General features: G+C 37.5%; 1 protein-coding gene and 1 pseudogene across 2 annotated transcripts in view; both read right to left on the reverse strand.

The window, feature by feature from the left end:
• Window positions 1–711: 711 nt before the first annotated feature.
• On the reverse strand, window positions 712–36,364 carry LOC147827502 (large ribosomal subunit protein eL33 pseudogene; annotated as a pseudogene). Its single transcript, XR_015452367.1, has one exon. The product of XR_015452367.1 is annotated as a large ribosomal subunit protein eL33 pseudogene (transcript).
• Window positions 36,365–65,207: 28,843 nt separating this feature from the next.
• Window positions 65,208–72,089, reverse strand: part of Mgst1 (microsomal glutathione S-transferase 1) — a 15,279-nt gene continuing 8,397 nt past the window's right edge. Inside the window, exons 3-4 of the mRNA XM_004845815.4 lie at window positions 71,053–71,147; window positions 65,208–65,810 (exon numbers count right to left, since the gene is read on the reverse strand). Of these exons, the coding sequence (XP_004845872.1) occupies window positions 65,564–65,810; window positions 71,053–71,147 (342 nt within the window). The 3' untranslated portion in view covers window positions 65,208–65,563. The remainder of the gene's footprint in view (window positions 65,811–71,052; window positions 71,148–72,089) is intronic.

Below are 72,089 nucleotides of genomic sequence, written 5' to 3' on the forward strand. Positions count from 1 at the left end.
TTTCCATTGTTTAATCCTGAATTTTAAAGCTAGAGAGTATTTTATAATGTTTCATAGTTACATTTGACTTTCTAGTGCCATTCATGAAATGAATTTCTTCCTCATTTGCATAGTATTTCACAATTTTTTGCATTAAAGATTTGGTGTCAGTGATCTTTCATTCATCCATTCATTATTCATTCACTTATCTATTTGTCCCATAAGCATTTCTCATGTACCTCTATGAGAATTATACTTATTGGTCCAGAGAGAGTAGAAATAAATATATAACATATATCTGGGTCCTTATCACTCAATGCAGTGGACAATATGAGAACTGAGAAAAGAAGTGGATAATGTAAAAATTAATTTTGGAGAAGAAAAGCAATATTCTATGATAAAGGAGAAAAATATTGGAGACAATAAAAATAATCTAGAAATATCAAGAAGAAGGTTCCTGATAGGAAAATTGCATGGGCTACTGTCCTTTTCTTTCAAAATTAACCCCAAAGATATTTTTAAAAAGAGACATAAAAGCATAAATATAAGAAACTAACATTAGTATTAACAGAAAGCCTTAGGAAACACTGCCTTACATTGGATTTGCACATTTGCATGATAGTTAAATCACAGAATGGCCAGATATTTGGTCAAATGTTTTATTCCTGGTGTTTCTGTAAGGGTGTTTTCAGAAAATATTAACATTTAAAACTGTAGATCTAATAAAGGAGATTTCTCTTTTTTTTTTTTTTTTTTTTTTTTTTTTTGTGGTACCAGGGATCAAACTCAGGACCTTGCACTTGCGAGACAGGAGGCAGTGCCACTGAGCTAAATCCCCGGCCAAGTTTGCTCTTCTTAGTGTGGGTGGGCCTCATCCAATCATCTGCAGGGCTAAATGGAACAAAAAAGCTCATAATCCCCTGAATGAGAGAAAATTCCTCCTATCCAAATGTCTTTGAATTCGGTCATAGGCTTTCCTTCCTGTCAAATTTGAACTGAAACATTGGCTCTTCTTCAGTCTCAAGCCTGCTGAACTATGAACTATAACTACAACATTGGTTCTCTTGGTTCTCAGAACTCCAATTAGGTCTAGAACAAAACCATTGATTCTGCTGGATCTCAGCTTGCCAACTAATGCTACAACTCTTGGAACTTGTCAGATTTGCTAATGCATGAGTCCATTGCTTATAATAGTTCTACTTATCTGTTTATTTGCATAGCTTATGATTTCTCTTTCTCTGATGAGAGAGAGAAGAGAAGAGAAGAGAGGAGAGGAGAGGAGAGGAGAGGAGAGGAGAGGAGAGGTTAGATCAGAGATTTGGGGATGAAAACACAGTATCAGGGTGACAACAAAAATAAGCAAAAAAAAAAAGCAGGATATTGAATCATTTTGAAGCTTTGTCCTAGGCTCTTTCCCATCTGTTCTTGACAGAGGTATTGCTTGATTCATCACTAGGCAGATATAAACAGGAAAAATAATTCAACCACTGAGATGGACAGAGACTTACTGGGAGCTGATGAAGACAAGAATAGATTTTACCTGTTGGCCAGAAATGTTTATTTATTCACTTCCATGACTCCAAATCCTGACTGTGGACTTTTAAACTGAGAAGCTGTTCTACTCCCAGTTGTACTTATTATCAAAGAGATCTTTTAACTGAGAAGTCACCTGGTGGGATGATATCAAATAATAATGTAAGAAAGCTGTGAAGCCTGGGGTACTTTGCTGAGGGGAAAAATTCCTCATCTCTCCTTAAACTAATGAGAAGAATGTGCACTCACAATACACAACACCAGTCAAGGATTTTGATATTTCTAAGATGGCATGAAATTACAAGAGGAGTAATTAAATGAGAAGAATCACTATTAAAAACAGATTGCAAATGGAACACACAGACTACACTGGGTAGTATTTTTGAAGATGACTGGACATTTAAGTGAAATAATTGAAAAGACTTCTTCAAATGGGTTAGAGGGTTTATAAATGTTGTAGAAATAATCACAAAGGAAATTTTAGGTTAAATGTATAATGATTTAAATAAATAATGAAAAAAGGAGAGGAAACAAGAGCTGAATGATGTGGTTAAAGAAAAATTCCAAAGGTCAGCAGCAAAGAAAAAAGTGAGAAGAAATATAAATCATAAAGCAAAAGTGTTAGTTAGGAATAGCAAAACAATGAGGAAATTGTAACACAAAGATCACATAACCACCAAAAAATAATGAGAACATGAAACTGTTCAGTAACCTGAATGATACATAAAATAATGAAGAAAACTGATGTTGAAGTAGTTAAATTATCATTTATGTGTGTGTGCAATAAACATATTTACAGAACTAATTCAGATGTATAGGGCATAAGAAACCTCCTTATTTATTTATTTGTTTGTTTATTTATTTATTTATTTATTTATTGGTACCAGGGATCAAACTCAGGGCCTTGCGCTTGTGAGGCAGGCAGCGGAAGCACTGAGCTAAATCCCTGGCACTAGAAACCTCTTTTTATTTTTTTATTTTATTTTTTTTTTTGCTTAAATCTTTTCATTGGTACATTTTAGGTATACAGTACATTTACATTTATCATTCGGTGCTTGTACCTGTACGTGATGTATCTCGGTTCTTATTTTTCCCCATTACCTGTGCACCCTTCACCCCCTCCACCCTTCCCTATTTACATAGATTTCATTTCCATTTTTTTTTCTTTTCTCATAATTTTTCCTTTCCATTCTTTCCTTTCCCTATCTCCTCCCACCACCCCTACCCCTTTGGAACTTCTTCTATTTCAAAGTATCAATTATTAGTTATTAATTCTTTTAGTCCTTGTTTACACTCTCAGTTTCTCACACTAGAGAAACTTTTCAGTATTTACACATGTGTGTCTTATTTATTTCACTTAAGAATCTGGCCTAAATATGCATCCATTTAGCTATAAATGACTCTAGTTTCTCATTCTTTATGGCTGAGTAGTACTCCATTTTATTATAAAACCACACCTTCTTTATCCAGTCTCCAGTTGATGGGCACTTGGGCTGTTTCCAAGCTTTAGCTATTACAAACTGTGCCGCAATAAACATGGGTACACATATCTCTCTGTGGTATGATTCTTTTAATTCTTTTGGGAAGATACCCACCAGGGGAATAGCTGGGTCAAATGGGACCTCCAGCCCTAGTTGTTTGAGGTATCTCCACACTGATTTCCATAGTTGTTGCACCAGTCTGCACTCCCACCAACAATGGAGAAGGGTTCCTTTCTCTCCACACCCCCACCAGCATTTGTTACTGGTTGATTTCTTGATAGCAGCCACTCTTTCTGGGGTGAAGTGAAATCTCAGTGTTGTTTTCATCTGCATCCCTTGAATGACCAGTGATGTTGAACATTTTTTCATAGGTTTATTTGCTGCTTTTACTGCTTAGTCTAAGAAATGTCTGTTCATTTCAGAAGCCCATTTTTGAATTGGGTCTTTGAATTTGGGGGGTCTGATTTTTTTTAGTTCTTTATAAATTCTAGACAGTAGCCCTTTGTCTGAATTACAGCTGCTAAAAAGTTTTTCCCACAATGTAGGTTGTCTGTTAGCTCTGTTGGTGGTTTCTCTTGCAGTGCAGAAGCTTTTTAATAAGATGAAATCCCAGTTGTTGATTCTGCTAGTTCTCGTGCTACTGAGGTTTTGTTCATAAAGTCTTTTCCTATGCCAATATCTTCAAGAGTTCTACCTAACTTATCTTCCAATAAGTTTAGTGTTTCTGTCTTAATATTTAGATCTTTAATCCACTTAGATCTTAGTTTAGTGCATGGTGATAGATATGGGTCTAGTTTTAATCTCTGACAGGTTGAAATCCAGTTTTTCGAACACCATTTATTAAATAGGCTATCTTTCCACCAGTGATGGTGGTTGGTTCCTTTGTCAAAGATGAAGTGGCTGAGGATGTCTGAAGTTGTTTCTGCATCTTCTAATCTGTTCTACTGGTCCTCAGGTCTGTTTCTTTGCCAATATCATACTGTTTTTATTGCAGTAGCTTTGTAGTATAGCTTCAAGTTGGGTATAGTGATACCCCCAGCCATGTCTCTGTTGCCCAGAATTGCTTTTGCTATTCTAGGTCTCTTCTGGTTCCCAGTGAATTTTTGGATTGTTTTCTCTAGCTCTGTGAGTATATTGTTGGAATTTCAATTGACATTGCATTAAATCTATATAGCAGTTTTGGAAATACGGTCATTTCACTATATTGATTCTTCCTACCCAGGAGCAAGGGATGTCTTTCCATTTTCTTATTTCCTCCTTGATCTCCTTTTTCAGGGTGCTGTAATTTTCAGTGTAGAGGTCTTTTGCTTCCTTTGTTAGATTGATTCCTAGATATTTCATTTTTTTTGGATGCTATTATAAAAGGAATTGTTTCCCTAATTTTTCTCTCAATGAGTTTATTTGTGCATAAGAAGGCTATTGTTTTTTGAGTGTTGACCTTATATCCAGCTACTCCACTGAATCTGTCAATTAAGTCTAGAAGTCTTTTGGCGGAGTTTTTTGGATCTTCTATGTAAAGTATCATATCATCAGCAAATAATGACAGTTTAACTTCTTCCTTTCCTATCTTTATTCCTTTTATTTCTTTCTGTTTTCTAATTGCTGTGGCTAATGTTTCCAGAACTATATGGAACAGGAGTGGTGATAGTGGGCATCCTTGTCTTGTTCCTGATTTTAGTGTAAAAATTTTCAGTTTTTGACCATTTAGTATGATGTTGGCTGTTGGTTTTTCATAGATAGCCTTAATCACGTTGAGCTAAAGACCTTCTATTCCAATTTTCTGTAGGGTTTTTATCATGAATGAGTGTTGGATTTTGTCAAATGCCTTTTCTGCATTTATTGAGATGATCATATAGTTTTTGTCCTTGACTCTTTTAATATAGTGTATTACATTTATTGATTTACAAATGTTGAACCATCCTTGCATCCCTGGGATAAATCCGACTTGGTTAGCATGTATGATCTTCTTGATGACCCTCTGTATTCTGTTTGCCAGTATCTTGTTGAGGATTTTTGCATCTATGTTCATTAGGGAGATTGGCCTGTAGTTCTCTTTTTGGGTTGGGTCTTTCCCTGGTTTTGGAATCAAAGTCACACTTGCTTCCAGGAATGAGTTTGGAAGCCTTGCTTCCCTTTCAATTTTCTTGATGAGTTTAAAGAGTAATGGCAATAGTTCATTAAATGTTTTGAAGAATTCAGCAGTGAAGCCATCAGGACCTGGGCTTTTCTTTGTTGGTAAAATTTTTATTACATTTTTAATTTCACTCATTGTAATTGGAGTGTTTAGAATTTCTATATCTTCTTCATTTAACTTTGGCAATTCATATGTATCTAGGAATCTGTCCATTTCTTCTGTGTTTTCCATTTTATTAGAGTACAGTTTCTCAAAGTAGGTATTGATGATACTCTGGATTTCTGCTGCGTCTGTTGTGACTTCACATTTTTCATTCTTCATTGCATGGATTTAAGCCTTTTCTTTCCTTTTTTTGATAAGTTTGGCAAAAGGTTTATCCATTTATTTATTCTTTCAAAAAACCAACTCTTTGATTCATTAATTTTTTGGATCATTCTCCTAGTCTCCATTGCATTGATTTCTGCACTGATCTTTATAATTTCCACTCTTGTGTGGGCTTTGCATTTGTTATTCTCTTCTTTTTCTAGAAGTTTGAGGTTCTGCATTAGGTTATTTATCTGAGTTCTCCCTGTTTTCCTAATATGGGCATTCACTGCTATGAATTTCCTGTGTAGAACTGCTTTCATTGTGTCCCATAGATTCCTATATGTTGTACTGGCATTATCATTTACTTGTAGAAACTGTCTAATTTCTGCTTTAATTTCCTCTGTGACCCATTGGTTGTTCAGGATGGTGTTATTCAATTTCCAGGTGTTTGTGGGAGTTTTGTAGTTTCTCATGTTATTGATCTCCAATTTTATTGCACTATGGTCTGATAATATACAGGGGGTAATTTCAATTCTTTTACATTGACTTAGACATGTCCTATGAGCTAGCATGTGGTCTATTTTGGAGAATGACCCACGTGCAGCTGAAAAGAATGTGTATTCTGATTTTGTGGGGTGGAACAGTCTGTAAATATCTATTAAGTCCATTTGTTCAATAGCTTGGCTCAGTTCTAGAATTTCGTTGTTAATTTTTTGTCTAGATGATCTGTCTATTTGTGATAGTGGGGTAATGAGGTTCCCCACTACAACTGTATTAGTGCTTATTTGATTTTTCATGTCCATTAATATTTGTTTTGTATAGTTGGGGGCATTCATATTTGGTGCATATATATTTAGGATTGTCATCTCTTCTTCTTGGATTATTCCCTTCACAAGGATGTAATGACCATCTTTGTCTCTCTTAATTAGTTTTGGTTTGAAATCTACTTTGTTTGCAAATAAGATTGCTACCCCTGCTCGTTTCTGGGTTCCTGTGGCATGGAGAACTGTTTTCCATCCTTTTACTTTCAGTCTATGAATTTTTTTTGAGTTAGGTGTGTTTCTTGTATACAGCATATTGCTGGGTTTTGCTTCTTAATCCATTCTGTCAGTCTACTTCTTTTGATTCATAAATTGAGGCCATTAGCATTGATAGTTATAATTGATAGATACTGACTCATCCTTGTCATGATGTTTACTGTTGTTGGCTCTTATTTCTTTTTCCCCCTTTCCCTTTAGTTTCTTACCTGGTCTGGTGGCTTCCCTCTGTTGAGCCTCATGGAGTTGTGACCTTCGTTGCCTTTTTCTAGGATATTGCTTAGAATTGTTTGGAGTGCTGGTTCGGTGTTCATGAAATTTCTCAGGTGTTCTTTGTCATGGAAGTATCTAATTTCCCCATTGATTTTGAAAGATAATTTTGCAGGATACAACAGTCTAGGTTGGAAGTTATTTTCTTCTAGGTCTTGAAATACTTCACTCCAGGCTCTCCTTGATTTGAGGGTTTGTGTTGAGAAGTCGGCCATGATTCTGATGGGCTTTCCTTTATAGGTGATTTGTTTCTTTTCTCTAACTGCCTGTAGGATTTTGTTCTTCTGTTGGGTTTCTGGGATCTTGACTATTATATGTCTAGGTGTAGATTTGTTTTGATCATGGTGGGGCAGAGTTCTATATGCCTCACTTTTCTGTATGCCCAATTCTCCACCTCTGTCTGGGAAATTTTCTACTATTACTTCTGTGAACAGATTTTTAATGTCAATTGTACTTTCTCCTGTTTTTTTGTGGACTCCTATCAGTCTTATGTTATTCTTCTTTGCATAATCTAGCAGCTGTTGAATTGATTTCTCATGGTCCTTTGCTATTTTTAAGAAATCTCTGTTTTCATGTCCTTAACCACAGTCCTGTCTTCTATATCTGATATTCTATCTTCAGATTCTCTTAATCTGCTCTGCATGCTTTCAGTGGAGTTTTTAATCTCCTGAATATCTGTTTGAATCTGTTTCATGGATTCCATTTCTTTCTTATGTTGGGTGATCATGGTTTCCATTCCTTTCTTATGCTAGGCATTCCTGTCTTCTGGCATGTTTCTGAGCTCATCTATTTTTTTTAATCAGTTTCTGTTCTAGAGCCTCTAATCATGTCTTTCACTCTGTTCACCATTTCTGTAGTTATCTGGGAGATTATTTCTGCTTTGAGTTTTTCTAGAGCCTCATTCATCTGTTTTGTTACTTCCTGTGATATCAGTTCAGGATGTTCAGGTGGTTGATTATCAGACTTTTGCACCTCATTTCCCCAGAAATTGCTTTTTCTGGGGTGGAAGTCTGGGTTTGTGACTTGCTTAAATGCCTTCTCTTTTTTGTTTTTGGTACTGTCCTTGGTTTAGTTCCTGGGCTGATATTGTGAAGTTTATTGTAAGTATCTTTGTTGATGTATTTAAAACACTTATGGAATGATTGCTTCTCAGAGGTATCTTCCAAATGTAGCTGGTCTTTAGTTTTTGAGTCTCTAATGACTCTGAGGTTATCTCATTTTCATTATACCAGGAAGAAAAACTGTTTAGATCAATCACAACACCTTAGCCTAAGTCATACAATCAGCAACACCATAGCATCAAATACTACTTAGAGAATGGCAATTTGTGGTAGCTATTAATCTATCACCTTTAAAAAATAAAGGGCCTCCTTCAAGGTGTGTCTCTGCTGTCACAATAGACAACATGGGCAACAGTGTGTAGTTATAAGTCAATGAGTCTCAGTAAGCTGGTCCCAGACCCATGAGATTCAGGCAGATTTTTGGTTCCAAGTCCCAAGTTGAGCTCCCTGTCCTCCTGCAGGGTTGCATTCTGCAAGTTTCTCCTGCTTTTCCCCTGAAGAAAGTCCAGTTTCCGATGGGAGCTGATGATCCCTCCAACTTACCAATCACGGTGGTCTGGTGTGCCTTTATTGCAGAGATTCCCTTCACTTTTCCAGTGGGCTTGTTTTCATCAGGGAGCCTGAGACAGGCACTCTCTCTGTCATTCACTTCTGGCTCTCAGGACAATGGCTTTTACATTGCCCTGTGCCTCTGCAGTATGTAACCAAGTAGCTGCACAGCCAAAAGGCCAGAGGCGGTGTGTGTGGGGGGGGTGTTGTTGGAGGTACCCGAGCAGCCAAGCCATCAGCTGGCAGTCCTGCCCGGGGGGGGGGGTCCTCTTCACCCTGTCCTGGTGGCTGGTGGAGCAAGCCAGAGCAAGCAGTTCCCTGTCAGCCTGCAACCGCTCAGCCCCACTGGGCCCCACTGGCTCCATTTGGCCCAGCCATCAGCTGGTGGGCCTGCCCAGGGGGGTCCTCTTCACCCTGTCCTGGTGGCTAGTGGCAACTCGAAACCTCCTTTTTTAAATAGTCTTGAAGAAAAATCGATAAATAAAATAAATGAATCTAGGAGCTATTGTGGCTTAATGATGTTCAAATAGTTTAACAAAGGAAGAAAAAAATAAAAACAGATGTGGAGTGGGCCAGAGGTTTAACTCAGTGGTGCCAGCACCTGTCTGGCAAGTGCAAGGTCCTGAGTTCAATCCTTGGTTCTACAAAAAAACAAAAACCAAACAAAAACAGATGTGGAGTATAAAACATAAATATCCATAAAAAGGTTGAACTACAACTGTGTACAATATTAGCATATTTCAAGAGACACAAAGAGGAAGGGGAAAAACAGCTAAATTTTGTTATCTTATTTGGATGATGGTATAGAAACAGAAAGAAATAGAAATTGTTAAAAAATAATTATGTCCTAGGGCTGGGGATTTAGCTCAGTGGTGCCACTGCCTGCCTTGCAAGCACAAGATCCCAAATTTGATCTCCAGTACCAAAAAAAAAATTATGTCCTACTATCCAGAATTTAGGGAATTATTACAAGTAAATAAGCATAAATGCAGGTCATTATTGAAATCACTTCTCATAAAAATAAAAAATAAAATGTATAGGCCTTTAACCAACTGACACTCAAAATCTGGAGTTTTTTTTTTTTTTTTTTAGGTTTTCCTGTGACAAAATCAATAACACTTAGAAGCATAATGAAATTAGTGGGACATATAAAGTTGAAATACATTTAGTGAAAAATTAGAAAGATTTTTAAAACTAAAGGAAAAAGGATTTTGTGAATATGCAATATTGGTAAACTTTTTTGAATCTTCCATAATTCATTGTAAAAAGAAAAAAAAACCTACAGAAAATCAGCAAGAGGAAAATGGATAGAAATATTTACATAAAGTTAAGACATACCTTTATGTGAGGTAAGGTAAGATAAAAGTCATGAAAATGTTTGAAAGAGGAGAGGAAAGGAAAATGCCAAAGTGGTGATTGGTGGCAAAATGCAACCTCTCCAAGATCCAGAATTTAGGCCCCAGAAAACAACAATTTGGGAAGAGAGATAGAGATAGAGATGATAGAGATAGAGAGAGAGAGAGGTTTGCCAGGAATCAGAAGGAACTGAAAGGAAATATGAAAAGCTACAGAGAAGTTGGAAAGATAGTACACAACACAGAGAAAAGAAGGAAATAATCTGGACTCTTCCTGGCTCACAGTTCATCACTTGTAGGGAGGAGAACCTGGTTCCCTGGAAGCAAAGAGATCCAAGAAATGTAGCCCATGGTCATCGTGAACTGCAAAACAGCACAGAGTTTTGCTCCAAGGGGACTCTTTTCGCATGGCAGACAACACTCAGGAAGGGATTCAAGCCTAGGCATCCACCATATTGCCAGAGTGCTTAATCAGACACCATTTTGGGAAGGGGCTAATGATTTAATTCTGGGACTCAGAGAAACTAAAAACAACTTCACTTCAGAGTTCTCAATGCTACGTACCCACAGTGACTGGATGAGAGACAGCCACAGGGGATAACTGTGTACCGGGAGTGGTCTCAAAAGAGATCCAATGAGAAGTTTGAGATCAATTTAGGAAGGACACCGGCTCCAGTACCTGTGGTGAGAAGCTAGACCCGTGTTGAGGTGGGCTCAGAAATGACTAAGTACTTGAACCTTTGCTGTGCTATTTACATTTGACACAAATCTAGGGTCTGATTGCCTTCCCTATCTAACCATGTGAAGACTCATCTCAGCATGAATATTGACACAATCTAGGGTAAAGAGAGGGGCCTCTGGAATAGGGGACACACCTCACAAACTCACAGGGTACAAGGCTAGGTGGAGGAAACTGTGACTTGCTGGACTCCAAGGCTGTAGATCCTGGAAGAAAACCACTCATTAAAAAATACAGACAATTTTTTTTTTCTGTTTTCTGACTCTTTTTTTCTTTCTTCTATTTTTACTCTTTTTTCTATTTTTAAAAATTTTCAAATTTTACTTTAGTTTTTTAGTACATGTTCATAGCACATAATGTTTATATCCCTTGTATGAAGTTGGTACATGTACATAACACATCTTAATTCCTTTTTTCAACCCCTTTCCCTTTCTTCCCTCCTATTTATCCCTTCATCACCCCTCTTCATCTCTTGATTCTTTTTCTTTTGGGGGGTACTTTTTTGTCTTTTAATTTTTTCCTTTTAAATTTATTCTATTTTTATTCTCCATATTTTTCTTTGTTGTACCCCTATTTTCTTTTATATTCTATTTCTCATTTGTTTTTCTTTATGTTTATCTAGTCCTAAAAGTACCCTCCTACTCCTTAATAAGATCCTTTGTCTTACATTTCCCTCCTCCTTCTCATCACTCATTCTTTAATTTCTTAAATTTTTCTTCTTGAATTCTACCATTCCCAAACCATGATATGCATCAATGTAGAAAGCTTCATCAGCATTTATCATTACCTTATTTCTTGATGATAGCCATTATTTCTGTACTGAGATAGAAACTCACTGTTGTTTTAATTTGCATTTCTCTAATGGCCAGAGATGTTGAACATTTTTCATATTCATGTCCATCAGGACCTGGGCTTTTCTTAATTGGTAGGGGTTTTTTTCCTTCAGTCTCAAGACCTGATATTGGATTATTCAGGGCTTTTATGTCTTCTCAGTTCAGCTTTTGTAGTTTATATGTACCCAGGAATCCATCCATTTCTCCTGAATTCTCCATTTTATTAGAATACAAGTTCTCTAAGTAGTAACTAATAATCATCTGGATTTTGGCAGAGTCTGTTGAGATTTCACCATTTTCATTCCAATTGCATTGATTTGGGTCTTCATTTTGGGAGATTTATGATTTTCTAGGATTGTGTATATTTTGTTTATTCTTTCAAAGAACTAGCTCTTCAATTCATTATTTTTAGTCTCAATTTCATTAATTTCTGCTCTTATCTTTTTGGATTGTTCTTGTTTTTCTAGAGAGTAAACCTTTTATTTCCAAGTGTAAAGAGAACATTTACATTAATCATATCATAGGTAACAAAATAGAATCTGTCTATGGTTCAAAGAATATAAATAATACAATAAACAAACTGGCAAAGATTCAACTGAATGAGAATTAATAACAATTTTCAAAGGCCCTCCTCCCTGGAAATTTAAAAAATAATACTAAATAACTTAGGTCACATGGGAAATAATATAAAATTATAAAATATCTTCAAATGATGATATATAACTAGACATTGCAAATCTATGGGCTAGAACTAAATCATCATATACCATTAAATGCTTTTATCAGTAAAAATAAGTAGCTTAAGGGTAACTCAAAAAGCTAGAAGAAAGAATAAAATGATAAATCAAAAGAAAGAAAATGGAATTATTAAAGCTAAAATGAGAAATAATGTTATAAAACAGAAAAAATAAAAATGAGAAGTAAAGAAAAAACAAACAAATTAGAAAAAACAAACCACTGTCTTACCTGATCATGAAAAGACCAGCAAAGGATAAATATAAAAATAACAAATAACAATGAGAGATTAAAAATCATAAGATTTATATATATTCTGCATGCATATAACCTCTTTAATGGGTGAGAAGAAATGTCTCACTGCAGTTTTGAGTCTTCATTCCCTTTTAAAACTACTAGCAAACCAATAAATTCTTTCCTGAATTCATTTTTTTCTATTAATTCAATCAATTGAATGTAACTAACAGAAGTTATGAATTCATGGTTCAAAATTCTTAAGATCTTTTATGATACATATTTCAGTTTTTAACTGTTCATAATTTCCTCCATGTCTTTGTTTTTGTTATCTATCAGGTTTGTTATTTTCATTGGTCATTTTCAAAAGGCCACTGCTGCAGTTTGAATTTGTCCTCCCATGTTCAGTTATTAGCAGTGTGGTAGCAGTAAAAAGTAAGGCCTTTCAGAGGTGATCAGACCATGAAATCTTCTCTCTCATGAATGGATTAAAGCCCTGTAAGGCCTCTCTCATGAATGGATTAAGGCTCTGTATTTTCTGTTATCACAAAATACCTACCTGAGGCTGAACATTTAATAAAGACAAGTGGTTTATTTAGTTCACATTTGGGAGGGCTAAGATGGTGGCATTGGCATATGCTGTTTCTAAGTGAGAACCTGTTGGTTACATCACAGCACAGTGAATGGCTTATAATATGAGTACCTATGAAAGAGAGAGATCATTAGATGTGACAGAAACCAGAGAGGACAGCAGTTAGGCTTACTCTCACAATTTATGATCAACTTTCCTGTTGCTAGGACATAAAACCCAAGACCCATCACTTAAAGGAGGAGAAGGTTTATTTGTCTGTTTGAAGGAATGCAGTCCATGGTTAGCTGATTCCAAGGCAGAAGCATCATGGCAGAAGGGCATGGTGGAGCAAAATGTTCAGTTCATGTTCACTTGGAAATAGAGCAGGGGTACAGTGCCAGAAAGAAAGAGTCAGGGACCATATATAGTACCCAAGTTCATGCCTTCATGACCCACTCAGAGACACCTACACATATGCTCTAGTAATCCCCTAGGTGGCTCTCAAGCCAATCAAGATGGCACCATTGAATTTAAACACCATGCACAGGAACCAATTCACTCCAAACTACCAGCATTCATCCCTTCTGAGGACAACACCCCTAATAATCTAATCACCTTCCATAATCCCCAGCTCTTAATGGTTCCCCCAATTCTTTTGTTCCCCCCCATTAAGTTTATTGGTACATTTTAGGTATAAAATACAGTTACATTCATCATTGAGATTTTGTACCATTACATGAGTCTTTTGGTTCTTATTTTTTTCCCCCTCCCTTGCCCTCCCTTCACCCCCTCCAGCCTTCCCTATTTGCAAAGACTTTGTTTCCATTTTTTTCCTCTTCTCATATTATTTCTTTTCCCTTTTTTCCTTTCTCCTACCCATTCCACTTTCCCTGCTTCTTTAGACCTTTTTTTCCTGTTACACAATATCAATTGTACATTTTTAAAATTACAATATCAAGATCTAGGAGACATTACCACAGATTTTACAGAATTTAAAAGGATATAGAAAGCATATTACAAAAATCTGTTTTGAAATAAATTTGACAACTTCTAAGAAGTGCCTTGGAAGACAAATGAATGAAACTAACTCTGGAGGAAATATAAAATTTGAGTAGCACCTATTAAAGAAAGTCTATCCCTAGCTTAAAAACCTACCTATATGACAACAGCAGACTCATATATATTTTAACTGATAAATTATATCAAACATTTAAAGTAGAAAAAAGAAGGAACACTTCTCCCCTCATTTTCGGAAATCAACTTTGTGCTAATCCTAAAACTGGATAAAGATAATAGAAGAAAAAAGTATGAACATAAATAGAAATTTGTCTAACAAAACAATTAGAAGTCAGATCTGGGAGTATGTAGCAAGTGGTTTTGTTTTAGGGATGGCAGTGTTGGTTCAGCATTGGAAGATCCACCCCCAAAAGCCATCATTTTAACAGAGAAAAGTAAAAGCCATATGATCCTGTCACTAGTTGGAGAAAAAGTATTGGACTAAATTCTACAGCTGTTCATGGTAAAAGCTATCAGGAAACTAGAAGTAGAACAGAACCTTCACAACAGATTAAGGACATGTACTCCATACTTCCAGTGAGAACGCCTTATATGAATGGGGAAGATGCAATGCTTTCTCCTTAAGGTGGGGAACAAGGACAGATATACCTTCTCTTTATCTGTCCATTAAACTTTGAAACCAAGGCCCCACCAAAATAATCTGGCAATAAAATGACACAATTAGGATAGGATTGGCATGGCAGAAGCAAAATCTTTCTATGTAGATGAAATGATCATCTACAGAGAAAATACTAAGAAATCTCTCAGAGCCCCTAGAACTTGTATTTGAATTTGGCAGGATTAGAAAACACAAGGTATATATAAAAATTCAGGTCTGTGTATACTTGCTATAAATGAATTGGATATTGAAGTTTAAAAGTTATGTAGGAGTACAAAGGACCTAGAAAAGTTTTTAAAAAACAAAAACAAAAAAAACTGTTGGAAGATGTTTAGTACCTAATTTTAAGACTTCTTCTAAAGCTACAGTAATAAGGCAGTGGTGGTGTAAGGAAAGACATATAGATCATTTGAATAAAACAGGGAATCTAGAAATAGAATCACACATATAGGGTACACTGAGTTTTGAAAGATTATTTAACATCAGCATTTTATAGAATATAAACTCAATTCAAGAGCTGAGAAAGAGACAGTGTTTTCAGCAAACGGCACTATAACACCTGGTACTTGTATATAAAAAATTAACCTCAACCCTTTATTTCCATACATGAAAATAACTTGAAGGGATCTATGAACCTAAATAAGAAAGCCTAAAAGTATAATACTTTAAGAAGAAATTATAAGGGAAAATGTTTATGAATTCAGGGTAGGCAAGAACTACCTAGGATACAAAAGACATGATGTATAAAAGAAAAAAATTGATAAATGAGATTCCATCAAAATTTAGAACTTTAAATGACATCATTAAAATGAAAAGTAGTCCTTAAACAGACCATATTTACAATGCATATAACCTATGACCAGAATATATAAAGAACTCTTACAACTCATTAATAGACAACCCAATTAAAAAGTAGACATAAGAAGATGATAAATAGCCAGTATAGCACAAAGGTGTGCAACTCTAGAATCAGAAAAATTCTTATCAGTACAATAACAAGATTGAATTATACACTCATTAGGGAGATGAAGTTAAAAGTTTTAAAAGCCTTGTCATGACTTTTTGTTGTTGTTAGATTCTCCCCCTTTGCATTTAATTTGTCATACCCAATGGATTCATTCTGCTGGGTTTCCTGGGGTTGTGATCCTCATTGTCTTTTCCTAGGGTATTGTCTAAAATGTTTTGGAGTGCCGGTTTGATATTCATGAAGTTCCTGAGGTGCTCTTTATCATGAAAGTATCTTATTTCTCCATCAATTTTGAAAGATAGTTTTGCAGGGTACATCAATCTGGGTTGGAGGCTGTTTTCCTTTAGGGCTTGAAATACATCACTCCAAGCTCTTCTTGCCTTGAGGGTTTGCATTGAGAAGTCTGCTGTGATTCTGATGGGCTTTCCTTTGTATGTGATTTGTTTCTTTTCTCTCTCTGCTTGTAGAATTTTGTTCTTCTGTTGGATTTCTGGAATCCTAACTATTATATGCCTATGTGTAGATTTTTTTTGATCAAGGCCAGTTGGAGTCCTATATGCCTCACTTATCTGTATGTCAAGTTCTTTTCCCCTTCTTGGGACATTTTCTGCCATCACTTCTGTGAACAGGTTTTTTATGTCGTCTGCACACGCTCCTCTTTCTTCATTGACTCCAATCAGTCTTATGTTATTCTTCTTTGCATCATCTAGCAGCTGCTGGATTGATTTCTCATGTTCCTTTACAATTTTAAAGCAATTTTTCTTTTCCTGGTCACTAATTGCAATCTTTTCTTTTATATGTGAAATTCTATCCTCACAGTGGTTCATTCTGCTGTGCAGACTTTCGATGGAGTTTTTAATCTCCTGGAAATCTGTTTGCATCTGTTTTATGGATTCCATTTGTTTCCTATGTTGGGATTCCATCATGTTCCTCAGATCCTCTATTTTTTTATCTGTGTCCTCTCTAGATTTATTAATCATGTCTTGCACCTTGAGCACAATCTTTGCTGTTATCTGAGTAATTATTTCTGATTTCATTTTTCCCAGATCCTCTTTTGTTGCCAGTTCAGGGAGTCCAGGTAGTTGAGTATCAGATCATTCCACCTCATTTCCCTTTGGGGTTACTGTAGGTGATCTGGAAGTCTGTTGTTGAGGCTTGTTTACGTGTCTTCTCATTTCGGGGGGGGGGTGCTTCTGGCACCGCGTGGCTCACTTTCTCTGCCCTAGGAGTGAGCTTGGGATGGTGGCTGGGGAGCTTCCTTCTGGGTGCTGGGACTGACTCACCTTCTCTGCCCTAGGAGCTTGGGATGGTGGCAGGGGAGCTTCCTTCCCGGTGCTGGGACCAGCTCACCTTCTCTGCCCCAGGAGCTTGGGATGGTGGCAGGGGAGCTTCCTTCTTGGTGCTGGGACTGGCTCAACTTCTCTGCCCTAGGAGCTAGGGATGGCAGCAGGAGAGCTTCCTTCTGGGTGCTGGGATGGGCTCATCCCCAATTCTTAATACCACCACATTGGCAATTAAGTTTCCAACACTAGAACCCTTAGGGGGCAAACCTTATCCAAACCATAACAGCATGGAATGAGCAGGCCCTTCCCATCTTCAGCCATGTGGAGGGAGACATAATGTTCCTCCACTTTGTCAGCTACAGTATCAAGGTGGGCACTATCTTGGCAGTAGAAAGTAGCTTACATCAGACAATCAAATCTGCTGGCAACTTGATCTAAGATGTCTCAACTTTCAGAACGGTGAGAAATAAATTTCTGTCCTTTACAAATTTACTCATTGCAGATATTTTTGTTATAGAAGCACAAAATAGATTAAGGCAGAAATTGGAACTGAAAAGAGTGAGGTGTTATCATAACAAACACCCAAAACTGTGGAAGTGGCCTTAGACTTGGAAATGGGTAGAGACTGGAACAATTTTGAAGTGAATGCTAGAAAACGTCTGTATTATGAGACTTGGAAATGGGTAGAGATTGGAACAATTTTGAAGTGAAGGCTAGAAAAAGTCCATATTGCCATGAATGGAGCATAAAGGATAATCTGGATGTGGGGTCTGAAGAAACATTGGGTAGAGTGCCTCGTCCTTCTAAAAGATTATTTAAGTGGTCATAACAGTGAAGATTACTGTGATGAGATCTCAGACTAAAATGAGGAACAAGGCATTGGAATGATAGAAAAGGTCATCCTTGTTATAAACTGGCAAAAAAAATTAGTTTAATTATGTTCATGTCCTAGGACTTTGTGAAAGCAAGAATTTAGGGCAATGAACTAGGATAGTTGGCAGGCATCTCTAAGCAACAATGATTTCAGGGTACTACATGAATTATCTTAACTGCCGATATGAGGTGGGATAAAAATATGGTGACTAATTTAATTTTAATTTATTAAAATAAAAGATGAATTGCATTAATCCCCTTAAAATAGTCTGCCTAATTTTTAACACACTTATCCTGTCATTTTGCCACTTTCTAAAGCAGTTCTGGAAATCTTCCTTTGTGAGTGTCTTCAGTTGCACAATTGTGACTGCCTCAAGGTCCTGAATCAATTCAAAACATTTATCTTTCACAGTCATTTTGACTTTGGGCAAGAGCCAGAAATCACACAGTCCCAGATTTGGTGAAAAAGGTGGATGGAGACAAAATAACATTTTTATTAGACAGAAATTGCTGGAAACATTTGATCAGTGTGAGGTGATCAGAAAATATACTGAATGTTTTAATTTAAAAAATGTATTGCAATAAAAGACATATTGCCATTAATCCACCTCAGAATATTCATAATACTCCTTTACTTCAAACACATTTATTCCATTGTTCTTGGTAATGTATTTTTACTGTAATAAGCTTTTCAAATTAAAACATTCACTGTATTTTTTACCACTCCTTGTAGTGAAATGCAAAAAGAGAAAAATTTTGGGCTCAGTGGTTCCACCGCCTGCCTCACAAATGCAAGGACCTGAGTTCAATCCCTGGTACCAAAAAAAAAAAAAGGAAAATTTTAAAGACAGAATTTTTTATTAAAGGAGACACAAAACATAATGATTTTGAAAATTTTTAGCTTGGTCATGGGAAGAATAAAAAAGTATATTTAGGAATAAAAATGAATGATGTGGCCAACCAACCACTCATTAAGAAGAGTGTTGGTAGGAGGAAGCCAGGTGCTATTCACTAAAGCAATGAGAAACGACCCCAAAAGTATTTCAGAGATCTTTGAGGCTGCAGTGCCCATCACAATCAGTGCCTTAAGGGGCAGTCTGAGGACAGGCTCACTGCCCATGGCCCTCTGGAACCTATGCTCCCTACATCCTTGTGCAGCACTCCTCAGGCACTCAACGGTGGCTCACATGGGACAAGTGCATGTTGAACTGCTGCTCTGACAGGTGCAGACTGTTATCCTTAGCAGCCTCCACATGGTGCTAACTCTGCAGATGCTTAGAGTGTAGGAACTGTGGAGGCATGGTAACTCCACTAAATACAGAGGATGTTTTGGAGAGCCTTTGGGGCCAGGCAGATAATTGTGATAGGGGTGGAAACTCCAAAGACAGCCTCAACTAGGGCAATGCCTGGTGGATGCATAGGAATGGGTCTGGCCCAAAACCCCAAAAGTACAGACCCACTCAGGTGCAATACCAACCTGGGAAAGCTACAAGTACCCAATCCCATCCTGTAAGAGGCCTAGCATATACTGGGTCTAGCAAAAATGTAAAGGTTGGGTTTCCTGGAATTTTGGGAACCCAAACCATGCCCCAGAGTGTCTGGGAAGCAGGGGATTCAGTTACAGAAGATTATTCTTAAACATTATGATTCATTGTTGTTTGCCCTTTTGGGTTTAAGACTTTCAGGAATAGTTATCCCCCCACACACACACACACTTTTTTCCTTCTAAAATGAGAATATCTATCCTAAGCCAGTTCCACCATTAGATTCTGGAAGCACACAACTCGTTTGATCCACAGCTGGAAAGCAATTCACCTCAGGATGAAAGACATTTTTGAGAGTTACTCATATCTAACTTAGATGTTACATAGATGAGACTTGATCTTAGACTTTTGAGCTGATGCTGGAATGATTTAAAACTTTGTGGGCTATTGGGATGGGATAAATGTATTTTATATATGAGAAGTACAGAAATTTGAGGGGCCAAGGGTGCAATGATATAGTTTGAATATATCTCCTTCAAAACCCTTCTCCATTGTTGGTGAGAGTGTAGACTGGTGCAACCACTGTGGAAATCAGTACAGAGATACTTCAAAGAACTAGGACTAGAGGTCCCATTTGAGCCAGCTATTCCCCTGCTGGGTATGGTATCTTCCAAAAAGAATTAAAAGAATCATACCACAGCTATATATGTGCACCCATGTTTATAGCGGCACAATTTATAATAGCTAAAGCTTGGTAACAGCCCAAGTCCCCATCAACTGGAAACTGGATAAAGAAGATTTTTCTTTTTTATAAAATGAAGTACTACTCAACCACAAAGAATGAGAAACTGGAGACATTTATAGCTAAATGGATGCATATTGAGGCCATACTCTTAAGTGCAATAAAAAGGACACTCATGTGTAAATACCAAGTAGTTTCTCTAGTGTGAGGAACTGAAAGTGTAAATAAGGATTAAAACCATTAAAATGAATAATTAGTAATTTGAAATAGAAAGAAAAGTTCCAGAGGGGTAGGGGAAGTGGGAGGGGAAGGGGAAAGGAAAAATTATGAGAAAAGAAAAAAAACGGAAACAAAGTCTATGTATAGGGAAGGGTGGAGGGGGGTGAAGGGTGCACAGGTAATGGGGAGGAAATAAGAACCAAGATACATCATGTACAGGTACAAGCACCCAATGATAAATGTAAACAAACTGTATACCTAATATATACCAATAAAAGAATTCAAGCAAAAAACAATATTGACAAAGTGATTAAAGTCAGATGTGGTGGCGTATGTATGCAACACAAATACTCATGAAGCTGAAGCAGGAGGATCGCCATGAGTTCAAGGCCAGCCTAGACTACAGAGGGAAACCTTTCCTCAAAAACAACAACAAACAGGTAATTGAGCCAGGAGGACACCTCCTTCATGAGAACACCTCCTTCATGAGATTAAAGTCCTGTCAGAAAGGCTTCAGGAAGCATTTGGCAACCTTGTCCTCTGCCTCCCCTCCATAAATACCTCATCAAGGCATGCTTGGAAAGCAGAGAGCAGCCCTATAAGACAAAGAAACCTGCCGCCACCTTGATCTTAGAATTCCTGGCCTCCGATTATAAGAAATAAATTTGTGTTCTTTATAAATTACTCAGTTGCAGCTATTTCTATTATATCAGCCCAAAACAATAAGACAGCTACCTTTCTACTTTGTTACAGTTTTCTTCGGCCTGTGAAATCAAACTATAGAGAGTGTTAGGAGGTCTAAATATGGTCTGAATTTACAACTAATTTTTTAACCTCTTCTACATCTTTAAACATCCTCCAGTTTTACCCAATTGCTATTGTTGAGCTCACTGCCGGTGATTGTTTTTTCAAGTTCTTGAATGATTTCATCTTATTATAGATAAAAGTTTTAATTTATTTGAAAACTGGATTTTTAAAACTATTCCAATTTCCTCCTACAAAAATACAGGCCCAGCGATTTAGCTCAGTGGTGCCACTGCCTGCCTCACCAGCACAAGGGCCTGAGTTCGATTCCCAGTACAAAAAAAAAATACAGATACACACATTTTCCCAAGAATATCAAGATGTTCCTTAACCACTTGAACTATTAGGAATTCATGAACTTTTATATGCAAACTCTTTCTTTTTAAGAAATGAAGGTCTCACTATTTTGTCCAGGTTGACCCCAAATTCTTGGGCTCACGAGATCCTCCAGCCTCAGCCCCTCAAATATATGAGACAACACGTGGACACCGTGGAGTGCAGCTCTGTGGACACTTTGGTTAAGAAATATGTGGGCTTTTAGAAACATACAGAGTATGTTGTGGTAAGAGTAAAAACTCCTTAAATCTTTAGTTTACAAGTGTAAGGAAACAGAGATACTCATGATGAAAGATGAGAGGCCCCATGTTTATAACGGAGCAAGCAGTTAGATCTTGTAGGCGATTTGCACTCCCAAGAAGAAACACAATCCAACCCTCTTAACTTCCTGAGTTGAATACCCTTTTTCCAACACAGATAGGGAAAAAAGTCTCTCTAGCTTAAAAACTGAGCCTCTTTGGAAACATTCTCCACCCCAGATTTCCTTCAATCTAGGAAGTGTAGCGTTAGGAAATCTCTTTGTATTTGTTTTTCAGTTGTTTTATTTTACCAGCAGATCATAAAGAATTTGTCATCCAGATGAACAGTGGTTGGCTAAGCTGCTCAAGGTCATGCAGTGAGAGAATGTTGCAATCACACCAAGCCTTCTGATTCTCTGCCTGGTATTCTTATGGTTACACCTTATGGATGGCTGCATTTGTTCTTTCACTTCATCAGTCATGGAGCAGATATTATCTAGTTATCTAGGTGTGACTTCTTGACACTATTCAATCGAATTAGAGAGTCTCCCATTTAACCTGGTGATACAGGGGGAATAAATGGAACTCCCAAACCTACTAGGTATCCAAAATGCAAGTTCGTGTCCTCCAAAATCGAAGAATGAATTCGAGGGACAACAGAGGTTAAGAGTAGGAAAAGTTATTGAGAGAAAGACAGATTCCTCTAAGAGAGACAGAAGGGGGACCAGAAAGTGGGTTGCCCGCCCACACCGCTTCTCAAAGCTGTTTTATGGGACAAAGCCATGTGGTGAGGTGGGTACAAAATGGGACAAAGCTATGAGACCCAATGGAAAATCACAAGGTGGGCATGAGGTGGGACAAAACCATGACCAACCAATAAGATTACAAGTACAGTCACCCAGGTAATATTGATTAAATGGAGATCAAATGGGAAAACAAGTCACATACAAGGAATTTCCCATTTAGAATATCAATCACTGCTATCCCTAGGGGAAGTAGTACCTCTTTTCTTTTTATAATGCTAACTAGTGAATATGCTTCAATTGTTCTCCATGTTGGCTCCTCGCCTTGTTGGCTTCTGGAGGGTTGGCTCTTTAAGGGAGGGCCCTGTCTAACTGCCTACAAGATATCTAATTAACTTACCTATCTAGAGTACTGGTACCACCTAATGATAGTTTTATCAGGCATTTAGTGCATTTTCTACTTATGTTATTTTTTGTTTGTGATGGATTTTTCAGAACATGATGTGTCAATGGAGAAACATTGTACATTTCATTACATGCACTGAGTTATAAGAGTGGACAAAACAGGTTCATTCATTCACTGAATAAATATTATTGGATTTCTACTCTGTGCTAAATAGTAGACCAACTAAAAGAACACTGCAATGAAGTAGACAATTTACAGTCTGGCAGCGAAGACTTTAAATAATTGTATATGACACATCACTAAGGAGAAGTTTATGTGACAAGGTATGCTTTTCAGGAGGGCCAACATACTCTTGGGGCTCAAAAAAGATTTCCAAGGGAGAAAAGTTGCTTAGTCTGGGATCTAGAAGATGAGCAATAATTGCCTAAGCAAACAGGAGGTGGGCAGCAGAAGCAAATTACTGAAACAACTTGTCTCTGACTTGATGACATCTTATCAATACAGTAGAAGGCAGCAGACATTTAAATAATTGTTAAATTTACTTCATATAAATACGGGGAAATGTAATTGTAACTGAGAGAATTTTTTAAAATGTCACTTGAGTTTTTCCAGGAAGAATAAATAAAATTTCTGACACAGAGAAGTGGAATGAACATTTCACAAGGTATTACAAAACTGCAGCAACAAGGACATTATAATATACACATTTGTAAAGAACCAATGGGTAGAAGGCAAGAAGCCAATGCCAAAATGGATGGAACTTAAGGTGAGAAGTAAAAACTAAAGAGGATAAAGGAAATATATAATTGTAGAATCTTGGCAGCAGAAGGAAAATCAGTTCAATGGTTCACTGATGATTGGCTTCAGATCGTAACAGTGAACATCATGCTATGAAATTTAGATTTGATTATAATATCAATGAGACATCAATGTTTTGTTGAGCAGGGAATAAAATGATTTAAGCCCTTTCTAAAGGCATGGTTGGAATGTTACTGGTCAAGAGAAGAGATAAGAATCAAGACATCCATGAGGAATCTATTGCAATAATCAAGGCAAGAGATCCAAGCCCAGAATGTGTCAGTGATATTAACAATGAAATGGGAAGAGGTGAACAAATGATAGTGGTGTCTCAAAAATAAAATGAGCATGACAACTCACTGTATTGAGAGAAAGGTTTAAAAGTATGCCTCTGCCTTCTCACTTGAGTCAAAAATGAAGAATCAATAATAATTCGAGGGGCAATGTGGACTGCTAGTCTGTGCATGTTGCAAAAAGCAATGCCTGGTGGCCAGGCAGAAATGAGGGCTAAGGCACAAACAGACTCTGTGGGCCTGCTGTGTGCACTTGCACGACTTGCTGTGTAACCAGTTCTTGTCATCAAAGTCTGCATTACTTTCCTCCTCACTGGACAAAATACCCGACACCCACAACTGAAAGGAGGAGAGGTTTATTTTGGCTCACAGTTTGTAGAAATTTCTGTCCAGAGATGACCAGCTTCAAGCCAGGACAGCACTGCACAGGGGCAGAGTGGAGGCACTGAAAGGAGGAGCTGCAGAGGGAGATAAAGCTTTCAGGCCACATCCACAGTGATGGCCTCTTCTGACCAGTCTCCACTTCCCAAAAGCAAGTCAGCTAAAAACCCACGTAATCCGATCACCTTCCAAAAGCCCTGCCTATACATACATGAGGATCTTGGGAGAATATCTAGATAGAAACCACAACATCAGACAAGTAGAAGTGTCTTTATTGTCTTTATTGGTGTGATGCTATATAGTTTAAGAATTAGTGATGCCTTTAGATTAAAGAAATAGTTCATTTAATTATTAACAGTGCTGCTATAAAGACAAGATATTTATAAGTGAAAGCTAAAGGTTAACTTGTGTTTCAGTATAAAATAACAAATCACAGTATAAAACTATAACAAATCATGAAGAAAAACCAATCTAGTTTCGAAAAATATTCATATTTACATTTATATTTAACACTATCCCTTCGTAGTAGTTTTACGAATAGAATGTTTTGCCTTTTTTATTGTCTTCTGTTGGATCCATACACCTTATTGTCCTCATGTAGATAAATACAAAACAAAAAAACTGAACTAACCCAAAAGACCATAGTCACTGTAGGTAGGTGATAATTTTTTCTATCCCTGGGTTTCTCCTACCTGAATCAATAAGAAAAAGACATGTGATGTTCCAGAAATACCACTGAGAAATGACTCTGCGAATGAGCTTTTACTCCTTTCTATAGATTACTTCTATTATTTATCTCTAAATGTGTCTGTGATATTTCTTTGTTTGGTGCCTCCACAGGTAAACCAAGCTAAAGAAAAAGCCTGACTTTGGAGAACATATGATTCTGCAGACTTAACTGATATGAGTAGGGTAATAAAATAAGACATGACAAAAATACATCCCATTTTCTAACTCTGGGGGATGATTCTCATTTTAATGATGGTGGGGAAATGACAAGGTGACAGTTTAAAAGGTGAGAAGTTCAGTTTGTGCCAGATTTAGCTTTGATGGGTGGCAGTGTATGGATGAGCCCATGTCACTCAAGCAGAAGCAGATGTACAACCTGAACATACCTGGGGATAAAAAATTTGGAAACCATCTTCAAACATATGGTGAGAGCTGTCCTTCCAGAAAATAAGTAAAGTAATAGAACACAGATTTCAATCTTAAGCCTTAGATGAAGAAGAAATAATTAACTAAGAAAAAATAAAAATACCAACTCAAATGCCCAGGCTTGAAAAGTATTCAAGAGAGAAGAGACTTAGGCATTATCAATGAGAACCTACAGATTTGGGAAAATTTAAACAAATAGATTTTGTAGAGAAAGTTGGAGCTTTTTGTAAAGTAGCATATGAAAGATTTTATTCCCATAAGCTCCAACTAGAAAAGTTATTTCTTAAAAAGTTCTTCCAAGAAGGCTTTGATCAAGGTACAGCTGATTCTATGACTTCTCTGTCATATTGTTGACTGACATGTTCATGTAAACACACAATGTGTCCTGCACAGGAAAAATGCTGCAAATACTTGACTGATGAAATTTAATGCAGAATTTATGTAACATCTACAATTATTTTTGGTCCTGCAGAAGCCACAGAGATAAATAAATCATATTCTTGCCCTCTACTGCCTCACAGTCTATGTGGACAGAGAAATATATAGAGCCATATGCAAAGCTAGATAAGTTGTTTTACTGAATGTAAACAGAAGAAAGGTACTCAGAAGGTGCTGTGAAATTAATGGGAAGCTGGAGGACCAGGCTGGAGCATGGACACCCACAAAAGTAAGACAGGAGGCTAAGCTGCCACCACAAAGGAGTCATAGAAAGAGTCTGCTGAGGATATGTCCAACCAGGTGAAAAGACCATTTTCTTCCCTCAGAGGGAATATAAAATTGACTTACTTAGATCAAAGGCCCTTGGATGGAGCAGTGAAATAAGTAGGATTTCAGTATCAAAATTCGAGGAGACATTAGGAAGAACCAGTGGATACTGACTAGCAAAACAACCCAGTCCACAGGTAATTAACATCATAATGAGTATAGAAGGTGCTACAGCATACAAGATGGGAAAAATAAGATTAGAGGATAAATAATAAGCATGAAAAATATGGATTTTTCTATGCATAAATTATAGACATATAAATAATAAAATATCTGAGAATTGTTTTATGTTTCAAAATGTTTGCTGTGGGAGAAGGAAAATAAATCAACCTGAACATTAGGTTTAAATTAATATTAACAATTGAGGACATGAGCCAAGATCGAGGCCTGGTTTATGTCCCCACATGGAATATCTAAATAGACAAAGCAATGGTTTTCAGCCTATATGATATTAGACATTGAAAGATAATGCTCTCTGGACAGTTTTCAGTGTGGGACTCCAGGAAGAGGAACCAAGGCAGAACCTCAGCAGACTTCCAAGGTTGAGAACCCAAACTAAGAGGAAAAATCAAGGCAGAGCTCACAGGGGAAATGAGATGGATCAGAGAGGATTACATGTAACGAGGAGGCTCTGGAGATCTGCACAGACTCCACTGGCTGAGGGTGATCAGCACATACACACACAGAGACCAGCAGAGGGCCACGGTAGATAGAACCTCCCAGAAGAGTTAGAGGAAACTGTTTGTAGCTCATATGCAGAAAATCCTGGAAAATCTCATAATTCATGAGAATTTGGGTAGGGTATTTAGACAACTCTTTTCTCAGTAATTAATCCTAGAATAAACTCGTACCCACTAATACATCGTTTTGTTTTGTGTTGTGTTGTGTTTTGTTTGAGATAGGGTCTCATTCTGTAGTCCAGGCTGCCTTTGAACTCACTATATAGCCCAGGCTAGCCTTGAACTCAAGATGATGCTCCTGCCTCAGCCTCCCAAGTGCTGAGATTACAGGCATCTGCCACCATGCCTGCCCCTGTTAATAAATCTTAAAAGCAAAAACTGAAATGATTACATGTTTTCTAAGTACCTTAACTGTATACAAATTGACTTGTGGTTAATAATCTAAAAAAAGTAGGATGTTTAAAGTCCGACACAAACATATCCAGAGGCAAAAACACAATATATTACAAGTAGATAGCCAAGGCTCCCCATTGCCACCTACCAATATTGTACCTCACTCATTGCCATGGTCACATGTGGATTCCCTTTTGACCTGATGATAGAGACAAAAATGGCTCCTTTTGTTCTGTATGGCTCAGGCTGAAAGTGAGTGCTTTGGGTACATGTGCTATCAGCTGAAAATAGATTACCTGAAAGAAACCAATCAGAGGAAATCCTCAACCATGTTGTATAAAAAGAGAGGTGGTCTAAGATAAATATATATACAGATTCACATGTACACAGTGAGAATAGACTTGTTCATTGGCCAGGGGCCTGCAAGACAGCACATGTCCCACAGAAGTAAAACTCAAAACCACTAATGCAGAGTGGCCCAGGCAGTTGGTGTTAGCCAGATTCAGCCAATGGCCACCCCAGTGTTGGCAAGTACATAGTAACCATAATGGCGGAAGAAATTCTATGGGTAGAACCAGGATAAACACACCCTCCCTGAGGTTACTCTAACCACTGATACTGCTGCCAGCATCCAACCAGCCAGCCACAGCAATCTAGAAGGATGGTAAGAGACCAATGTGGAGTCCAGATGTGGAGTCTAGATGTGGTACCATTCCTTAATGATATCAAAACACTCATTTCATGTCCAATTAATAACACTGGACCCTGTACTAAGGAAGGAATTATTATGCATTTTGACCAAAATAGACACAAATTTCAAGGAGAATGAGACTGCCCTACTTATTGTACAAGGAGCTAACATGAGATCCCCTCTAACATGGGTACAAACCAAGAAACTCACTTTTCAGAAAAGAAGGCATGGATGTGGGTGCATAGCATGGACCAATCACATCACATACTGCACCATTCAGAGACCAGTGGTTTAATAGAGTGATGAGACAGCTTTGTAAAAGCACCGGTGAGATCAGAAGTAGAGGATGATTCTATGTGTGGATAGGACAGTATTCTTCACAGTGTATATATATTCTAAATCTAAAATCATCATAATGTATGTGACCTCAATAGGCAGAATACTTGAATATAGAAACCTTAAAATAGAAGTATAAATGGCCTCATTAGGGGAATCTTTGCTACCATTTCTGCAACTCTAGGATCTATAGGTTTAGTGGCCTCTCAACAAGAGAATACATTCACTAAAGTACAAAACAAGAATTGAATTAAACTTTAAGCCAAGATTATTACCTGGCCACATCAGGTTCTTATGACAAGAGACCAGCATGGAAGAAAAGACATAGCCATATGGTTAGAAGTAATAGACCGTGATCAATAGGACAAGGTAATGGTCTCAAACAGTGGGGAGTCCATTTGGTACACACGTGCTTGCTGGAATGTCTCTTCATTAATAGGTTTTCTAATTTTATTGTAAATGGACATGAGTGATGGGCATAGGTTTTATAATCAGGGATGCACACTCTTCAGAATTAGAGCCAGGATCATTTCATCAAGAAATCTGGACCAAATGGTATGGTAGCCAAGTTGTAGAGAAAGAGAACCAGAGGATAGCCAAGGAAGGAGACAATAAGGATGAAGTTGCAAGCTTGTCGCCAGTTGTAGAAATAGAACTGAGATACATCCCACTAATCTTTCTCAGCCAAGCTGACCCTCCCATAAGCACTGCTTCCAAAGCTCAGCAGACACAGCTAAAAACCTCACTGCGTGGACTGTAATGATTTCCTCAGCTACTGGGAGCCTAAGCAAATGGTTAAAGACACTCAGTTGAGTGCTCTGCCAATTGGCCCCAGCAGAAGAGCGATATAATTTCAGGTCACCTCTCCTTCCTGTAATAGTTTATATCCAATCAGTGCTTGATGAATAGAATAAAAGGTCCAGCTCTGAAAAACAATCCAGGTTAGATCCCTGGGATCTGCTAGACATTCTTACGGTTGTGTCACAGTCAGCTTCTCCTTTTGCCCATTCTTCTCCCTGCACTCCAGCACTGAGAATACCAACAAACCTGCCTAGAAACCCTGACTTCTATTTTACCTTCCGGGAAACCTTATCTACAACAGTTTCCTATTTAGGTCCATAAACACATAAAAAATAGATACACTTAAGAAGTTCAACATGAGACCTAGTCCGATGCTTTTTCATGACAAGTGATGTAAATTTTTATTTAAATTTTTATTTTCGTTAAATTTTTAATAGATTAAGAATGCGTGCAAGCTACAGAATCAAGATGCAACTGGCTTGTTTGATCCATAGGTCTGAACTTGCAGTTAGAGTGCTCTGCCCCAAGAGACAGTGAACATCTTAAGCTGTTGAAATGCTCCTCAGTGTGATTGTTTTAAAATATATTTTAAAGTCATACATGCAAAGATAAGGAAAAATTATTATTTTGCACGATTATGAAAGCTCATGTGTATAAAGACAAAATTGAAATAAAATTAAATTGAAAGAGAAATGAATCATTAGAATCAATATTTCCTTCTAAATCACCCTAATCTTTGCACTGGAATCAAACTGCTTTCAGCATTTATATACTTTGGTTTCTCACCAAAATCCCTGTAGACAGCCTTCTTCAGCTGCCAATATGTCTCCATCACAGCCTCAAGTGGTCTGTTCATTTTGATTAGGCTGTGGGAGCTAATTTAGAGCATGGCCTTTGTGTGTCTATAGCAACCTAATCAGCTAGGAAGATTCTCTGATGCCCTGGAATGTGTTCCATCCTCATGTCACTGAAGCAGAATGACAAAGACTCTGGTCATCAAAGTTTATCTTAGGATGAGCTATAACTCTCCAAGGAAATTCTTAGTTAAAACTATCAAGTTTTAAATCACTGCCAGAATGTTCATATTTCAGACAGTAATTCCAAGGAGCTCAAAGGTGGGTGGTCTTTGCTAGGTCTCATTTCCCTAACTAGAAGGTCAGCATTTTGAAGGAATAGGTCACATTCACCTCCACAGTCCCTGCAGCATCTTAGATATAACATGGTTTTATCTACGTTTATATAACAAGGCAATTTATAGGAAGATTCTCTGTTATTTCAAGGTTTTTCTTCTTTTTCCCCAAAGAAAACTCCCCAGAACATGATAAAGGCATCCTTTCTCCAGTAGTAAAGATAGACTAGAATTGTGTTCTAGAGTTCTAAGATCTTCCCTACTGCTACTCCCTCCAGTGGTCACACACACACACACACACACACACACACACACACACACATTTTCTTCAGCATCAGACAAGAGAATATGCCAGGCAAAATATGACAGTCTTGAAGAAAATGACCAAGACCAATTGGGCTTGTCTTTTCAGAACAGGCAGGCTGAGATATCTAGAGGATACAGAGTCAGAGGATTTTCAAGAAGGAATGGTCAAAATTCAAAACACATGGTTAGATCCTTAAGGCTAGAGAGAAGAGATTTTCTGATTTGGGTTTATGGGCTTGGTGGTGACCAGCTCCCAATCAAATGAGTGGGAGTTTAAGAAGTGCCAGACAGCCTCAATGAAGAGGCCGGATTTGGGGATCAGGGCCACCATCTCTGAATAGGTCACATGAACCTGGGCATCAGCAGTGATTTCTCTCCAATTTAAGAACTATAAACTCTAAACATGTCCACAAGATGGGACTGAGATCCCCAAATAGACCAATGGACATTTTAGTAGTCCTTGAACTGAATGAAACTTAATTTACCATATAAATATATGTATATTTTTACCCCCGAGTATGGGGAAGCAATTTATACTTATTGTATCTGTTTTTAAAACAAATAGAAAAATTAACATTTGGCCAAGGCTCACTTGATACTATGTTAAGTTCTTTATAAGTATCACTTTATTTATTCCTCACAAGTTAGGCATTATTATTATCCATTCCACTGAGACAGCCAGGGTACAAGAAAGTTAAATAATTTGTCTATGTGCATCTGATTGGTGACAATGGTGGGCTGTAAACACAGGACATTTACCTCCAGAGCCCAGGATTTTGTCTGCCTACTTCTCAATTTTTATGATTTGTGTTTAGATGTCCCCGCAAAAGCCTCATGCGGAAGAGGTGGGACTTTCTTTTTCAAAGGCAGTTGAATCTGGAGTGTGTGATGCTTGGGTTAAGGGCGTGTGATTACTAAAGCACTACATATGAGTGATTAGTTTGGCGCTGCCCTAATCCTGGTAGTCTGAATAAGATAAAAGGGGCAGAAAGATGCTGTTAAACTCTCTTCTTGCCTTTGCTATTGTGTGGGCACCATGTTGTTTCTCCTCTGAGATGCCTGAGGGTCACCCCTGCCTTGGAACCAGCCGATTATAGACTGAAACCTCTATGAACTGTAAGCCAAGAAAAAACCTTCCCCTCTAACTTTGGGTGTTGGGTGTTTTGTCTCAGCAATGAGAGAAAAGTAACTAACAGATCAATGAATGCAGAAACTCTCAGAAAAATTCTCTAAACATACTAGGGTTTGTTCCCAGGTACAGAAGAAGAGGGTAAGGGAGTTTGGCTGAGCTTGGTTGCTGACAGCACTTGTTGAAAAGTAAATTTTAATCAAAGGACAATGAAAGCCTTTTGCTGATATATTTGTCAATTGAACAAAAATCTAAAATACAGTGTGTGTTTAAATACAAAATAATGTATTGCAATAAAAGACATGTTTGAAGCAAGGTGGGTATTTTTGATGGGAGATTAATGACAATGTAGTTCTCAGTGCAATATTTTTTTTTTAATTTTAAACATTAACTATATTTCTCAATCAATCCTTGTGCATTCTCTCTCACTCAAGTCTTGTTCTAATCCTTGAAGATGGCATGATACGTAGCAAAGAACATGGAATTAGAACAATTTATTTCCGTTTCTGGCTTTACCATTCACAGACTGGGTGTTCTAGGGCATAGTATTAAAATACTTGAATTTAGTCTTCAGTAAAATGAGGACAATAATTTCCACTATGTAGGTAGTTTAGTTGATTAACTGACATAATACACATAAAACTCAGGACCCACGGCTGCTGCTCAATAGTTAAGAGTTCCCTTTGCCCTGCTTTGACTGAAGTATTTTCCTGATGAAGGGACACATGTGCAATCAGCCACCAAGTCTGAAAGTGTCTCCCTACAGCAAGGAGCAGGAAGGGCTGTTCAAGCTAGAAATAGCAGATTTCCTATTCCGCATATGTAGATGTGCTTTAATTAAGTAATTAAGCCAGGACCTCAATTACATTTAAATACTTCTCCTAATACTTTAAATACTTGCTTTAGTGCTTTTGTATTTTAAAACCAATACTTTTGATGTTTTAGCATTGGTGTTTGAGGATGTTTCTTAGGTTTAGAATTTGATTCATATTCTAAGGACTTTAAGGTCCATTTCCTCCCATTCTGCAATTTTGTTTTTAATGGTCCCAAATACCTAGACCTTTATTAACCTACCATAAGTTAGAGGTACTCATTTGCCTCCTTCACCATTGTCAAATTCTATGTTTGTGATATTGAACAGACTTCTAAATGTCAGAACCAATAAGGCTTCTCGAAATGAGTACTGAACCAGCAATCTTAACACTTGAATTCTCACATTCCCTCTGCTATTATCAACAGGACTTTAGGCAAGCAGCTTTTTGAAGAGCATGCCATTTCTCATTCACTTCTGTACTCAAGAGATTGGTGGGGTGCCTAGAACAAGCAAAAACTACACAAAAATTTATTGAACTAAATAATTTATTAATCAATTAGAGAATCAACGTAAAGATCACAAGCTAAATAACTTGGCTCATTTTCAGCTGGCTACCTTATGTTATTAATAGTCCATGGTTTTGATCTGAGAGTGTTAAGGAGATAAAATGAAAAATTCTGAAAATTACTTATTTCACTTTTCAATAATGAACTTTTAAGAATTTTCAACTGTATTTTCCAGTCTTTGAGAATTTCTCATAGTTTCTCATCACCTAAATCTAGGCAGCCTATAACAATGTTTTTTACACCTGTCCTCATCTATTTTATTGATTTCCCCTATGTTATGGATCCCATGTTTATGTCCCTCCAAAATTCATATGTTAAAATCTAATCCCCAGTGTGATGATACATGGACTTGGGGCCTTTGGATTAGTGCCCTTATAAGAAGAGACATGCAAGAATAAAAGGGCTTACTCTGTTCCCCTGCACACACCATCATGATGTGAGGAAATGAGGAAGACAGCTCTAACCGGATCCAAGCCATGCTGTCTGCCTGATATTACACGTCGTTTCCAGTGCTCTGGGAAATAAACTTCTGTTAAGTCACTCAGGCTATGGTCCTTCTTATAATAGCCCAAAATGACTAATTTCCAATCCTTAACACTAGCATTACATTGTAGTTCTGATATAGGAAAAATATAACTCTCAACCTGCTAGATATCTTGCCTGGTTCATGCCCCCCCAAATATTGAAGAGTGCATTCTAAGGGACCAAGGAGTTTAAGAGTAGGAGAGATTTACTAAGAGAAAGCTCCTAAGAGACAGGAGGCGTCCCAAAAGGGGGTGGACGCAGAAGTTCTTGATCAAGGGTAATTTATACAACATATCCACATGGGGGTAACAACATGGGTCAAACTAGTAACAACCTGTAGGATTACCAATATAGCTGTTTTGCTAATATCAGTTCAGTAGGGAAACGAGTCATGTAGCCAGGGAATATGGAAAGAACAAAGGAATTCTTGGAAAGGGAGCAGAGTATGGGTCCAGGTGTTCTGGTCACCTACCTAGTGTGCTTGATGTGTATCTGGGCCCACTGGACCAGGTAGTACTAATTACAGTGTGACCTCAAACTGCAGTTTAACTCTAGAAAGGCATGTAAACCTTTCTATTGCCTCTCCATCCTGAGGTCTGGCTGTATTCAGATTTGCTTTCAGACTTCCTTGAAGGCCAATGCCTCTCTGACTGTATATTAATTTCTATCTAACTTAGCTGTCTATAATTGTTCAATTTCAGTTATACATTTTAAAAATCTATTTTAAAATCTGAGTGTAATGAATCTGCTTGACATGACTGCTGCCACGTTAAGTTGTAACTTCCATGGTTGCCCCATGGGTAATTCTCACCACAGAGTTTTCCACCTACTATAAATGGACAAAACTAGTAAAGTGGCATGTGGAGCTTTATAATCAGACTGTGGTGCTGGGAATGTGCCTGATTCTTTGATTTTAGCTAGAGATAAACCAAATACATTCTGGCTTGGATGAAATCACATTTGTCCTGCCAAATATACATATCTCTCTCTACTTCTGAACCAAGATCCACTTGATTTTGCTGCCACCTTGACCACGCTTCTCTCATAAGTCCCCAATAAATTGCACTCTGTGAGCTTCTGATATATCTACCTGTTTTCTTTGGTCTTACAGCACTTTGGGGCCAGTTCTAATATACTGTGCATTAGTCAGCTTTCCCACTGACGAATACCCAAAGCCCATAATTTAAAGGAGGAGAGATTTTACTTGGCTCATGTTTTAAGATGATTCAGTGCACAGTCAGCTGTCTCATCATGGCCGAGCAAAGCTCCTCAATTTGTGGCCCTGAGGAAGCAAAGTACAGGAACAGTGCTGGGGAGAAAAGGGTGAGGGGCCCCACCCTGACCCAAGGCCGCACCTCCATGACCTTCCAGATACACCGAGACTCGTGCTCCACTAATGCCCTGGATGGAACCCAAAGCCAGTCAAGTTGATATTGCCCCTTAACGGTCCCATACTGGGTCCAAGTTTTTCTGCAACACTGAGCTTGTCCCTTACTCATTTCCAACTTTGCAATCTGTCATTTACATCATTAAAATCACAAGTGGATAGCAGAACATTTATAAACAATGGTTTTAAGCAGAAACATAGAAGTGTTTAAAATAGAGATAAAATTTGACTTCATAACCAACGAAATCTGTAACTGCAAAGTTCTTTCTCGTGGTCCCATTTTACATCTTGTTGCCAGCTGAATGTGTAAGTTGCCAAATGAAAGTGGTAGTTCCAGCTAACCCTATGTTATACAATAAAGGCAATTATTAAGTTATTACTGCTGGTTCTGCACCTGTATGCTCCACATCTATGGATTTCATTAATGGCAGATCCAAAATATTTAGGAAAAAATTACAAATGTACTGAACATGTAAAGACTTTTCTTGTTGCTATTGTTTCCTAAGCAATACAGTATTACAAGTATTTACATAGCGTTTACCTTGCATTAGGTATTATAAGTAATCTGGAGGTGAGGTGAAGCATACAAGAGGATAGGTTATATACAAATGTTGCACCATTTTACATAGGAGACTTGAACATCTCCAGACTTTGGAATCAGCAGAAGGATCCTGGAAAAAAATCCCTGCAGATACCAAGGGACAACTATGTATTCCAACATACATAGAAAGCTCTACTAATCATGTATTCTTTTGGCTAAAATCTTTGCATATGAAAGAGTTTATAGGCTATTTCCAGAATATAGCTACAAATATTTATAAGAGAAACTGCAGCATTGTTTCTGTGAGTATTCTACTACTGATGTTTGAGGACAAAGAAGCTGGCCATTCCTGCCATTGAGAATTTCACTGCGCCTCACTTCTGTGATCAGATATATTTATTCATGGTCAAGGACAATTGGTGAGTAAGTAAGAGGAGGTCCTCAGACTGCATTCTCCTTCATATAAAAATTAGTCCATTATGAAATAAGCAAAATTAATTATAGATGTTACTGAATACTATTCAAACTAAAAATATGGCAAGAAATATATGAAAAGTAGGATAAATCTAAAATCTTAATTTAGTGTAATTCCAGAAAATGTATGAAATACAAATTTGGTTTTTAAAGGTTTGGCTTCTTATATAAATGTCTTAACTTCCCACAAATAATAAAATGTACAGTAAATATTTTAAATAACTCTTTTTTTTTTTATAAGAGCACAAATCCACTTTTATTTTTCATTGGTTTAAATCCTTGAGGGGCACAGCATCACACAGGTTCAGTGTCCAATGGCCTTAGCAGGAAGGTTACTCTGGAACTTGGCCTGAACCATGCTGCTGTTTCCATGGCCCGAGTTACTTTTCCCCAGATCACTCTGGCTTTGTCTGAGTCGCCGCCTGGAGTCACTGTGCTGTTTTTCACTTTGTACACTTAAACACATCTCTTGCCCAAGTAGAATTCAGTTTCATAGCGAGCATAAACATCTTCAATTTTAGGAAGAGCTGTGTGTTCACTTTGGTTCCAGAGACCTTGGTCATAGCCAGCAAAAATGGCCTTGGGCCACAGTCTTCCGGACACATTTGCCTTTTAGAAGTCCTGTTCCCAGCAGGCCTCACAGGCACCAAGATGGCTTTAAATAAGTATCATGAGGCCTACAAAAATAATTAGGGAATACAGAGGAAGACACAAATCTTTCACATCAGTTTGAGCCAAATAAATGGTTTACCAATTGACTGCAAATGCCTCACCTGTAATGTACACATTTTTATGATAGAAATTCATAAATCTGTGTGCGTAAAACTAAAAGACAGAAGATAGAAAAAAAGTCATTCCAAAGCAATAAAGAGCATGAAAGCTAATAGATCTGCCTTCCCTCTTGGCCTCCCGTATTATTTCCCCATCTGTAGCCCATCCTCGTCTATCTGCAATAATATCCTCAAATTAACCAGCATGTTATTTTTTATTTTTTGTTATTTGGATGAGATAAAGTACCACACCTAGTAGCTTTCGGAAAGTTTGACATCTAGAAAGAAGAAACAGAACAACAAACGAGACACAGTTGGCAAATTACAAATAATTCTCACCATTTCATTCGATAAAAATACACACTTAAATGCTGAGTGGCAGCACACCTGTAATCCCAGCTCTGTGGGAGGCTGAGGCAGGAGAATCACAGGTTTGAGCCTGGGCAACTTACAGAGACCCTGTCTCAAAATAAAAAGGGGGTGCTGAGGATGTACCTAGGCAGTAGAGTACCCCAGAGTTCAGTTCCCAGTACCACAAACCAACCAACAAAAATTGCTGAGTTGCATACTATAGGCTTTATTGCTGTAGGAGTTTGGAAAAGGAAAAGATTAATATGAACAGTAGTAATTTCAAAAGCCTTTATTCGTGCCCGGGTTTTTAAGTGGGGGCATTAGGAAAACTGAGAGTGGTTTTAGAAAAACAAGAGAATGGTCTTGGGGTAGAATGTTCACTGCCTCTAAAATAGTCAAACACCGATAGAAACAATACTTAAAACATTTACTTAGGTACCAAAGAGCCAGTTTCTGCAATTGGAAAGACATTCGTTTCCACTATCTTTATGCCCCATCGGTGCATTTGAGTGTGAAGCTTGCATCTACCTAGAGCATCATTATCAATTTGAGGACTTAAAAAAAATATAGAACTCCTGTAAGTGACTGAAACCAAATCTCCAGAAGTATAAAGCATTTATAGTTTTTACAAGCCTCAGGTAACTTTGGTGGTTGGCCTGGCTTAAGAATTACTGGCTTTGAGGTAAATATATATACAGTATTTGTCAAGATTTTCTTAAGCCTCACAACAATTACTAATATCTGCAACAGTGATCAGAATGGGACTTGCTGCCTTTGGTAGTGGAGCTCTCAGCGTTGAACTCACTTCCCTCTTTGCATATTTTCTGCACTCCTGGCTCTGCGCTTAGAACTGTGTTAGTGAAGACCATGAGAAGATGGTCTTTGGTTCTAAGAAGGAGGACACATGAATAAGAGTAATAATTAATAATGGTCTACTTCAGTAGTACAACTCCCTTACTTCAAAACAATATTATTCAGTAACCACAGAATTGCAAAATTGTGTGATTGCAAAGAAATAAACCAAACCCTTTTAACTGCTTTTAGTCTAAACCACTTATTAGTATTTAACTAGATTGTACTCACAGCTCACTCAGAATTTATGTTAAAACTTGTGACACCCTAGGCTGCTGCCCAACAAGCTCCCTTGTGTCCTGGTTACTGATCAGGACTTTCAGGCCTTTGAATCTTGGCAGGCTTAATGAGATGCAGCTATGATAGCATTTCAGGTGTCCTGAAGATTCAAGTGAGAAGCATTCAGTCCAAAACAGGTTTCCAGCAGCACAGAAAAAATTATACCATGTAGTAAATGCCTTCCATTGTTCATAGAAGACCAGCGGGGCACAAATTCCTATTAGGAAAATATCAGAACATTTAGCTGTCAAGCCTACACTTTCCAGGAAACTTATATTTACTGTGATTAAAAGAATTCTACACAAAGTAAGCCCCAATGTTATGTTTACAAAAAAGAATACTATATATTATATAAATATATAAAATACATATAAATTTATAAAAGAATTATATATATATATATTCATTTGGCAACTGCTAAGCGCCTTCTATGTGCCAGGAATTATATGCTAGAGATGCCAAGATTAAATAACACTATTAATTGTATAGTCTAGAAGTGAAAACTAATGTAAACAAATATTGGCAACATACTATGACAAGTGCTAGATACAGATATAGTGCTTTACTGGAGAGGGAGGGCACAATCAACACCTCCTTAGGAAGCATGTGGAATGAATTAGGAGTAAATGAGACATATGAGAGTTCTCTACCAGAATAGGTAGGAATCCCCTTACTGGAGCTGTGGAGGGATGATGGGGATCCTGGGGTGCGAGTATTTCACCACTGTCCCACTGTCCTTTCCACCTGGGACACTTCTCCCTCACCCAACTACACACAACTGCCTAGCTGCTATTCTCAGGGGTCCTAATATGGCCGAACCATTAAAAATTGGGTGGGCCCTTCGTAATGAGGCTCCCCAGATTAACAAAAAAAAGTCAGTGAAACTTGAACAATGGATAGATGTTCTTTCGGCTGGGATACCATGGACAACAAGCAAGTAGCTACGGATGCAAGACTTTCTTTATAGCTACATGCACGGCAGCTGGTGCGGCTCCTCAACACTAGTCACTTATGGTGGTCACCCAAATGGCAACAAACTGCGTGTAGGTGTCCATTTAGTTCTCATGTAACAAACTGGAGTGAGAAGGACAGTGACAGTGGTCCTCCTGACGCTAATCCCTGGCCCATCAATCCCCTCTCCTCCCTCCTTTTTTTCCAAGCGGTGTCCACTGTGAGGCCTGAATTCATGGCTCTCAGGTGAGCAGACTGAACAGTTTCCTACCCTCCTGGTTTATTTTTTTATAAAAGACACTGTATGTTCTACTTCCTTTGGACTCCTCTTTCTTGAATCTTATGAGACTTTCCTTCTCCCCATAAAAAGCCAACTCTTCCACATCAAAAATACTAATTATTACTTTTGAGGAACGGTCCAAGGTCCTGTTTTGGATGCCAAAATCAAATGCTGATTGTTTCTTTCTCTAAATGCTTATTGTTCGCAATTCTAATTCTCCTTGAGGTAATGAATACCTCTGACCAATTTCCAACTGGCAGAGAGATTGGTATTTCAAAAACATATCTCAGTAAATTTGGCAATGCACAAAACCATGTGAGGGGACACAGAAGATCTGATTGGAAGGTTATATTGTCTGCTACATTTGACAAGGATAAAGCAACTCTCTGCTAGGTGTCATCATCCTCTACATTATGGATGTGGGAGTTTGATTCAAGTTATGTCCACCATCTCAGTGGGCTACTGCATTTTAAGTTTTATCTATAAAAAGACATTAAACAGGAATAAAATAACCCCACTTTTCAAACTGAAAGTGTATAACTTCTTAATTTAAAAATTTAGATCTATCACAGGCCAAATAATAATAATGGCTAATACTTATTAATTGTTTAATATTTATCAGGCACTAGTTTATGCATTTTATATTATTTAACTGTTGTTATCTTTAAAGCCAACCTATGATGTTAGTAATATTATTAATCCCATTTGACACCCAAATCGACTGGGACTTATAGAGCACATATAACGCCAAAGATATTGTACCCGGTATGTGTTTGAGCCTGAATATGAAATCATACCTGACCCAAAACTGGTGCTCTTAGTAATTAGTCTAGGCTATCCTCATAGCTCAAAACAATAAAATTTGAATATGCATCATCAGAAAGTATACAACACTAGTATATATTAGAAAGTATACTAGGAAGCATGTTCCTCCCTTGTTCCATCCTCTATCAAGAGTATTAGAATATAATTTTATGTAAATTTTTACATGATTCGAACCATTTGTACACCCTTTTATCACATCTCATTATCTTATTACAACTAATTTTCAATACAGTACTAAGTCATTCAAAATTACCATGCATTATTATAAAGAAAACAAACTTTTTTGAAAACTATTTGTGAGATCTTTGTCTGGTAGCCTTTCACTGTGCCAATAGTCTATTACATTTAACACAAAAATACCTTAGGCAATATTCTCTATATACCTTAAGTCTCCCTTTGGCTATCTTACAAATGAATCTCACTTGATAACTCACTATACAGAATTTCAGCATTCTAACTATGAGACATAATCAGCATAGCTTGCAAAGTCCATTCTTCCATTTAGTGCATACTTTTGATTGCCTACAATGATCCAAGCACCAGTTTCTTACTACTGGTGACAACTAGGTATATTGCTGAACCAGAGATACAGTCCTGCCCTCATGAAGCTTGGAGACTACAACAGTGACAAGCAAGAAATAAAAACAAATATAAAATTGCAACTGTGCTAAGTGCCCCCAAAGAGATAGTATACCAGGCCTCGAGGGTCTGCAGTGGGGGAAGGATTTGAGAGAGGATTCCTGAGAAAGCAGCAGCTGAACAGAGGATGAGCTCAGTAAGTGGAGTGGGGCAGGAGAAAAGCACTGGAGCCCCAAGGATGGCAAAGGTTCTATTGTTGGTAAGCAGCAAGGAGCCTAGGGTACTCAGGAAACTGGGAGCAGCCACCCTGACTACTACAAAGGCAAGGGAGCTGCCTGGAGCAACTTGAGAGAAAACTGGGTCAAACCCAGTGGGGCTATGTAATCTGTATCTTATGAGTAACAAGAAACTAGGGAAGGATTTGGGGGATTGGCCAATGGTACAATCAAATTGACATTGTGTCTCTATTTTAAATCTGACTAGACTTGGTCGAAATGCGTTTATCATATTTAGAAAGCACAGATGGGCATGAGGACCGTGGCAGCCATTCATGTGAGGAACACAGAGACATGGAAACAGAATTAGGAGAACAGTTAAATACATTTGAGAAGTACTCAGAAGATACATAGGCAGGAATGCCAGGAATATGGCAGGCTCATCCCTTCCATTAAAAGGATTAAACTATAGATTTTTTAAATGATAAATAATCTTACAATGTCAAGGACCAGGCAGTATGTGCTACTTTCTGAGTTACAGAGAATGATAAGCATAGCGCCATAGCCATTTATATACAGAAGACATTTTCTGAACCTGGCCAAGAAAACAATTTCACTACTCATAGCTTTGCAGATTATAAAGAGGAAAGAAAAGTCCAAAGTTAAATCTTCCCTCTCTAGTCCCACTGACTCCTCAGGATGGGAAAAATCTACTTTGACATGGGGAAGCACTGTGGCAAGGGAGCGTACAGACCGAAGGAAGGGCCAGAGATGACATGATGACATGAACGTGTATGTTTGTGTCAGATACCAAAACTTTTGTAAATACGGTACTGGGACAGATGGCTGCAATATATGGAACCAGAAACTTGTCTGTGGACATTTTTCCCAAAAACAATTTATATATCAAACAAATTTGATAGTTTTCTAAATTTGTCAACAATTATAAAAGTTTTCATGATATTATTATTTATTTATTATTTTTATTTTCATTGTACATGGTTATTTTTTATTTATTGCTTAGTTATTTTTTTATTAGCACATGTTTGCCATTTGCCATACATAATGATTGCACTCATTGTGGGGAATTTGTACCTGTACATAACATATCTTAATTCTTCTTTTGTTCTTATTCCCCTTCCCTCCTATCAACGCTTCTTCCCCTCCGCATTTACAAAAGCTTGGTTTCTACTTTTTCTTTCCTCTTTTTTCATTTGTTTGTTTGTTTTTTGGTACTGGGGATCAAACTTGTGTCCTTGCACTTGCAAGGCAGGCGGAGGAACCGCTGAGCTAAATCCCCAGCCCTTTCCTCTTTTTTATAAATTCCCTTTCCCTTTCTTCCCTTCCCTTTCACTCCTCCCTCATTCCCCTTCCCATTTGAACAAGTTTTTCCTAATTCCCAATATCGATTTTCCATTCTCTTCCTTATTTTCCCTTTGGGTTTCTTGCAGAAGAAAATCAATACAATATTTAAATTTGTGTGTCTGATTTATTTCACTTAAAATTGTGGTCTCAAGATGCATCTATTTACCTAAAAATGTCTCAAGTTTAACCTTCTTTATGGCAGAGTAGGACTCCCTTTTATATAAATACCACCTTTTCTTTATTCATTCATCTATCAAAAACTTTTAAACTCAAATTTCCCTAAAGGTATTAATACATTTTAAGTTTTTCTTAAACATGCTAGAGTTTACAAAGAATAATTATCCTTTTGTTCTTGCTATACAAAATCATGTTACACAACCATTGTCATTGAAGAGGCAAATGAAGATGAGACCCATCCTGAAAATATTTTGAAAGATAGATATATGACTGGCAATTAAAAATACTGCCATTTTTCTGTATTTTATAGAACAAGCTATTTTTCTTTTTTGTTTTTATTTTGGTTTTGGTGGTAGGGGTTCATACCCAGGGCCTCGCATATACTAGGCAAGTGCTCTACCACTGAGTTACACTTCTAACCGTTTTTTTAAATGGATGATTGGTTTTCATTTATTTTCTCTATAAATGTTTATTTCTATCCCTAATTTTATATTTCTAACCTTTTTCTTGATATACTCAAAAATTCCATAAGCTTTAGCCCCATAAAACCCAGATCTGCCCTGTCCTCTGTTGCATGTCCCACGGGAGGTTGTGTGGACATCAGCCCTCCATGGAGTTCCCGCTCTGGAAGGGCACGGTTAATTAAGGAAGAGAGGGCTAAGGTCTTCGGAGCCCTTTGCACAGAGTCGTGAACACATAAAAATGGGCTTTGCCCTGCGGCATTTCATCCTTCTGACCTAAGGAGCTATGTTTCAGCTCGTCAACTCCGTGTAATCATTTACTTCCTCTTGCCAACACCTCATGTGGAGCGTCTGCCATTCATGAACTTACTTTTCCTTTCCAAGAGGTCTTATCCCTCACTTTCAGCCACCTCGCTGTATGTCAAAACGCTAACACTGCTCATTAAACACATTTTTTGTTTCAGGCCCTAAAGAATCAGCCACTGAAACCCTTCTTCAGCATTCCAAACCCTTCCTTCGCCTGAAATCGCTGTATCCTTGCATCCTTGCATGGCTGCTGGTTCCCTTCCTGAGGGGCTCGGATCACATGACTGCCCCTACTGGAGCAACAGAGTTCAGAGGACCCTAACTTCTTTGGCTTCTTCTCTCTGCCTAAGAAAGCAGAGAAACCCCTGCCATCAAAGCAGGCATTGGCATTTTAAGAATTTGGAGTTGAGTGATTATATTCCCTGCAGTCTTGATTTGACCTGCCATGCAATCATTAGTAAAGGAGAAATACATAGCTTAATTATTTTCTTTCAGTCATCGTCTGGTTTAAGTGGTTTCCTGCGAGCAAACAGGACCCATAACCACCCTCTTCACCACAGTTGTGTGGATGAATTTGCTCTCGCATTACAAATAACTAGCCTCATAAATGATTGTTGGGACATAAACCACTGATCCACTGAGTAAACAAACTATCCCCTTTCAGTTTGCAAAGCTGTAAAATTCCCTTCCACAGTTCTATAATGAGAGCTGGCTGCTGGGTAAGCCTTCATACTATCTATCACCTAGGTGTCACCACGGCTAATTATTAAAATGAATCCAAGTACATAGTATTTACCACCTGTGTCACCTTATTTCTTCAAACATGCAAAGGACCATTTAAGGATTTTACTTAATTTCTTCCGGAAGCATCAGAAACTGCAACTATTCTCATTCCCTCTCCACTGATATTGTTTCCTGGGGTTGCCCATCATTTTCTGTTTCAAGTGGCCTTCACCTGAGATCCAACACATTGCTCAATGGAAAGCCCAGGCCTAGCCTGCATCAGGAGCCCTGAAAAGACAGACAGCATTTCCCACTTTATGAATCTCCTTCAAGCTTTCTACAGCTGCCTTGAGTCTACATGCTTGCCTAAGGGTGCAGAAATGAGCCCCATGATACTACCTAGGCTGGTGCTACTCAAACTGTGACCCTCAGCCTAATGAGTGCAAGTCTACAAACCTGTCTATCTGTAACAAAACAATTACTACAAAGCAAAGTAAGCATGAAACAACATTTACAGTCAGCTGATACTTTTGGGTCTTCCAAGGACATATTCAGGTGTCATTCATCAGGAACACCCAGTTTGAAAGTTATCAAAGTCACACAGTATGCAATGTAAACTAGTCATATATATAAACCAAGTCAATGCCTATTAGTTGTGTGTACTAAGATCATGCAAAAAATCAGAAATACAAAAAATTTTTATAAAGCTATCTATTCTGGCTTGATGGCTTTAGAATCTTTGATCTAGGCCTTGGAGAGTGGGATGGGATGCAGAGAATGTTCCACAGTACCAATTGGAAAGCTCCCTGGGCCTGTGTAGAGATCACCCTGATTTCTGCCAGTGACTGCACACCCTTGTTTTGTAAATCTGTGCATTAGGGCTAAATTGTGCCGAGTGGCAGCGTGCATTGCATTCCACAGTGAAGCGCTTCTTCAGAGCCTGTGGAGCCGGCAGGGCAGAAATGACTTAGCATGTGTACAGTCCTGAAGTCCAAAAGGAAAGCCACATAGGGACATCTAGTGGCAGTGGGAAATCACCGATCTGCTCCAAAGGAGTGTGAGAATTTGCCAACCACAAGCTACTCAGGGGCTTTCTATTCATTTATGGGACTTTATCTCATAGCCTAGCAAATTAGTCACTGCATCTGAAGCCAGATAGGCATCAGAGGAAACCATAATAGGGGTATCACCCTGGCCAAAGAATCCATACCTGTTGTATAAGCAAACAAATCAAAGCGTTAGGGTAATAGATTTTTTAGGCACGTGTACCCAGGAAAGAGTTCACATAGGAGATCTTACTGTATGGGAAATTGCTTCAATACTTTATAGTTGGCTGTAGAAACAGACCTGACCATTGTGAGATTTTTTTTTAAAAAAAGATGTAAAACTCCCAAATAAACTGATTTCACTAAAAACACTCCAAACTTGCTGATCTATCAAATAGCACCCACAGAACTCTTAATGAGAATTATTTGTGAATTTCACAGCAACATGCCAAAGCCAGATCAAAACTAACTACCCAGACTGATTAAAAAGAGCCCTTTGAAAAGAGACAGACTTCTAGCTTTGAAGGACAGTTACAACAGATTTTCATTGTCTGATCTTGACTCTTTTACAGGCAGACAGATGGACAGATGTGTAAATAAGATAGGTCTAAATTAGCCAGTAAAAAAAAAAAAAATCACCCTACATTTTATTTGAGAAAAAATACTGAAAATCTGTAACCACTGGTTTTTGCCATTTCTTGTTTAACAAGGTTGAACATAGTACTGTATAATTCATCCACACAAATGTGATTTTTGAGAAATTTTCTAATTTATGTCATCTCAAAGTCTTCCTTCCAACCCTTCAATACTCTGCTTCACCTAATGACATAAGGAAATCCTTGAACTTGCCATTCCTGTTGACTAAGTCTGTACTTGATTACAATAATCCAATTCGGTTGAGCTTTTGTTAAAGTTCGAGCTGTTTAGTAGAACAATTTCATGCCGAGGTGCTCCTCCTCCCCAAAATGAAACCAGGGTACAGGAAGTAGTTTATCCCAGGAAGGTGGTCTCTACTTCTCATGTTGTATTTCTCCCCTGGCTCTACTTCTCTGATGAGTTGTAAATTATTATCTCCTGTTCTGGCCTCAGCCTTTGTCCTCTCTAAATCCATTCAAACAAATCTACAGTTTGGGGCATCCCTGATCTGCTCTCCTATCACATTTCCTGTCTGGCAGTTATCCCGCCTTTCCTACCCAGCCCTTGTGGCTTTTCTGGTCTCCTTCTGCTGCCCACCTCCACAACTTCACCAAGTCATTTCTCACCACAAACCCCCTGTGACTGGTGCACCGGTTCTCAGTCATGGGCCATCTCCTGCAGCCCATGAGCATGTTAGGACTCCAGGAACCAAGTGAGACATAGGGGTATTATCTCCAGGTCTTACTCTTCCCAAAAACATGGCACCAATATTCACTATTCTCTTGGCCATCTCATATTGTATGTGGATACCAACTCCCAGAGCTTGCTATGAGAGTGAGGTGTATCAGTTTCCTTGGGTTGTGACTAAAAATTACCACCAACTTAATGTCCTAAAATAGAAATTTATTCTCTTCTGGTTTTGGGGGCCAGAATTCTGAAGTCAAATTGTTGGCAATGAGATTCTCTCTAGAAGCTCTAAGGGAAGAAAGATCTGCCCACACTTCTCTGCCACATTTTGCCTACTGCACCCTTGGTATTCCTTGGCTTGGGGCACCTTACTCTACTCTCAGTCCCCACAGGACCACCTCTCTGTGTGTCTGTCTCTTTCTCCTCATGTCTCATGAAGATTTACCACTGGATGTGTGATTCACCCTAATCCAGTATAATCTCGTCTGCAAATTTTTGATTACATCTGCTAAAACTCTTTTCCATATTAAATCACATGTACAGGTTCCAGTAGTTAAGACTTTGTCATATGGCATAAGAAAGGGTCTTTAAAATAATTACATGGTGCATATCCCTCATAGGAACTCCGTCTTCTCATAAAGATAGGCCCCTTCAGGGAACCCTAGGACCAGCTCAAAACTAGACCCAGTCTCTCTGAGCCCCCTTCTCTTTTGTACCAGAAGGGTTTCTACTTCTTGCCCTTTTTCAATGGAGAATTTTTCTATGTTCCACCTGCATAAGTATTTTCTACTTATGTGTTTCTTGATTCTAGAAGGTTCTTACTGTCCTTGTTTGTTGGATTATAAAGTCCCAGCATAAGGAATTAATGGCAAAAGAAAACAAAAACATTCAAGGGAGCAAGCATATTATTTGTGAACATGTTTCAAAAATACTATCTCCATTACACATGTGCAGATACGACAGAGTATGTTATATTGCAGTATTGACATTTTATGACAATATCTCAACACATACTTTAAGAGAGAAACTAAGACTTGAAAAAATATATAAAGTTACTTACATATAAAAATACTAATCACAAGTATCAACTAAAAGCAACCCAAGCTTCTAAAAACCTTCCTCTATAGAGTACAAATATTTTATAAGTATTGTTTTGATAGACAACATCTAATTCATTAAGGTTTTGATAATAGTCCTAGGCTTTAGGAAAATATTTTTGCCTTTACCCTCTATGTCTTAACTTTTTATTTTAGAATATTTTAGTGTACATTAAAGAGAAAAAAGTTAATAATTCTCCATGTACTTGTCACTCAGTGTCAACAATCAACAACACAGAATTAACCTTGTTTCCTTTACACTGACGTCTTTGTCTCCCTTGATTCCACCCGTGATTCTGTAACCATCTTATGTTTCCTGTCATCTGTAAACACTATGGTGTTTCTGAAAGAGGACGACTCTTTTTACAGACTCAAAACCTTTGTCAGGCCTGAAAATATTTAAATAATTATATAAGCTTAAATATTCAGTACTTGCTCATATTTCTTCAATTGCTTACCAATTTTTACTTTGTTTTCTGAACTGGAATTCAAACAACGTTCACACTTCGCAATTGAATGATGTTAATTTCTCCTCCATCTCCATCTCTGTCCCTGTTTGGTTTTTTGTTTTTTTTGTGCCGGGGATTGAACTCGGGACCTTGTGCTTGCGAGGCAGGCAGCAGCACCACTGAGCTAAAGCCCCAGCCCCTCTCTTTATTTTTATCTTTTTTTTTTAATCCTGAGGATGATAACAGGGCCTTTACACTGAGCTACCTCTCCAACTCAACCCTCCTTATTAAAAAGTAAAAATTATTTTCAGACAAGGTCTCGCTAAGCCATGAGGTTTTTCAGGCTGGGTTCTAACTTGCAGTCCTCCTACTTCAGCCTCCCCGAGCGCTGGGATAACAAGTGTGCACCACTCTCTCATTTCTTTTAATTTACGGGTTTTCTGTCTCCTTTTCCCCTCCCCATCCTTACACTGTGAGCTTCTGTTGAGAAATCAGTTGCTCGTCCTGTAGTCTTCCTCAATCTGAATTTTTCTGATTTCATTTCTTTCTTTGTGTTTCCTATAAATTTGTATTCAAAACTCTTAGAGACTTTGGAGATTTTCATTAGCTTTTTCTATCCACACACTTCATAAATGGTATTGTGTGCTTTCCTCAGGAATAAATAATTTCTAGTTGTCTTCTTTCTGTAATGTGAACAGGTATTGATAATCTTTGCTTAAATCCATTATCTCATTAGATGTTGAAATGATGAATTATTTCTTCAATTATTAGCTGATTTGCTTCTACATATAGACATTTCCCCCTCATCAAATATTGGTTATGCTGAGACACAATTTGTATAGGAAAGGGAAGATAAATGCTTGGGATTTTGTTTGTTTCTAAACAGTTTTCAAAAAGAGTAAGCTTTGCAAAATTCTTCAAAGAAGACTGTATGTATATAAATACGTGTGTGTGTGTGTGTGTGTATGCATGATACAGGTGCATATATACACATATACCCTATGAAGCCATGGGTTTAAACATCTTTGACATCCTACAACTCTTCATTTAATCCCCAATCTGTTTGACATGACACTAGTAGTCTTGGATAACAGCCTTATTTTTTTGTATGACAAGATATAAGCCAGGCTGGTCTCACAGTTCCTATATCTGTCTGCTAATTCTTTTTAGTTCTTTTTAGATTTAAAAAATAAAATTAACCTTGTTTTGTTTTGTTTCAGTTAAAATGCATCAAACTAATAATTCCAATTACAATTCAATAGTACAAAGTTTTTGCTTAACTTAAATGACTTCACGTCTCTATCTCCTTTCTGCCTTGCCTCAAATCCTGGATTTTAATGACACCAATGTAATTACTCATTTGTTCTCTCCCACACTATATGCACTATAATCTCAGAATAATATTATTAATATCACCAATTGTACTATTCCCGATGGGATGGTTTTTGTGGGGGTTTTAAGGTGTTTTTTTCCACTAGAGATGTACAGTGAACCCCTGACTTACGAACTCAATTCATTCTCAAGGGCTGGTTGTAACTCAAGTTGGTCAATTGAAGGCTCAGGATCCTCTACACAACCTTCAAAGTCTCTCTCCTGTACACAGACAGATCTCAGTGTCCTTAAGGAGACACTGGCCCAGGATTTCTCAATTAACCCCACCCAGGAAAAGATGCTGGGATGTTTCTTCCAGAACTCTTTAAGGATTAAATCTATATCTGAGACCATCTGGAAGCACAAGCAGCCAGTGTTCAGATTGTAACTCAAGACTTTGTTCATAAGTTAAAAACTAAAATTTCAGTCGTAACCCAAGTTGTTCATATGTCAAGCCAGTCGTAACTCAAAGGTCCACTGTACAATCAAAATGTTATGTGGTAAGGTCCCTTGGGCTGGTCCCCATGGGAGGTTATACCATCAACAAATTCACACTGAGTTTTATTTCTTTTTATTTTAAATGTTTAAGATTTTTTCTTTGTACTTAATTTAGTTTCATTATTATTTAAAATATTTATGTTCCCAAAAGTCACACCTTCAAAACAAAATATTAAAAAGCAATAGTTTCTATCCTTCTCCCTTCTGCTCCATTCCCTCCTTTCCTTTATAGTCCTCTGTATTTTATGGTCTATCTTTTCACTGGAGATTATTCTATAGTAACCTTGATAATACAGAGAGAGTTTTCTCCTTTTTTACAGATGCCTAATAATCCATCGCATGAATCATCCAAGTTCTCAGCTGGTGAATATTTGATTTTTGGTAGTTTGTTATTACAAATTACTTCAATAAATAGCCTTGGTTGTAAGTACTTTAATATTTTTGTTTAGTATATCTCTGAGACAGATCCCTAAAATTAGGAGTCTATGATTTTTGTACTTCATATTTGAAGGCTAGATTAAAACTCTAACTCAGAATTCCACACCTAATGGTTATTGTTTTTGTTTTTGGTAAAGGGGTTTGAGTGATTTTTGAATTCGATTTAAAATTTGTTTTTGTGGCAGAGCAAAAGAGAAGCCATGATGTTCCTTGTGGAACAATATGTTATCTCTCCATGAAACGGTAATAAATTTAAATCCATCAAAGAAACTAGGAGCAATTTTGAAAGCAATAACCATGACTATATTATATGTATGCCATATAAAATCACCACCATGAGCATAAATGTCCCAGCAAAAAACAAAGATGTTAAATTAAACACCATCAGCTGTTTCTTGGTTTTCTGCTCAGCATCATTTGGCTATAGCATATTCTGCTCTGCTAATGTAAACTACTTGGCACTGGGTATGAAGTGATTAAACATTAATGGTTTGAACTACCATTTCAGAGAAGTGAATGATTTAATAGTGTTACACTGGAAGTATGTCATGATTTCTATATATCTACTCTAAGCAAAAAGAGACTTTCCAGCCAAAGGGACTTTAAAACTTCATTTTCCATCCTAGTAATATCAGGAGCGCTGTTCTTAGGAAGAAAGTTCAGCTGCTACCTGGGAGGCCGCATACAAACTCAAAACACACAGGTCAGAAACTGTTTTCAAAGATGAAAATTAACAGTATTTCAATTGTTTAACAACTGGGCAAATAGTTCATCATTATGCATGCTACCTAACAATTTACAACAAAAATTGATAATTTGTGTTGAATATGAGGACCAATATTGAAGTGAAGTGTTTTCTTAGTCACTTTAATTAAATCCTGTTACGTATTAGTCAGTGACAAAGAATTAGAGAAATTTCCTGCTTATATCCTTTTTATTCAATTGCATAGATTAGTAATTGACAAATTTTTAAAGAGCCAGAGGAAATATTTTAGACTATGGGAACCGAGAGGCAAAAATCAAGTTAAACTTATAAAAAAATCAAGTTTCCACATTTTATTATTTATTAAATTCAAAGGATAATAATACTAATGGTACACTTTTTTGGCAATTGAGATCTACTGATAAGGAGAATGGGGTTTTATCCAAGGATATAATTTTGCTTAATCAGTATTAGTGTTTTGGTCATCAAACTGATTGCGAGTGTTCACTAACGAAGTACACTTTTTAGTTTGTGGGCTGCACAAACATGGCAAGCTGGGTTTAGCCCATAGACCATGGTGGACTGATCTCTCATAGATAATTCACATTCGAGCTTGAGTTCAGTCATTCCAACAAATACTTTCCTTTTTTTTACCAGCTCTAAGTTGAAATAGCTCCACTAAAAGGTAAACTCTACAAGGTGGTCATCTTTGTTTTTCTGCTCAGTGCTGTATGCCAAGCCCTGACTGAAGCACCTGGCATTTAGGAGGTCCCTAGTAAATAATCCTTTCTGAAGAAATAAATATTTCTTGCTAGTTTATGTATAGATATTTGGAACTTAATTAACTCTTTTGGGTCAAGGTTTTGTAGTCCAGAATGAATACAACCAAGACATCCTCTTTCATTTATTTATGGTCATTCTATGTTTCCCACCATCAACCACTAGAACTATACTCAAGTGATAGTATATTCTATGTCTAAAGAAAAATTGAGAAAAGAAAATCTTAAAATAAGAGTAAATCAAAGCATTTGATTTGTTTCTAAAAATTAACAAAGTTTCATTGTTTGGGTAGCATCACATTATTGACTCAGAGAAAATAAATTTAAGAATCATTATTCTAAAGATTAAACCCATAAAATGCTATTTAACTCAAAAATTCAGCTTTGACCTCATTTTCTATTAATTAATGCCACCTGTTGATATTTGTGTTTTATCAGTGGAGAAAGAGAAAACTGACAACTGCCTCCAGAACAAATAGAATTGTTAGAGCCTCAAAATATTTCCAAAAAATTTCTAATTAAACATTTCCAATTCAATTTAAATATGAAATAATAAAGAGAGCATAGGAAATATATCTGTGCTGCCCATGTATGTCAGTAGCAAAATTGTCATTAGAATAAATTCTTCAATCCCGCTTCTAAGTATATTGTCACAAAAGATGTTATAAAGAAAAAGTAAATTACATCCCATTAGTTATCAAGCACATAGATTGGATGGCTCAGACAAGGATTTTACCACAGCCCTTGTTTTCCTGATTAATACAACCCACAGAAGACCATATAGAATTACTTCAGCAAATACTGATACAGTAATTTTATCTAGCTGAGTAACATTCTCTGGTCTACACTGAATCTGCCAATAGCTATACACAGATTAGACTCAGTGAAACACTTGGTTGGCAGCAGGGTGCAGACGAGGATTTCAGGAGAGCAGACTGGTGCAGTCTGGGAGCCAACTCGGTTACAGAGGTGAGAAGGCTATCCAAATACTCGTTCCTTGTCCCATCTGCCTTCATGAGGAAGCACATTGCAAATGAGAAGGAGAAGGCCAGCGTTGCTTTCTTTTAACCTATGGTGGTTACAGATTATTACCATCATACTGATCATTTCACAGATTACCATTAGTCCAATAAAATAATGACACATTAGAATAAATGGCGTCTGAATCGTGTAACGCGATAGAGTTCATGAAATGCTTTTACATGTGTCTGAGTGGAACTTCAGAGTACCATCACAAAGTGGGCGCATATGATTAATGACAGAAACAAACAAAATTCTTCATCACTCCATGCATCCTGTGACTTTGCAGTCACTCTCTCTGAGGTAGAGTCTACTTCCCTGTACTTAATTTTGAAGTCACCCATGTGACTTCCTTTAGCCAGTGACATGTTAGTCAGTGTGATGCATGCAGACTCTTGAAAGGCACCTCACACAATTCCATTTCTCCTTGACTCCTTGGCTATGGCCAAAGTTACACACATGGGTTAGCTTACTGGAGTGAGAGCCAGCAAAAGTTTTTCTGTAAAAGACCAAATCGGAAATATATTTGGTTTTGTGCACGATGTGATCTCCATTATAACTTCTCAACTACTCAATTCTGCCACTGTGGCATGAAACCAGCTATAGAAAATATAAAAATAAATGAACAGAGCTGTGACACAAGACAGGATTGTTTAGTTAAATGGAAATTAAAAAAAAAACAAAAATATCCCATGCAATGGATTCGGCCCAGAGGCCATAGTTTGTGGGAGAGGACAAGTTACATGGAATAGAGTTGAATCACCCCAGTAACTATCATTGAGAACCCTCTGTATCAATCCAGTGTCAACCAGCTCCCCAAAGTGTGGGACCATCCAGCCGCACAACCAGCAGAACCACCAGGCCAACCTGTAACTTGTAGGAGACGCAGAAGCAAACCCAGCCACGATCAGCTCAACACTGCAGAATCATTGACGAAGCCACTGAGCCACAGGATGCCACAAAGAATGGCTGTGGCATTGTCTACTAATACAGTGGGTAAAGTATTAACTTTGCCCTTTTAGAATTAAAGATGGGGCTTTGAGCAACTAAACGTCTTGATCATATTGCAGGCAGCTGAAAAGCCTGAGAGCCAACACTCAGATTTGGGTGTGTTGCAAAACCAGTGTTCTATTCACTGTACCAAACTGTTTCAGTCCTTTCCCTTTTTTTCCTTTCAGTGCTTTTGTTTACATGTAGATACAGGTATGGATGATTTCGGCTAAACCATGAAGAATTTGGGGCAGTTTCTGCACTGATTGCTCTCCTAGCATTTAGCCACTAAAAATCATGTTGCCTTTGCTTAAAGTTTGGAAGATTGTATTTAGGTTCCTTAATGCAGATCTCTTTGTGATATATCAGAGTCCACATTGTCCTGGTTGGTATTTTCCAAAACTCCAGTACAAGGAAATAACCTAAATGGCCTACTATTGTGCATAGCTCCTATCTCTCTATTTTATGGCTCACATTTTATACAGGGCTGTCAGGACTTTCTGAATTAAATGTGACTTAGGGCTGCACTTGCTGACTGAGGAGGCTCATAGGTCCTATAGCTCATCCACAATCTTGTGCTTGAGCTGTCAAGTATGAGAGATGGGTGCCAAATTCAACCCAACCCAGCCCCTTCCCAGTAATCTGCCTTCGACGACAACTCCCTGTCAAATCCAACAGTTTACATAGACTATGCAGTGAATAAAGTGCTCTGAAAGGTATGAATATAGAGGTGCTGCTTCAGCTGATAGTGGGAAGACCTATCAGCTTCCCACAGGGCTGACATTTCAGGCTGGCAGTGTGTGGGGGGGATGATCACAAGATTTTTGTGCTGCTGTTTCTAAAAAGATTGTAGAGAATCCCATAGCAAGTCGCCACAGTTCTCATTAACTGCCTCCATGAAGAGTAGGTGTGACGCAACTGTGCAACTTCAAAAACTCATATATATATATATATATATATATATATATATATATATATATATATATATATTTAAGTAGTGCCCTCAGGTGAATAGTTTATAGAACAACCCAAAACCCAAACAGGATTACTTAGGACTGGTCCCCTCTGGATTAAAATGTGTTTTAGTAACCAGACATTCCATGCCCTTCTCTTCATAATCTGGAGAAACTTCTGGCTTTGGGATCCTCACACGTTAGCCCAGGAAGGTAGCTGTCAGCAGTGGTTAGAGGCTTCAAGAGATCTCTTTAATAACAAAGTACTAGAAGTTGTGCAACTACCTTTGATAGTTGACCTCCAAGCCAACTATAACGTAGATACACCAAGTCACGGGCGTTCTGGTTATTGAGACCCAATAGGAGGCTTTTATGTTTTAAATGAGAAAGGAAGCATTTTTGAATCCAAGAAGTGACTAGATAGCCAAGAAATGGAGGGGAAAAAAAGAATTCAAAGATAAGCATTGAGCAGTGTTTAAACCACAGTCTTTCCATATAAATGAAAATCTTATGACCCACCTCTATCCTTCAATATGCACAAACCAAGCATTAATGCACCTTACAGACTTCCCCCACAAGAAGGTTCTACTTCCTATAATATTATGTGAAAAAACGACAGGGCTTTGTCATATACATATTTACTCTTGCTGCAAGAATTTTGATGAAGAACTTGTCCTCTTTCCATTCCCATTTGAGAGTCACCAAACCTCCCTCCAACACTCTCATTACTGTTCTAGATGATGCCTCTATAGGAAGTACAGAAAAATATCTTCCAATTTCTGCAGAAGAATCTTTATTTACTTGTGTTAGAATTGGTTTACAATAGATAAGGAAAAAAGCAAGGCATAAGTAAAGGGAGCTGGTGACCTTTGAAGAAGTGTCATCTAATTTCTAAGCATCCATAACGGTAGGTACTGCTGAAAGTGGTAATACTGTGTGCCTGTATATAAAATGTGGATACAGATCCAAAGATAAATAAATCACAATCATTTCTTTCAAAGAGGTCTACATATAGTGACAGAAACACAATATATTTATTATCTCCTTTGTGTTAGTCAGTTTTCCATCACTGTGCCAGATACATAAAGTGAACAACAGTTAAGTAGGAAAAATTTTGGCTTATAGCTTCAGAGGTTGCAGTCCATGGTCATTTGGGCCGTTGGCAGCACAGTTCATCATTGCAGGAGTACATAGCAAGAAAGACTGTTTAACTCCAGGCAGCCAGGAAGCAGAAAGAGGGAGACAGGAAGGGGATGGAATTCCGATGTCCCCTTCAAAAGTAATCCCTGATGACCTATCTTATTTCCACTATGCTTTATTTCCTCAAGATCCTACTACTCCCAATAGCACCACAAATTGGTGACCAGCCTTTAACACATGGCTGTTGGGAGATATGCCAGATACTTGTACAAATTATCATATCCTTCATAGGTATCAGTGTTAATGCAAACTGTGAAATCCTCCCTATGTCCTATCCCTGGCTAAAGTCACCTACTACACAGATGACGTGAGAGACAATGCTGTCCTGTGATTGGGTGGGGATTCCTTGGTGCAGGAGACTACACCAGTAAATATTCCCCACCTTAACTCACCCTCCTCCATGAAAGCAGTTTAACTAACAAATCCCTCAGTATCTAAAGGTACCCTTGTGACTGAAACTATGATTAGAAATCATTCTAAATTGTTTTACAACTCATTCAAATTTGGGAATTGAAACAGATAGTCCCTAAATTGTTTTATTTTTCCTTACACATGTTCTGTGTGTGTATATAGTTTTTATACCTCTGGTAGTAAAATTTAAATGATTTTTGTTAATAATTGTCTAGCGAGGGATATCAAATATTAATAGCTAAATAGGTAGGTATCCATTACAAAAACCACAGTCCTGGGCCAGGGATTTAGCTCAGTGGCACTGCACCTGCCTGGCAAGCACAAGGTTCTGAGTTTGATCCCCAGTACTGGGAAAAAAAGTCAAAAACCACAGTCCATTCTGCTATCGCTCTGAGAATCATTACTAAGGAAGTTAAAAACTTAAGAATATAATGAGATAACAATGTACCAATGTAAATATTTTCCCCAAAACTAGAAAAACTCTGGTAACTGAATCTTTAAGGTTAAAATTACTCAGATTACTGACGCATGAGGGACACTTGTTTAGAATATACTTTTTTCATATGCGTCACAAAAAAAAATCTCATAAAAATTTGAGGAAAGTAACAAATTAAAACTAAAGAATTATATTAGCTTTTCTCTTGCATGACAAACCTAAATGAACAATTCACAAAATCCACAAAAAGTACGACTTAAGAAATGTGTATTTAAAATTGAGAGGTAGAAAGGAAAATCAGCGAATAAGAAAAACTGGATGGCAAGTATAGGAAAAATATTGAGGGTTTTTTTGTTCTTGTTTGTTTTGTACCAGGAATCGAACTCATGATGTTGCACTTGCAAGGCAGGTGTAGTGCCACTTAGCTAAATCCCTGGCCCAAGATTTAAAAGTTTACCATTTATTATAAAGGTTTAAGTATACATAATTCCATCCATTTGCATGGCTTTATATGTGTTTATAGGTTTATATATATTTTAAGGATTTTATCTTTATATATTTACATTTTCATTTAGAACCAATCTCAACATCACTGGATGCTAAACCTATTGGGTGCAAGTTTGTAGAGGGATACAATATATATACAGCTCCAACTTATTGTCCCACGTACAATTTTGATGATAAAAAGATTTTTACAGAGGACAAGTCTGGTACTAAACTGATCAAATTTAACATCCCTAATAATAGGGCAAAATAATGTGTATACCTACTACTATACTGCAATATGAAGGATCACAAATGACTAAATTGAAGCTAAGAATGAAAAAAATATATGCAAAAACAAATCCAGATTAAGACTCATGCTGTAACACAATTGGCTTGTATTTTTCAAATAACATCAATGTCATGAAAGATAACAAATCACAAAAAAATGGACTTTTCTATGTTAATGAAAAATAATATAATAAATAAATGGTAACAGAAGGCAATTCATGGGCTTTGAGCCCTAGATGAAAATAAAAGTAGCTAAGATGATGCAAAGAAGAATAACATAAGACTGATTGGAGTCAATGAAGAAAGAGGAGAGAGTGCAGATGACATAAAAAAACTGTTCACAGAAGTGATGGCAGAAAACTTCCCAAAGAGGGGAAAAGAACTTGACATACAGATAAGTGAGGCATATAGGACTCCAGCTAGCCTTAATCAAAAAAATCTACACAAAGGCATACAATAGTTAGGATTCCAGAAATCCAACAGAAGAACAAAATTCTACAAGCAGTGAGAGAAAAGAAACAAATCACATACAAAGGAAATCCCATCAGAATCACAGCAGACTTCTCAACACAAACCCTCAAGGCAAGAAGAGCTTAGAGTGACATATTGCAAGCCCTAAAAGAAAACAGCCTCCAACCCAGATTGATGTACCCTGCAAAACTATCTTTCAAAATGGATGGAGAAATAAGAAACTTTCACGACAAAGAGCACCTTAGGAACTTCGTGAATACCAAACCAGCACGCCAAAGAATTTTACACAATATCCTAGGAACAGACATTGAGGATCACAACCCCAGGAAGCAAAGCAGAATGAACCCATCTGGCATGACAAGAAATTAAATGTAAAGGGGGAGAACTCAACAAAAAGAAAAAGTCATGGCAATGATAAGTCAATACATTCCAGTTATAACCATCAATGTTAATGGACTCGATTCACCAATCAAAAGAAACAGACTGGCAGAATGGGTCAAGAAGCAAAATCCAGCAATATGCTGCATACAAGAAACACACTTCATTCAAAAGGAAACTCATAGACTGAAAGGTAAAGGGTAGAAAACAATACTCCAAGTGACAAGAACCCAAAAAAAAGCAGGAGTAGCTATCCTCTTTGCAGATCAAGTAGATTTCAAACCAACACTGTTTAAGAGAGACAAAGGACACTACATCCTTGTTAAAGGAACAATCCAAGAGGAAGAGATGACAATCATAAATATCTATGCACCAAACACTAGTGCACCCAACTATATAAAACAAACACTAACGGACATGAAAAGTCATGTATGCATTAATACAATAGTAGTGGGGGACCTCAACACCCCACTGTCACAAATAGATAGATCAACTAGACTAAAAATAAGTAATGAAATACTAGAACTCAATTGAATTCTTGAACAAATGAACTTAACAGATGTTTACAGAGTCTTCCACCCCACAAAATCAGAGTACACATTCTTCTCAGCTGCACATGGGTCATTCTCTAAAAGAGACCACATACTCACACATAGAACATGTTTAAGTAAGTGAAAGGAATTGAAGTTATCCCCTGTATATTATCAGACCATAGTGTGATGAAATTGGAGATCTATAGCAAAAGAAACTCGAAAAATTTCATAAACACATGGAAATTGAACAACATATTTTTGAGTAACAAATGGGTCACAGAGGAAAGTAAAGAAGAAATCAGACAGTTCCTTCAATTAAATGACAATGACAATACAACATATAGGAATCTATGAGACACAATGAAAGCAGTCTTACAAGGGAAATTCCTAACAGTGAATACCCATATTAGGAAAACACAATGAGCCCAATTAAACAACCTGATGCTGAACCTCAAGCTTCTAGAAAAAGAAGAGCAGGACAAACCCAAAGCTCACAGAAGGGAGGAAATCATAAAGATCAGAGGAGAAATCAATCCAATGGAGACTAAGAGAATGATATAAAAAATCAATGAAGCCAAGAGTTGGTTCTTCGAAAGAATCAACAAAACTGGCAAACCCTTAGCCAACCTTATCAGAAAAAGGAAAGAAAAGCCCCAAATCCATGCAATTAGGAATGAAAAGGGTGAAATTACAACAGACTCAGCAGAAATCCAGAGGATCATCAATACCTACTTCAAGAACCTATATGCCAATAAGACGGACAACACAGAAGAAATGGACAGATTCCTAGATACATATGAATTACCAAAGTTGAATGAAGAAGACCTAAAAATTCTAAACAACCCAATATCAACCAATGAAATTGAAAACATAAAAAAAAAAAGAAATTGAAAACATAATTAAAAACTTAACAACTAAGAAAACCTCAGGCCCTGATGGCTTCACTGCTGAATTCTACAAGACATTTAGAGAGGAACTACTGTCACTACTGTTTAAACTCTTCAATGAAATTGAAAGGGAAGCAACACTCCCAAATTCATTCCTGGAAGCAAGCATCACCTTGATCCCCAAAGCAGAGAAAGACCCAACTGAAAAAGAGAACTATAGGCCAATCTCACTAATGAACATAGATGCAAAAATCCTTAATAAGATAATGGCAAACAGAATGCAGAAGATCATCAAGAAGATCATACACCCTGATCAAGTGGGATTCATCCCAGGGATGCAGGGATGGTTCAACATATGCAAATCAATCAATGTAATACACTATATCAATAGAGCCAAGGACAAAAACCATATGATTATCTCCATAGACACAGAAAAAGCATTTGACAAAATCCAACATGCATTTATGATAAAAAAAAAAACCCTACAAAAAATTGGAATAGATGGTCTCTACCTCAAACTGATAAAAGATATCTATGAAAAACCAATAGCCAATATCATACTAAATGGTCAAAAACTGAAATCCTTCACAATAAAATCAGGAACAAGACAAGGATGTCCACTATCACCACTCTTGTTCAATATAGTTTTGGAAACATTAGCCAAGGCCATTAGACAAGAGAAAGAAATAAAAGGAATAAAGATAGGAAATGAAGAGGTCAAATTGTCATTATTTGCAGATGACATGATACTCTATATAGAAGACCCCAAGAACTCCACCAAAAGTCTTCTAGACTTAATAACCAAATTCAGTCAAGTAGCTGGTTACAAGGTCAACACACAAAAATCAATAGCTTTCCTCTACGTGAATGACAGACTTACTAAGAGAGAAATAGGGCAAACAATTCCTTTCACAATTGCATCCAAAAAACTGAAATACCTAGGAATCAACCTAACAAAAGAAATCCAAGACCTTTTCTCTGAAAACTATAGCACTCTGAAAAGAGAGATTGAAGATGATATCAGAAAATGGACAGACATCCCCTGCTCCTGGGTAGGAAGGATTAACATACTGAAAATGGCCATACTTCCAAAACTGCTATATAGATTCAATGCAATCCCAATTGAAATTCCAGCAGCATACTTCACTGACCTTGGGAAAACAATCCAAAAATTCATTTGGAACAAGAAGAGACCCAGAATAGCAAAAGCAATTCTAGGTAACAGAGACATGGCAGGGGGTATCACAATCCCCAACCTGCAACTATACCACAAAGCTACTGCAATAAAAACAACATGATACTGGCAAAGAAACAGACCTGAGGACCAGTAGAACAGATTAGAAGATGCAGAAACAACTCCAGACACACTCAGCCATCTTATCTTCAATAAAGGAGCCAAACACCCTCACTGGAGGAAAGATAGCCTCTTTAATAAATGGTGCTGGAAAAATTGGGTTTCAACTTGCCAAAGATTAAAACTAGACCTGTATCTCTCACCATGCACTAAACTAAAATCAAAATGGATTAAAGATCTAAATATTAAAATAGAAACGCTGAACCAGTTGGAACAGAGGTTAGGTAGGTAGAACCCTTGAAGACATCGGTGTAGGAAAAGATTTTATGAACAAAACCTCAGTTGCCCGAGAACTAGCACAAACAATCAACAAGTGGGGTCTCTTCTTATTAAAAAGCTTCTGCACAGCAAGAGAAACCACCAGCAGTGTGAAGAGACAACCCACAATGTGAGAAAAAAATCTTCACCTGCTCTTCCTCAGACAAAGGTCTACTATCTCGAATCTATAAAGAATTTAAAAAGATCAGACCTCCCAAATTTAAAGACCCAATCCAAAAATGGGCATCTGAAATGAACAGACATTTCTCAGACAAGGAAGTAGAAAGAACAAATAAATACATGAAAAAATGTTCAACATCACTGGTCATTCGAGAGATCCAAATGAAAACAATGCTGAGTTTCCACCTCACACCAGAAAGAATGGCTGCTATCATGAAATCAACCAATAACAAATGCTGGCAGGGCTGTGGGGAAAGAGGAACCCTGCTCCACTGCTGGTGGGAGTGTAGGCTGGTGCAACCACTGTGGAAATCAGTATGGAGATACCTCAAAGAACTAGGACTGGAAGTCCCATTTGACCCTGCTATTCCCCTGCTGGGTATCTTCCCCAAAGAATTAAAAGAATCATACCACAGTGATATATGTGCACCCATGTTCATAGCACCACAGTTTGTGATAGCTAAAACTTGGAAACAGCCCAAATGTCCATCAACTGGAGACTGGATAAAGAAAATGTGGTTTTTTAATAAAATGGAGCACTACTCAGCCATCAAAAATGAGAAATTAGAGACTTTTATAGCTAAGTGGATGTACATTGAGGTGATACTCTTAAGTGAAATAAATAGGACACAGATGTATAAATATCGAATAGTTTCTCTGGTGTGAGAAACTGAAAGTGTAAATAAGGACTAAAATGTATAATAGGTAATGTGAAATAGGAAGAAAAGGGGCAAAGGGGAAGGAAGTGGGAGGGCTAGGGGAAAAGAAAGAAGGCTGTGGAATTAATATGAGAAAATGGAAAAATAGGAACAAAATCTTTGTAAATAGGGAGGACTGGAGGGGTTGAAGGGAGGGCTGGGCAAGGGTGAAAAATAAGAATCAAGAGAGATCATGTAAAGGTGCAAATTTCCAATGATGCATGTCATTATATTGTATACCTAAAATGTACCAATGATTAGAATGAATAATCAATAATGCAAAATAGGAAGAAAATGTCCAAAGGGGTAGGGGTAGTAGGAGGGGCAGGGGAAAGGAAAAAAGGGAAAGGAAAAATGCTGAGAAATGGAAATAAAGTCTTTGTAAATAGGGAAGGGTGGAGGGGGTGAAAGGAGGGCTAGGAATGGGGAAAAAATAAGAACCAAGATGCATTATGTAAAGGTACAAGTTCCCAATGAGAAATGTAATTGTGTTGTATACCTAAAATGCACCAATAAAAGAATTCAAAAAATAAAAAATAAAAATAAATAAAAATAAAAGTAGCTAGAAACAGAAATGTAAGTCAAATTATCCTTTCCAAATGATACAATTTTATATCTAGAAAACCCTAAAGTCCACCAGAAGTCTCTTACAAGTGACAAATTCAGCAAAGTAGCAGGATATAAAATCAACATATAAAAATCAGTAGCTTTCCATAAAGAACTAGCTGAGAAAGAAATTAAATAAACAATCCCATCTCCACAACCTCCAATAAAATATAATATCTAGGAATAAACCTTAACTAAGGAAGTGAAAGTCCTCTACAACAAAAATCATAAAACATAATTATAAAAGAAACCTAAGACAACACTAGAAAATGGAAAAATCTCTGTCTGTGGATTAGGAGAATTAGTATTATTATTAAAAATGGCTAGGACCGGGGATTTAGCTCAGTGGTGCCACCACCTGCCTCGCAAGCAGAAGGTCCTGAGTTCAATCCCCAGTACAAAAAAAAAAAAGATTGCCAAAAGCAATCTATAGGTTCAAAGCAATCTCTATCAAAATACTGTCATCCTTCACAGAACTAGAAAAAACAACCCTAAAATTCATATAAAAGCATAAAACACTATGAGTAGCCAGAAATCTGAGCAAAAAGAACAATGATGGAGGGATCACAATATCCAATTTCAAAATATATCATCGAGCCATTGTAACAAAAACAGCATGGTATTGATTTAAAAAAAATATGAATACCAAGGAAATAGAGGAACTGTAAATAAACTCACACAGTAATTGTCATGTGATTCACAAGAAAAAAGGTATCAAAACATACGTTGGAGAAAAGAGAAATGATCTAAGGAATTGTGCTGGGAAAACTGAGTATCCACATTTAGATTAAAACTAGATCACACCATCACCCTGTACAAAAACCAACTCAAAGTAGAATCAAGACCTTACTTAGTGTGAGACCTGAAACTCTTCAACTACTAAAGGAAAATATATGGGAAACATTTTAAGATAACGGATGAAAATAAATGTGCTATATGTATATATATGTAATGGAGTATTATTCAGCCATCAAAAAAATCATGTCATTTTGGAAAAATGGATGGCACTGGAGATCACCATGTTACATAAAATAAACGTTTTCTCTCATGTGGAATCTAGAAAATAAGTAGTTTACATGAAAGTAGAGGGAAACTTTCAAAGAGGAAAGGGATCAAAGTGAGGGGGAGGGGAAAGGTAGGCAAGAGAATGTAAGAGCAGAATATATGATCAAAGTTTTTGCATGCATATATGGAAATGTCACAATGAAACCCATGTAATATGCAATAAATGCGTGCTAACAGAAATAAAAATCAGAAATAATAGTCAAATAAAAACATGGATGAATATTGAAAATGTTTTGCTAAGTGTGAAAGAAACTAGACATAGAAGACCATACATTATGATCCCATTTATATAAAATGTCCAGAAGGCAAATACACAGAGACTAAAAATATATTAGTGGTTACCAGGGCCTGGTGAAAAAGAAATAAAGAGGAACTGCTAATGGCCACAAAGTTTATTTTTTGGAGTGAAGAAAATGGTCTGGAATCAGATAGTGATGATGGTTATACATTCTTGAAAATTCAAATACTCCGAATTGTACCAATTAAAAGGATGAACTGGTGAGCTTTATGTCATGTGAATTTTATCTCAAAAATGTGTTAAAAGAGAATGCAAAAAAAAAAGTATGTAGAGGCACAATGCATTATCATCACCATTTGTGGGGGGGAGGGGAGGTGCAGTAAATAAACATCATTACTTACATGTGTAGAATCATTTTGCTAACATACACAGAACACAGGAACTCTTACTATTATTCACCTCTGAGAAGTCAGTGGTAGCCAAAGGACAGAAGTGGGAAAACGATTTTCATTGTTAAACATTTTTGTTCCTTTTTACCATATAAATTTATTATCTATTTTTGAACACAAAACTCAAATTGAAAGTAGCTTTAAAATAGAGGAGTTATAAAGGTTATTTTTAGGAAAATTGGAGAAATTTGAATATGGATAATATGTATTAACACAGCAAAGCCTTGGTTCACAGACTTTTGTTTGCAAACAATTTGGTTCACAAATAGAACCATTTGACAAAATTTTGTTTTTGTTCGCAAATTGCATTGGGTGATAAACACGACTTACAGCCATCTTTCCCAGATAAACATGAACATGGTCATCTTTTCCACAAATGTAGAACAAATTAAGTTCTTGAACTGAGGCAACACTGTATTCTTATATTAATGTTACATTTCTTGAGTGTTATGATGGTTTTGTGGTTATTTGGAGTCCCTTGTTCGTAAGAGAAACATGTCAAAGCATTAAGGATTGAAGTATCATGATATCTGCAATTTACTTTCAAATTGTTGAGGAAAAAAATTTGAGAGAGAACAAAAGCAAGTGTCCCCAAATGCTAACACCATGGGGTCCAGATAAACAGTCTAGAGAGGTTCATTGCTCTATTTTTCAACTTTTCCATTAGTTTTAAACTTTTAAAATTAAACAGTTGGGAAAAGTAAAGCCAGACAAAATCATTCTTTAAGTTATTTATTTCCCAAGACTATTTAAGCAGTATTTAAACATGTTTCCTATACATATGATCATTTTTATACTCACGATGTTACAAATTATAACATAATCAACATTCACGATGAAGTACTTAAGAATCAGACAAAAAAAATTAACTATTGTGTAAAATTTCTAATGCAAACATAAAACAAAAATAAAGGATGTCACTGGCACTGATCTTTAAAATGGATTTCCCTAAATTCTTAATTTCTCCACTTTCCTTCTCCCTAAAAACCCTCCAAATATACATTATACTGTATACCGAAAGTAGAGAACTCTTAAAAAGAAAACAGTTGCATGACATGGTACGTGATGGCCTTTACAGATACAATTTGTTCCTCAGCAAGCTGTAAGCCATTGAAAGAGTAACTCCATATCCAGCAAAAAAGGCCAGGCCCCTGTTTGGCTGGGGAAGGGGCAGCAGATAAGCTATGGTGTGGTAGATCCGTGCTCCGACAAAGATTCTGAAGTGCAGGAGAGCTGTGGAGAGATCTGGACCACTCAGGGAATACAGAAGGCCAATACCAAGAAATGGCACAATATTTTCCAGATCATTCAGGTGGGCTCTGTGGGAAAAGATGACTATTAAAATTTCAAAATCAGTAGAAACAGATTCATCTCCCCTCTTCTCTAAAACTATGTCAATGGATCTTCAAAATGCAAAGTAAGAGCCATTTTTTTCCTCTCTCACTTTTCTTTAAAACATCTCATTATTTTTCTTTTTATTTTTAATGTATGTCAATAAATAATTGAGAAAGTATTTTGGAGTTTCCAGAATATCAAAACGGCACCTATCTAGAAAAACTCACTGTACCTTCTGTAATATGAAATACATGATTGCAATTCAAGATTCTTATAAAAATTCTTTCCAAAGGAAGAAAAGCCTTTCAGTTATCATCTTTGTTAATACTCCCCCTTCACTTCTGCTAGTTTTCAAAATGGTTATTTCTCAAATCCCTGTCCGCTCACCCAAACTGCTAGTCTGCTAAAGTTAATGTACCAAATAAATATCAAAAGCCTCATACGCCAAACAACAGCACATGTAACTAGCCTTCTGAATATGGGTAAAATTGTAGCCATTCTAACTTCAAATCACAAAAGGAATTAAGGTAATTATGATACAGGAAAAGTACAAAGTATACAGAGAATATGGTATGGGGAAAAGAGATTTGTTAAATGTTATCATTATAGAACCACTAGAAGAAAATTAAGTTTCCCTTAACCACATGATTTCTTTTGATTCATGGTGTCTTGAGCTTTCTTGGCTAGGGTTGTGAACAAAAGGCTCATCTATTACTGACTTGAGATTTCTAAAAAGTGCATAATTTTAAAATGTCCACAGAACTTAAAATTGCTTTAGGATCTAGACTCCAAATAGAGATTGTGCTAGTTTGTCAGCTCCTGATACACATTTCAGAATGAAAAATATTTCTGTTATGTTGCTCCCTTCTATTATATATTATGTAACATGTAATTATTACACATTGCCTGCTCAGAGACAGCATTACCTCCCCTCCTCGCCTTTCTCCTGTTTTCCCTAAGATCTCTAACTGTGCCTGACAAAGATGCTCACAAACATGAGGTTATGAAGCAGCAAAAGTAACCTAGATAAGTTAAAGTTTTAACAGATAAAGTTAAAGTTTAAACAGCTACCTGCCCCTGAATAAAAGCAAAGACAGAATGCAATGAGGGGTTTTGTTCCCTCTCTTTCATGAAATAACCCAAGGGCTCCTGGGAATAAGGCAAGGATAGGCAAGAAAGGGAAAGGAGTGTCATTTTCTATTCAAGGACTTGCTTCACCAGTAGCACCAAGGACATTTCTTTCCATCCCTTGAATTCTCCTGTAAGACCAGAGATGTCTTCACCTTCGATTTGGGCTTATTGGTGCTCTTCTTTACATTCTCCAAGCACAGAAACTTTGAGAAAGAAACTACAAAAGAGGGACCCTGTAGGAAGCAATGTCTAGTTCTAAGCCAAACTGACTGTGGGATGGAATGCATATTAAAGCAGAGAAGAAAGTCACAGACAATACTGTAAGGAGAATGTGAGAGTCAACAGAAGGGAGTCAAGAATAAGAAATACTCCTTACTGGATTATCCACTTTTTTCTGGCTTCCTTCTCTCTTTCTTTCTGCTTCCCAATTCTCTCTCTTTTCTCAGCCCACACAAGGTTCCCATAGCTAACACCCCTCATTGTCATAGAAAGGCTTGATTTCCACACACACGCAGAGTGCATGCCAAACTCTGCCCCAGACACACACTTGCCCAGCTCTTCCTAGGGGCACTCACGGCCATTCATCAGCACACCTCAATGGACAGACACCTCCAAAGAGGCAGCTTCCCTCATCTTGGCCTGAGCTGCCCGATCTAGGGCCAGAAAGGCATTAGTCTTCCCAAGTGACTGCTTCCAATAGGGGTCTCTTCTCTGTGAGTCCTGCTTTCCATTTTCCTTTCTCCTTTGGGCAGATGCCCTGTGGAACACACGTGCCCACCAGCTCTGTGCTCATGATACCACCGTCACACTTTATTTTGCAAATCAGAATCACTTGGATCCTGGCCTCCACTGCAGCTGAACTTGAGTTGCTACATGTATTCAAGAATTGTCAAGGGCTGGCCAACTACTAGAGGAGCAAAACTGTACTTCTACTGACTCCCTTGTCTCAGCCAAAACTCTTGCTCCAGCACACAGCAGTGTGCCCAAGGTCCCACAAAAATATTTTCTCAAATTGATGAATTCCTCCTGTTCCTCCTTTAAATCATAATATTCAAGTTCTGCCTTTTTGGAATGTTCCTAAGCCCTCTAGGACCTTGTGTGTGTACCGCCACCTGGTTAAGATCTACTGAAGAATGGCTTCCTGTGATGCTCTAATTAATTACCATATGCACACTGGTCTTGTTTTCATAGAGAACATTATAAAACCCTGAAAGACAGGAGCTCTTTGATAACATCCCAAAAGAAGATATGACCATGATACACAAGAACCTTGCAAGAAATGCTTTGTTCATGCATTGGGGCCAACAAGAAGTCATCCAGTTCAACTCTACCCCATGCATCCATCTCTTCTAGGTCCCCAGAAAGTTCCACTTGGGCTCCATCAACACTCAGTGAAGGGGTCTTCTCATCCTTTGAAGGTAGTGTATCCTATGTCTCCCCTTTCCCCAAATACCAACCCCAAGTTCTTTTGAATGACTTTGTTTCTCTAGCTGCCTTTCAACTTTCATTTATCTTGCAGTATTGAATGAATATGGTCTTGAAGTCTTGGAACAAAATGAAACATGATTAAATAAACAAAAATGGAAAGTACTTTCTAACTATCACTGACTTCTGCCTGCTCAGAACTCTCATAATTGAGTTCATGCCACATATCTTAATATTTCAATATGCATTTCTTTGAGCTTTTAATTAATTGTTCCATCTGTGCATGTATCCATTTTTTTCAATACAGCATCCCTTAAAGCATACCTTTCACTTTATTTGTAGCTCCATTGTTGCCCTTTCACTTTATTTGTGGTCCCTGCCATTGAAATGAGATATAGAGAGGGAGACAGTCTAGGTCAAAAATGGAAAAGGAAGATTATAGAAATCTTTCTCTGAAAGTTATCTCTAAAAATGTGTTGTTATTAGGAACTTTTTTGATGTGGCCAATAAATTTTGAAAAACTATTGCTGGAAACTGGACACCTTGCACTTCTAGAAGACAGCCCCACTTGCCACACTGAGAGACCACTGTCTTGTCACCAGGGGGCGCTGTTCACAAGGTGCTGCACCTCCTCATATAGCCCTTTGACAACTAGGGTCAACTGTTTGTACTAAAATGTAGCCGTGACCTGACTAGAGGATCAACTTAGATTATGGCTTTCTCTTTCAGAAGTATAATCCCATTGGAAGAGGGGATGGGATGAGAGGTTAGAAAGGATACTGGGGAGGAGTCTAATTCCCCAAAATGCCTTTTGTTAAGCTTCCATATATGGGAGTTACTTGTATCTTCCTTTCGAGCTTACTGATGCCAGTGAGGGTCTCACTGCTATCACTCTCCTTTTCCTGGCAATTTTCTGAGTACTAAATAGGGCCATGATTAGCATCATGCAGGTAGCTGCCTGCTCTCAAAGGGAAGCACAGAAAGGATGACAACGCTTCAAATTGTTTATTGACATCAAAGCTTTGCTCATCTTTTCTAATTTGTACTCTTTCCCCTCATAACATAGACAGCTTTTCCTCTGGTACTGTTGAAGATTTTCACATTGGTTCTTTGTTCTGAAACTATTTGACATCCATATTCTTAGTACAATCCACTTTCCAGACTGGCACACTCACACAGGAGGACTGATAAATTAGATAAGGAAATTGAACCAGACACATTAACTCTTCGTTATAAGTATCCAACACAGATTTCCTCTTAGACAAAAAAAAAAAATATATATATATATATATATATATATTGCTTGATAAAGAGCTTGGGGGTAAACCCATTTTGCATAAGCAAGAAGTAAATTTAATTTCAGTGCTGAAGAGGCAGTAGAGTACATGGGCAAGAGAGGAATCTCCAAATGGTGTAATCCTGGATGCTACTAGAGGTACAGAAGGTATGGAGCAAATTCCTCAGAGGATGCTGATGGGAATGGGCAGATCCAGAGGTCTAGCATATAACTTCAAACATTTGTGTTGCCACGGTGTAAACTCCTCTGCACTTCAACTCAGTCAACTCCTTTTTCTTTGGTACCGAGGATCGAACTCGGAACCTTGCACTTGCGAGGCAGACAACAGAACCACTAAGCTAAATCCCCGGCCCATGCCAAGTCCATTTTTATCCACATCGTTTCACTTGAGTTATTGAGGGAAATGAGGGAAGCGCTAAGTCTCCATGGAGCATAACAAAATGTAGACTACAGAGACATGCACACAGGCATGGACCTCGAGACAGAGTTGATCCTGGAATCATTTACCTTGTACCATAAAGGAATCTGCATCAAGGCTGGAAGGGCCTGCACTTTCACAGCCACAACGCAAATATAATCTGGAGATTCTGGCTGATTACCTCCACTACAGAAATGAAGTTCCTTTCTCTTAGTCTCAGTTTCACTATTCAGAACGGTACCACAGTTTGAATTAGCATTAGAAGATAACAGATGAGAAGACGATACACAACTGTGGTATTTCATATGTTAGAAAAAAGTGACTAATGGACTGGCAGTAAAATTTCATTAAAAAAATTGTTTGCACATTGTATGACTTTATGACAAAGATTAAGAAAAAGACCTCCAGAACTGGAATTTATGGTGGTTTAAAGCAAGCATACTAACTATATTGTTAGAAGACTATATCTTGGCTTATTGATTTTCATTGTCTATTGAATTTCCAGAATATTAAACATAGTATCTACAAAACAGAGACACAGAGAGAAGAGATTTGCTTATTTCCCTAAACATGGTCAACTTTCATATTTTGAATCTTTTGCAAGAACATCAAATTCTTCAACCTCTTACATGAGTGGAAAGTCTTACCTCTGGGGAAAAAACCTGCAAAAATCTTCTGACTCCAATTTATCCAAACCTGTCTGTCCTTAATGTTGCTTTTTTCCTATATAAATCATATTTATCAACCCCAAGAATGCTCATAGAGAAGTGTAACATAATTGGCCACAAGTGTAACAGCAATGATACTTGGAGACTTCCAGATTCCTAATTTTCTGTGATTATTATATGGAACAGGTAAGATGACTAACTTCTTTCCTTCTTCTCCAAACTCCAGCCTCTTTACTAAAGCCCTTGGCCAAAAGTGAAGCAAGTGATTTCCAGAGACAGTGGCTCACCTTCGTACGCGCTCCACACTCTCATCTGTTCGAAGATATTTCTTGGCATTCTCTCCTTTGCCAAAGCTTGCACAGTCTTCTGGGTTGGCAAAAACCTATTCCATAGGGCAGAAAAAATTCATTCCAAATGCTAAATAATGTGGGGTATTCTACCTGATTATGTCTTCTGCATTGCAATGAAAGAAATACAGACATCCAAGCTGGCTTTTATGGAAAGAAAATGAGAACAATAAATCAAACATAGGACAAAGAGCACCCTGGGTCAACCTGCAACCTTATTAACAGTGCAAAAAATGTTTAAAAAGAGGAATTTAAGTAAAAACCAGCTCTGAAAAAAATAGTGCAAAGGAAGCAATGATGCAAAATGGGCCTAATTCTAAGACATCAATGATTGTTAAGATGGTGACATCTTTTCACAGAGATGTTGACACACCGTTCCTCAAGCTCATTAACATTTCCCAGTGATGGGCTCTGATCTAAAATTAATACATTAACTTCCCAAAATGTAAAAGAACAGGGAAGAAGCATAAAAGGGTGAGGGATGGGAAAGTTGCTCAGCGCTTTGTTAAGACACAGATACTCCTTTCCTTTTTCTGAACTGAATAAAATTTTGAGTTGAATAATACAGTGAAATTGAAGAAGCTGAACTGCATTACTGTGAATAACAAGTCCGTGTTCTAGGGCATGTGTTCATGTATTCCTTCCTGCAATAATTATGCTGTTTGAAATGATTTCCTATCCCTTGAAAGTTGAAATGTCCATTTAAAAGTATTTTATGTCCCACCGTTTAATAATTTATAATAAATGGAAAAAAACTATAAAATTAATTTTAATTTAAGCTTGAAAACAACCTCACAAATATTGCAATCTTTTTTCTTAGAATGATATGAACAGTTAATCCAGATAAAGATATTGATGAGAACTGAGGGGCAGAGATGCTCCTTTCCTCTTGGGCTCAGGCCAGGTCCATTGGGTTCGTCACTGGGTCCTCTACATAAACACCTGGCACACATTAGATGTTCAATATGTGCAGTTTG

Source organism: Heterocephalus glaber, unplaced genomic scaffold, assembly GCF_053883595.1.
Source record: "Heterocephalus glaber isolate CG9 unplaced genomic scaffold, H.glaber_assembly_v1.0 deba00001444, whole genome shotgun sequence".
NCBI classification, from domain to species: domain Eukaryota; kingdom Metazoa; phylum Chordata; class Mammalia; order Rodentia; family Bathyergidae; genus Heterocephalus; species Heterocephalus glaber.